Here is a 72,089-nt window from a genome sequence, read left to right on the forward strand (position 1 = left end):
GCTCATGCTTCCATCCTTGAGATCAGCTCATGGTCCAAGATGGCTGCATTCCATACAGAAAGAAAGAGAAGGGATCCTTCCTCCCATATGTCAGCTATCTTAAACAGCTTTCAATGAAGATGCATCAGGCACTGCCACTCAACACATCCACTTATTGATCTCTGGTCAGAATATATGGCCATTTGTACCAAAGAAGGCTGGGTCATGTTACCTTTTAGCTGAGTTCTTTGCAGCCCAAAATAAAATCATCATTCTTTTAAAAATGAAGAAAGAAAAAATGGATATCGAGTGACAAGAGGATGTCCTGTTAACGTGTTAGATTACATTACATGATCATAGATGTGTAGATATTTATTTACATGTCCAGGCATTAGCTGTGAATTGCACACCCTCTGATGGGGATAAAAGAGAAGACCATTACTGTAATCAGCAGTATTTGATGTTAGCAAACAAAATTTTATTTGGTGTGTTTTTCCAGTCAAAAACCACTTGTAGGTCTAGCCTTAAATGTAACTTGTTTGATTCAATTGAGTTCCTCCTTAAAACTATACAGTTTTATAGTGGAAAGTGATCTTTGCTATTGCCTAAACTCCCCTACCTGAGAGAGCAGGAGAAGTCCACAGGGTGAATTATTGTCACTATAGCACAGTGATTAAACACAAAACTCTGGAGTTAGACCACTTGGACTAGAATCCTGGTTCCCCCTCTTGCTGGCTGTGATTTAACCCTACTGGGCCTGCTTTCATAAGCTGCATGTAAACATAGGCCTGTTTTTAAGAATTGAATGAGTCATCACATGACAGGGACTTAAAAGATTTCTTGGCACAGATGAGCACACCACAAGTTTTGACCAGAGCTGTGACCCCAGTCTCTTATTTCTAGCCCAATGCTCTTTCTAGTCCTACCATACTGCCCCCCTGACCACTGGCTAGGAGTAGAAAGCTGGGAGAATGAGAACCAAGATGGTTAAAGTTCGATGGATACAAAGAAAGAAGGATAACTTTGGAGGCAAGAAAGGAAGGTCCAGATTTAGTGCCTATGACAAGAGTTCAGGACAGCCAGGGAGCAATACAGGAGGCCTTAGCTCCTAGAAGATGGCACTGAAAGAGAGGTGGCAGGATATGACTGACAAGTGCCTCCTATTTCAAAAATTGCCAAAGGATCGCCCTACCTGATCATAACGAAAGGTAATAGCTTTTGTTTTTAAAATTAAAAGTCAGGAGACAATGGGAGATTACATAATGTCCTTCATTCTAGATTCCAATGGATATAGAATTTTCCTCTCAGCCTTCTTAAAACAGTTTGCAGAACAACATTAAGAAGCCAAAACATCAAATGCCAAGAAAGGACAGAAAAGGCTAATGCTTTGAGAAGCAAAATATATACAGGATTTAGGCATGCAAATTGCTTGTGAGATCTAGATTCATAATTTTCATCCTGTCTCTAAACATCCCTTGAGAAGTATATAAACAGGACTTTTTATATCATTAACGGTTTGTTTAAAGATTTAGAGCTATGCCTAATCTGTTTCCACATAATAGCTTTGAGGTGTATTTCTCTAGTTTTTGTTAGGAATTTGAAACACTGAGTGAGATTTGTATGAGCCAGGATCAGACAAAGGATGACAATGCTGTGTTATTGTAGAATGTTAATGCTTAGGAGATTCTATTATGCTTCTGTCACTCAAAATAAGCTGAAGCACCAAGTGCTTTCACATGTGGATTTTCTCTCCATCATCACAGATAAAAGAATGTTGGTGCTGTTACTTTCGCTAAACCTTTCACATGGAGGATTTTCTATCATTTTCTGTGGATAAACAATGCACACATGAGAAAGAGCAGAATGCTGACATAGGAAAATAAATAGTACTTTTCTAAACTGAGTTTAAAATATGAATAGATGAACAAATAATGACTAAGAAGAAAATGCTGAAGAACATATTGGTTTCTTTTTTAACTCAGAGGAAATAACATTTCCTTTAGTTTATGAGATGCCATGAACTTGTTCAAAGAAAGCCCATGAAATCTTAAATAGAAAAGTGTTGATTATTTTTCCACCTCAAGGCCCAACTTTAAGTCTATGTACGAACTTGCCTGCATATCCAATAGATAGTAGTTTTGTTCAGGGAGTGTTCTCATAGTTACTTTTCTTTAAAAAAAGGAAGAATTTTCTGGAAAATAATTTTCATTGAAGATGGACTGCTGAAATTTCCTTGAAGTTTTATGACTCCATTTGTCATTCCATCATGGACAGGAAAAACATGGTTAAAAAGGCCAGATGGCAACATAAATGACAAACTTAGTAGTTTTCAAGGAATCCTTATTCATAAGAATAGTAACAACAATAATAATAATTACTGCCGTCAACTGTGATAGATTTCTTACAAGGATTATTACATTTAATTCAACAATCGTATGGGGAGCAATATTATCCTACTTAACAGATAAGGTAATTGAGTCTCAGAGAGGCCCAGTAACTAATACACAGTCACTCAAATTATAATCAGGTGGGTGCAGGATTTGAATGCAGATCTGTCCAAACTTTCCTGGGACAATCTTGCTGTGTTCCTCTCATTCTTCATGCTACCCTTCTTTCATTTTTTGCAAAGATACAGATGACCATGTCTCCATAGTCCAATATCAACCACTTCCTCTTTATGTTCTGGCCTAGAATATTTCCACATAGAACTCCCTCCTTCATAAGATGAGCCAGGCTCATGAATTGGGAACCAATGGGTGTATGTATGGGCAGACTGTGACAGACTCTGTGTTACCCTGTCATACTCAGGCTTTCCTCAACCCTGTTGTAAAGGCATTATTTTCCCTATTTGCAGATTCAAGAGCTGAAGCTCTCTGTTAAATAATTTGCTCAAAGCTAGACACATAGTAAGCATATTTTATCATTTAATACAGTGCCTTGCACATAATAAGTGTTCGGTAAATATTTGCTAATGGATGAAGGAATACAAGTAATATCATATCTGGAATGCTTAACCCAGTTCTTTTTCTTTTTATTTTTTTTTATTAAAGTATAGTTGATTTACAATGTTGTGTTATTTTCTGCTGTACAGCAAAGTTTTGTTTTGTTTTGGTTTGGTTTTTTGCGGTACATGGGCCTCTCACTGTCCTGGCCTCTCCTGTTGCGGAGCACAGGCTCCGGATGCACAGGCCCAGCGGCCATGGCTCACAGGCCCAGCCACTCCATGGCATGTGGGATCCTCCCGGACCGGGGCACGAACCTGTGTCCCCTGCACAGGCAGGCGGACTCAGCAAAGTGATTCAGTTATATGTATGTATGCATACATTCCTTTTTATATTCTTTTCCATTATGGTTTATCACAGGATATTGAATATAGTTCCCTGTGCTATACAGTAGGACCTTGTTGTTTATCCATTCTATATATAATAGTTTGCATCTGCTAACCCCAAACTCCCAATCCACCCCTCCCCTGTCCCACCTCCCCCTTGGCAACCACAAGTCTGTTCTCTATGTCTGTGACTTTGTTTTTGTTTTGTAAATAGTTTCATTTGTGTTATATTTTAGATTCCACATATAAGTGATATCATATTAACCCAGATCTTTTGACTTAAAAATCTCTGATTTTTTTTCTTATATCTCACTGATTCAGGCCTGGAGTAAACTAAATAAGGTATTGGATATTAGTAAAAATTTAACTGTTGAGTTCTCTGATTATCCTTTCTTAGATTCCTGATTATAAACATTTTTCTAGATACCACAGATCTCTCCAGAAAAGAATTTTATGTATATCACACACACATATATATATAAGAAAAGACTTGGACTTACTCTTATTCCCATAAAAATATTGGACAATTCTCAGGAATCTTTCTAGATTTATGAAACAGATGTGCTCTAGTCCATGGAAACATCATGAGCTAAATGATTTGATTACTAAAATTCTTGGACAAAAAAGTAAGAAACTACAAACATAAAATTTAAATGACGACTTGGCCTCTGTGTTCCCCACAAAGAATATGCTTAAAGTTAATAACTACATAATTTTGCAAAGATTTTTGTAAGAGATTAAAGATCTGCAATAAGGAGTATATGTGTAATTACTTAAAAAAGATGGAATGTATCAATTTATTTAAAACCTTAAAATGTCTGTCAGTTTATTAGGAACACCTAAATTTGTTATAAAAGTTTGGTTTCTTCTTTTTGTAATGAGGAGACTAGTAAAAGAGAAATGACAGAATCTTATCTGTGGTAGACAAAAACTTTCTGCTTTCCAGTCTTGTGGGTTTCATTGTATATTTATTTCTGAAAGTATCATACAAAAAGAATCCTTCCAGTAAAAACTGTCCAAATTGAATTGTTTTAGAGCAAAATGGTAGAAAAGCATAAACTAAAAGGCAGCTATGAGAGGAGGATGGAAGCCTCAGCACGCTTGCATTCCAGGCACCTAGCATTGGTCTATGAACAATTCTACCTGTTTGTGTACACCATTGTGGTCTGATTCAAGAAGTGGTCAATGATCCTTTGTCTCATGAACTAGCTTTTTAAAATTGATCCAAGGGGTGTGAACTATCACCTTTGAAATCCCTCCTTTGTGCAAAGCCATCCTCTTCCCTATGTTTCTTTGTGCATTGGCATCCATACACACGTTCACAAGAATTCATTTATAGTTTTAGCTAGCTCTTACCTGCTGAGAATGAGGCTAGGAGAAATGAGTCCACTGGGCTGCTGGAAAATGAAAAACCAGAGAAATATATATATATTTAATGTGGATAATGATTTTCAACCAAGAAGTGAATGACTCACATGCTTTTAGCTATGCAAGAATTAGTCCTATAGAGTTGGGATGTTTTCCAGTGAGAAAAAGGTACAAACAGATGCCTACAGCTTGCTATGCCAAATACTGCAGGTGGCTAGAGTATGGGAACAAGAGGACATTAGGAAGACAGTTCACTATAAAAAAAATTCCTTATTCATAGTATTGCCTGACTAGATCAGATCTTTAACTTTCACTTTTTAATGATAATTTTTAGACACATCCTTAGAACTTTTTCCTTTAAGGGCAGCAAAGTTTTGTCCCTTGTTCTTTACCCAGTTGCTAGAAAAAATCGAAGTCGCATATGAATAGGAAAATCTCTTATAAAAAGACTCTAATCATAATTGAAATATTTCTAAAAAAAATTCCAAAAAGTCTTAGAAAGCAGACTTTTTTTAAAATTAGAGAAATTTAAGGAAGTTTATACGTTTTTAAAATTAAAACTCTAAATATTCTGTAATGATAATATAGAAGTGACATCATTCGAAAGACTCATATGCATGATTATAACTGATTGACAGAAGCCAAGAGCTTCTGTCTTTCAATGGCTCTGTGTTTCTTTGGCATATGTCATATGACTGCTTAACAAAAGGATTTGAGGTTGAAGGGGGCAATGTTGACAGAGCAATCCAACACTCCCCAGTCAGATATAATAACTTTACTGTGATTTGGAAGACAGAGAAGGTGGGTTTGGAATAGATTGGGATTTGGGGATCAATAGAATTGATGGAGTGATAGGGTGCTGTAAATAGTTCCAAATGGATGTTTAATCAATGATTTTCTTTCCAGTGACATCTCAAGAAGCTATTATTTCTTCCCATTTTGGTTGATGCTCCCTGCTCATATAAAGGAGCTCAGTATTCCTACATATTCCTGTCATCTGTGCTTTAAGAAAGAAAGTGCACTCAATATAGTCCTATAATTCTGGGCCAGATTTCTTTAGGTCAAGTGGTTTTGGAGACAAAGGTGTGTCTATAGTAAAGGGGCTAGTCTCTTGGAAACAATTAAATTTTATATGAATTAATGACAGATGGACAAAGAAATATTATTGAATTATACCAAAGAGACTATTCTAAGGTAATTTTTATTTTGAAAGAAAAACATTTTTTGTACATATGATACGAATTAGGAATGGCAGTTAGATAGGGATCAAAAACGATCCCAAACTCAATATGAGACTTCATCCATTCTCAAACTTCAATTGCCATCTCTGTGTTGACAATTCCCAAGTCCATTTCTGTTCCAAACCTTTCTTCCAAGCAGCAGATCCTCATTTCCAACTCTGCAGAGCAAGCCTTACACTACTTGACCGAAACTGAACTCATGATTTATTGTTATTCACCTCTCACTCTCCTATATTTGTTGTCATTTTGTCTAGTCTTCTAAACTAGAAAAGATCAACATATACGCCTCAATTTCCTCATTAATAACCCTAAACAATTGTTCACCAAATTTGATTGATTACATGCCAGGAAATCTCTCTCAATTCTGACCCCTCCACTCTATTCCTACTGCCACTATTAATTCAGACCTTCCTCATCTCGTCCGTGGATCACTTCAATAGACTTCATATCATACTGGTCTCTGTACTAGTCTCTTTTCTTCCCATTACATCCTTGATACTTTTGCCAGTTATACTCCTACTTATTTTTTCCAAATTCTCTTGGAACCTCATTCTTCTGCTTGAAAGCTCACCTTCTCTCTACCTCTTGAAGGATAGATTCTAACATTGCACTTGTGACCTTCATCCCTGACCCTAGCTTACTTCTCCAGCCCCATCACTTGCAACAACCCTCCATTCCACCCTTCCATTCAGAATGCACCTGGCTTTTCATGTTCCTTAAACTGCTATATTGTATTTCAGTGCCTTTACACATGTTCTTTCTTCTGTCTGGAATGCCCTTCCTCACATTTTCCACCTAGCAAACATCTACTTGTCCTTAATTATGCCATTTAAGTATTACTTCCTATGTGTTCCCTGGAGTTTCCACAAGTAGGCTTATTAGCAGTTTGTTCCTCTGTCCTCCCATGAGATTTTGTTCATAATTTTATTGTAGAGCTTATTTTATTGTCCTGTAATGACCAGTTTCCAAATTTGTTTTACTTATTTATGTATTCTTTTATTTATGAATTCAGTCAGTAAAGTTGTCTGCTATATGAAAGGCTCTGGAATATAATAACAACAAGCTGCTATCATACTATTCATATGTATTTCTTATTTAAACTTTGCCACCCCTTGTGAGACAGAAATTGCCATTATGTTCATTTTAAAAGTAAGGAAACTAAGGTTTAAAGAAAGTAAGCATGTGCTGATGATTTGCAGCTAGTAAATGGTGGACCACAGTTTCCACACAGATCTGATTTATTCCAAAGGCCAGACTATTTATCCTGTCTCTCTGGGCTGTGCACTCTTCAAGGTATGGAGCAAAGTTGGGAAAGATATGGTATTCATTCTTCTATCCCCAGTGGTTATTAGAATATACTGGGCATTTTACAAATGTTCTTGAATAAATGAAAGAATGAATGAGTTAATGAATAGATGGATATTGTGTATTTCATCTCACATCATGTTCTCAGCAAAGTTGTAGAGACATAGGTTTTGAAAAACAAATCCTATTTGAAATAGAGTATTTTTCTAGAAGTTCTCCTCTGGTGAATCTTATTGCAAAGTTTATTTTAAAATTCTATCTGGGTTGTCACATAGTGGGATTGCATAAAGCGAGATGTAGCCACACGGGTAGAATGACATCAGGCTCATGTTATGTGCCTCCAGGGAAGCAACTTCCCGTTTAGTCAGCACCGCTTAGGAGTCTATACTGCAACATTCTGACCACGGGGGGCCCACCCAAGGAAGGAGAATTTGGAGCAGATCCAAAGAAGAGCAATGAAAATGATTAAATGGTTGGAAAATTGTCTCTCTGAAGAAAGGTCACAGGAACTAGGTCTATTTAGTGCAGAAATATGAAGGGGCAAACCTACCAACATATTTCAAGGATGTGAAAAGGAATGGCAGAGGTAAGCAGCTGCTTTTGATTTTTATTTATGATGGTAAAAACACAGGACAGTGATGTTTAATGCAGCATAAAGTTTAGGTTAGTTCTTATAAAGTCTTTAGAAAACAATAGACTTAATTAACCCCAAAAGTTATGGTATTTCTTTCTTTGGGAACTTTTGGGAAAAGAGTCAACTTCCACAGAAAAGAAATGTACTGTTCTTAGACTGGACTAGATAGAAGATAGAGATATTTAGGGGTGTGGTTAGAAAGAAAGGTCCCAGCTAAGATTCATGCATCTGTGTTATACACTTGGGAAAAAAAACTGTATCCAGCAAACTTGGCTGTTATGTAAAGTCTTAATTTTTTTCTCTTTATGTTTTTTTCCTATCATTTTGAAAATTTGAAATCCAAGTATCTTATGAGTAAACTTTTTTGGAAAATCTATCAGATATTCAGTGAAAGAGTTTTTGGCATGAAACATTGGAGTCATGAGCAATTTAAGCAACAATTTATGAACAATTATCCAGAGAATGACAAACTAATAATGCTAAAGAGGAGAGTGCTTAGGGTTGTAAAAAAGGCACAGCTCACAGAGTAACTAGTGAGTGTCTGCTTTCCTTATCTCCGGACAGCAGTGTTGGTGTTGATAACAAGACAGTTTATACAACTCAGAGGCACCAAGAACACTGTCTATTTTGCCTTTACACAGACATAAGGTCTGTGAGCTGGAGTTGACAGTAATGGTTTTGGTCCTGTGGAGCCATGTGAAAGTCTTAGGGGGTGAGCAATGTTTCTGTTGGATCATGTTACAGCTGCATTGCTCTAATGTAGTACTAATATAATACAGATGTATTAATTTATTATGGCTTTATAGATATTGAAATATATTGGCAAAAGAAATGTGTGAGAAGAGTTATCCAGGTCTGCTGAGACTTCTTCAATGATCCAAAAGAAATCAATTCCCAGAAAGAAGCCCAGTTACCAGAGAGCAACCACACTGTCTAGACTGCCAAAATTAGTGGTATGGGGAAAAAAATGTTGAAAGCAGATAATTGAATCAAAATGGCATATACCTGACATTTGGGTCACCAGGAAAAATTAAAATCCTATTAATTGTAAATGCAGGTGATCAAAAGTGTGGTTTGCCTGTGTTTTCTCCCCCAGAGACTATTGTCTTCAATTCAGATCTTTAATGGAAAAATAAATTCAAAAGGCATCTTCACCATACAAGGAATTCCTTTGTTCAGACTGGCTACTGACATTCCAAACAAACTTACACTCAAGATAAGGTTATCGTCTCTGAGAACTCAGACACTTTTTTCTTCCCCATCATCAGGTTGCCAATATTAAAGGCAGTCTCCACTTTTAGACACAGTGTTTGCTGTAAATGCAACTTACAGAGGATGGCGGCAAGGCCAAGGCTGGCTGGTCTTGTGTTACATCAAATTATTCATGAGCTGTCGGATGTGAGGGGAAGCCACCAAATGAGTAACTCAGGTTGGTGAAAAGTGAAATATGAGTCTTTATGATTCAATGTCCAATAAGAGGTATGGTGACAAGCAGGTCCCCCAAAATGAACTGATGAAAAGTGAAAACTATCTGTATCTTCCCACAAAATAAACAGAGACCTTTCTTCGGAACATTGTAAGTAGTCGCTTTTTATAATTGCTACTTAAACTGTGAAACAGAGGGCATCTTTAGATCATCTTTAATTTCAAAGCAGACTCGCTTCTCCACTCTCTCTCCAAGTTTCCCATTCTCATTAACAGAATATATGGCAGTTAGGTTCATGCCTTGAGGGACCATCTATGAAGCTATTGAATTATCAAAAACATGTAGTTGTTCATCGGGCCTCAATTTAAGACCTGAATTTGGAGCTGTTTTTCCTGAAATGGCAGGAGGAAAAAGGAAAGTAAGAGAAGTTTCATGGAAACTACTTCCCAGAAAGTTGTTACTTAACAACATTTTTGGTCACATCAAAAATATGGAACAGCAATTCTCCAGAAAGAAAGATTCTCTTGAGTTTTCTCCCAAATTTTGTGGAGTCAGCTGCTTATCTATTTCATAAAAGCCTAGATAACTTCGAAACTCTTTCTGCTCCACACAGGGCAAGGAGGTGAGTATGGATGACATGGAGGTTATTTAGATGAACATTTTGCCATCTCCCTTCATTGTATAATAAATGTTCCATGGTTTTTTGTTAGAAGGAAGAAAAAGATATTCCATCCTTATGTTATGCTATTCCCTTATGCCACCAAAAAACCTATAGGGAAATAAATGTTACCCTATATCTATGAATATGGCAGAGTGACTCTGACCATGTATTTATCTACCTATATCTATTATCTATCTACCTATCTATCTATCTATGTAATTTCTCCCAATTATGTATTAATCAACTACATACTTTGGACCCAGTGGTGATAATTCTCAGATAGACAGGTAGATATAGATACTCATAATACATCCTTTTCCTCCATAAATTTTTAATAATTTTACAAATATTTTCAGGAAAACCCAAAGCCACAACACAGAATGTGGCCATATCTTAGTTACAAATACTAGGAAAGCTAAACTCTGTAGTAGCAAGATGCTTTTGTAGTTCAGAGAAAAACTATTAGAAGAGAAATAGGATGGAAGGTCCAGATTTGAGAGATACTTTCTGGCATAAAATTAATCAAATTTGGTGAGCAACTGTTTTGAGTTATCAATGAGAAAAGTAAAGAAGTATTTGTTGACCTCTTTTCTAGTTTAGAAGATTGGATAAAATGATCATGAATTTAAGAGGAGGTATATGTTTGGGGAATGAGAAGTGGATAAAAATAAAGCATGAGTTCAGTTTTAGGCAAGTAATTTAAGGTAAGGTACAAGAGGAGATAATCCTAAGAGCCCAGATAGGAGCCAGTTCATGAAGGGTTTTTAAGTTGTACTAAGAAACTTAGGTTGATTCAGTAAACGATGAAGAACCATGGCAACATTAGAAGCAGGAAAGTGACCTGGGCAGATGTGGATTTCAGATACAGCACCCAGACTGTTCAAAGGGCAATGTAATGTGGAGAAGCCAGTCAGCAATCAGGGAGGGCAGGGGTTTGCTTAGGGGAATATTCCAGGTGCACAATTATGATGGACTGAACCGGGAGAGTATAAGAGATTGAGAAATAATCATAAGATAAAATTAGTAGGGTTGGCTGGTTGATTTTCTGTGGGGGATAAAGGAGATGAAGTGTCTTAGGTTGATTTTAAATTTCTGGCTGGAGTGATGAGTGAATAATGTTGCAATTAATTAATATAGGAAACATCGGAAGAAAGAGTGGGTGTGGAGAGAGGGAGTAAATTCAGATCCACTTTGAACATGTTGTATTTGAACATGATGAGTAAGACATCTAAATGGATTTCACTGGAAGGTAGTTAAATATATGAGTCTGAAGCTCAAGGGAGATAACAGAACTGTAAACCTAGAATACAAAAAAAAAAAAGGATATAGCGGTAGTTAAAATCAAGAAAGTGAATGAATTTATCCAAGGAAAGTAAAGACAGAATGTCAGAAGACCAAAGGCAGAATCCCAGGAAACAACCAAGCTTTGAGAGTACAAAAAGAGTAGTAGTGCATAAGGAAGACTAAGAAGAAATATTCAGGAAAATATAGAAGATTCAAAAAAGAGTCTCCTCATTGATGTTAGCACAGTAGAGACTGTGTGTGTATGGCTGATAGTACTGAAGTCAGTACTGAAGAGATGTTCAGTAAGAAAGGAATTGCAATAGCACAGGTAATTCATCAACAGTTTGACTCTTCCCATATACTTGCCAGAAGGTAACCCTGTATCCCATGTTGTCATTCAGCTAAAAGACACCTTTCCTCTGATCCCTTCTCTTTCTTCCCAGCACCATGGAGTCTGATTGTCATCATCTATATAACTAGATTTTTGCCTTGACCATCAGTCTATATGTAGTCTGTTCTGTGACCTTGTTTTTTATTCTAGGATCTTCCAGGAATTTTACCTAATAACTGCATCCAAAATGCCTTCCATGTCTCTTGCTTATCCATTTGCCTATATTTGTTTTATATTTTCCATGTATCCAACTATGAACTGAGGGCTTGCTAAGTATAAACAGCTCCCTACACTTCTACCCTTTTCCCAAAATCCCTGGCACCATGCTGCTAATAATGTTTTAGACCTACTGGTTTGCCTGAACTGTGCATAAAATGAATATATCCACTGGACTCGTGCCTTTGGGACATTTCCCACTGATGTTGCTCAGGCTGACTCTATAGAAATGTTAACTTTCTGTGTGCCCTCATCCCAGTTAGAGTTCCTGTCCTTCCATAATTCAACGTGTCCCAGATCTATATGATAGCTGTGATCATGTTGAATTTGAGGTGTGGCAGGGGATTCAAATAGAAGCACTGGATAGGCCATTTGAAATATGGGCGGCAGAGGAGGTACAAGGCCAGAGTTGAGATATGACTTTAGGAGCAGGACAAAAGGATGACAGTGAGAAATCTTTAAAATATAATTATTTCTTGATAGAGTGACTAAAGAGAAAATATTACAGGATTTATGACAACACTTTAAAGGACAACCAGAGAGGAGAGAAGAAGTCTGAGACATGAAAGGAGAACCAGAAAAGTGGAAAACAGAATATAAGACAAAGTGAAGTAAACAAAGAGAATGAGGACAGAGAAAAGATCTAATAAAACAAAAAAGCCATCATTTTATCTTAATCCTTGAGAGAATGGCATCAATGGAAGCAAAGCCAGATGTAAGTGACTTCTAAGGGAATGGTTAGAATAAAAGGAGAGGAAGTGAATTTAGCACCACACTTGAAAAGTTTTCGAAGAAAGTAAAGAGTTTAACTGGTATATAGGAAAGATAGCAAGCACACAAAAGTCTTTGTACATTGAATCTTATTTCCTTGCATCCCAGACACCTACAAAAGTGCCTAAATAGAGCAGCAGTTCAATAAATATTTGCTGAATGAATGATCTTTGGTTTTGCTTTTGTTTTTATTTAAAATGCACGTATCTACAGATTGGGATAGAGTGAAGATGTTAGAGAAAAAGTAGATACTTGTGATACTAATATCCTGAAAACACTGGTCATGTTTGGAGTCCAGAAGATTGAGAGAGAGGTGAAGTTTAAATTGGAGTAAAGTAGAGGAGAAAGGAACATAGGGGAATAAAGATTAGAGTTGGCAAAAGTAGGTAAACCTGATGTGTTTTTCGCCCTAAAATAGTGGGGTCTCATGATGGTGTTGGGAGATAAAAGGAAACAATATTTCTAAATTGATTGCTAAAGCTCAATTACGATGCAAATTTTCAATGTTAGGGAATATTGAAAACATTCTGTAGACTCAAAAATAGAATAAAATTAAATTTAAAAGACAGGGAAAGCAACTGGTGGAGGTCATCCAAGGTTGAGAGTTGATGAGTCAGGCAGAAAGAAGAATCAGAGAGGCCAACTGAAAAAATTGGCTGTGGATACAAGGCTGGCTCAGAAAGCAGAGACCAGAGTCACCATTTGAGCATGTACTGGTGCCAAAGAGAACAGAGAATAAATGTTGAATTAAATGCAGAAAGAGGCAGGTAAAAAACTGGTAGAAGCAGGTAAGTGCTGAATTAAAGATCTCAGAAAGAAAAATGTTGACTTAGGCTGATAAAGTTCACTCTGTGTCTCAGGAATGGAAAGGAATCAGATCAAGGACTCTTCAGGGTCAAAAGTGTAAGTTTTGAAGTTTTTGAAAAAGATTGCAGGGAGTACATGGAAAGGGAAGTTTTGTGCCAAACAGTTTATATAACCTGAAATAAAGTGCAGGGTGTGGAAGAAAATAGCAGTGATTTTTAAGGAAGGTCACATAGCGGGAAATAATGGCCTTAAAGTGATAAAAATAAGAGGTGCTTCAAAGGGCAGGTTCCTTCCTTCCAACTGTTATGTTATCATGTGAAAGTAGAAACATGTAAAAATAAAGTAAAATAAAATAAAATGTTCCTCTCTTTAATTTACACCATACTTGCTCACACAGCTTGTCCATTGATCAAGAAATGGTGTACAAAGGAAAGACAATTCTCATACAAGCTTACCTATCAAGGCCAGTGGGAGGTGAGACCTCCAGGGAAAATGATAATGGGAACTAAGATTCTTTGTGAGAGATCAATGTTTACATTAGATGAAAAATAAGCATGAAAAAAGATAATTTGTCTTAGAGAAGAGGTAGGTGCATCCCTAGGTACAATGGAGCAGAATAGTTAAAGGAAAAAACAGTTCAAGTTCACAATGCAAAGAAGTAGGCACAGATGCAGACATAAAAGCACAGTGCACAATGCCAAGCCCAAACCCTACCTTGTGAATGGAGTATCTTTGCGGTAGAGTTTCCATAGACTATCTCATTTAGCCAACTATTTGGAATGTACTGGTGTTGATGTTCTTCCAATAAGGTCTGCCTGGGAAGCATCGAGGAATAAGACCAAATGGAGAAAGGACTCTCTTAACAGTCCTTTTTTCAGCCTTGGAGACGTCTGTACTACCCAGCTTGCAAGAGAGTTATGGCTATACCAGTGCTTGGAAGAATTCTGCTATCAAGCATTCAGAAGAAGTTTAGTTTTAACCAAAGAGAAGCTATAATTAAAAAAGAATCTGGCTGGATATGTTTTAACATATCTTAGAAGATACCTTGTGGAGTTTATGTCCTTAACCCAGACCAAAATATATATATATATATATATATATATATATAATTAATTAATTAATTATATAACGTCATATAATTAATTTCCTCCTCCTTATCATATGATTAATTTCATGCTGATCTGACAAACTATGAGAGCAGTCAGAAAAAAATATATTTTAAAGTAAAGGAAAAAGGATCCTGCTGCATATTTAATCATATATAACTGTATTGTCTTCTTGTTTGCTTGAATTAATCACAAGTTAAAATGGCTGTTTTACTGCTCGGATATGACAGAGTAGGGTATTTATATGCATCTTCCACTCTAGGGCTTTGTGGTAGAAGTGGTTTTCTGTATGGCTTTTGAAGGAGGGGAAGGGGGGTAATTCAGCACATGGGGACTAAGATTTTTCGTTCATGTCTCATATACAATATGAAGTGAACTATGAGATTAACCAGCCACAATTCTTTGCAAAGGTCAGCTGGTCTCAACTGATTTCATGTTCTTGCCACAAAGTAATCTTGATCTAAAATAGATTATGTGGAAAAAAATCAGATGCAAACTAATTCATTTCAAATATTTGTTTCAGTTCCAGGATAATAAACACAACCTTGACTAAGTCATTCTTTCCCAGTTGTAATCCATACTCAATTATCTATGTTGACCTTATAAATGCATTATTTTTATTCATTTCATAAACATTTGAATTTTTTGGTGTGTTTTTCTTGTTATGTTTTTTGGGGTTTTTTTGTTGCTGTTGTTTGTGGTTTTTTCCTCCTTTGGGAACTTTTGTTTGTTCATTTGTTTTTGTTTGTTTTGGCCAGAACAGTGAATAAAGGATAGATTTCAACCGGGCAGGACACAAATATGAGTTTGCCAAGTAAATTGTGAGCATGAATAAACCCACTTCTTCCTTTCCAGTACTGTACATATATATATATATATATATATATATAAACAGTACAGTGACATATATATAAAAACAGTACATTGACATATATATTTTTCTGATCATGCAAAGGGAAAACAGTCAATCAAACAGTATTTATTAAATACCTAGAATTTATTTGAAAAACAGTTATCTGGGGATTCTATATGCTCAACATTGTTATAATTATCCTGGTAAATACAGAGAAATAAATAGGGATATGGTTTCAGCCTTCAAAGTATCTCTCCCCTTGCTCAGCTGAGAAGACTAAATAATACTTGAAATAACAAGGAACAATTTAAGATAGTGGGCAACTAAGTATTAATCCGAACACAGGAGGTCAATGTAGGTTAGGATTAGAGAAAGCTCAGTGAAGGAGGTAGAACTTAAAAACTAGAGAAATGACCTTAATGGTTGTGTAAGACCTATATAGCTGCAGTGGGAAGTAAAGGCAGGAGGAAGTCATGAGAATAAGTAACAAAAGCAGCAGTAAAAATAGTAAGAAGGAGCAGGAGGAAAGAGGACTTTCACTGAATGTTTATTATGCTCTAGGAACAAGGATGGGTGTATTATAGAATCTATAATATGTGTGCTATTGCATTCTAAACACTTTCATCTTACGATTCTTGACCTACAGCGAAGCATCTTTCAGTATTTCTCCATTGCGGTGATACTCCTTGAGCCACCCATATCCCTTCCTGGGTCCTCTTTCCAGCCAGCACCACTCATTGACAAGAATAACAGACAAAAGGAAAGGAGAGTAGAACTGGGCACTCCCCTTGGCACTCTTCTGTGCTCTGTCTTGTATTATTTTTATCTTTCTGTAATCAGGAAAACCAAGTCCTCACTGCTTCTCCCAGCCCCATAAGATAACCACTGTTTCTCTCTTTTGAGACTGTACTATATTTGTTCCTGCCTTCTTGCACTTCACCACAGCTTACTTCTCCAGAGTTGCATTCCCTCACATTTCTGTATGTTGGGAAAATTTGAGGGTTGGTGGTATCCTAATATATGATGGTTTCTAAATTATGTTTACACTTTAAGAGGAAATCTATTACTTAAGCTCAAAAGAAAGAGTAAGGTGAGGCTGTCAGCAACAAGAATAAACACAATGTTGCTTATACCTTTCTTAGAATGGAATAGAAAGAGAACATTTCTATGCCTCTCAAATCAACGAGATAGAGTTACACAATTACCTCATCATAAAGCCAGTTAGGCCATGGAAAAGGTTATCTCCACATTGTTAAAGATAACTGGACATCAGTGGGGATTGAACCTATGACCCAGACGCTTTAGCCCTCAATTTTAATGACAAAAAAATACTATAACCAGGGGTCAGCTAAATCCCGTATCTATATACTGACTGTACAACTCTCTCTAAAGAGCAGCAGACATGATTATCATTTGGATTACATCTCTTTCTCTTTTTGAGAAGGATGTGAAGGTAGGAGTTGGGGGTAAAACAATGAGTTAATATGTGGGATAGTATTATGGGCTCTGTTCTACTTACAGATCCAGTACTAATTGATTCATGACTTGGGTCATACAGCTATGTTGGTCTAGGTGAGAATTTTTACCCAAATATTGGGATATAGTAGACAAACCTAAGACAAACTGTACAGAAGGGAAAAGTGAATGTTCCACTTCAGATATGTTACTGAAACAGGAGGGAAGGAGGCAGAGCACCACTTTTGAAAGAATGACATAGCCTGAGGACATGACATAAACTGATTACAACCAAATGGGTCTAAGATGGAAGACAAGTCGACTTCCACTAGACCTTGAGCCTCAGTATACGCTCACTGTAACACATCAGCAAGCTAAATGACACACCCACAGGTGCCATGACAGTTCCAAGACCGAACAAAAGGATCAAAAAGTGGGTGGTAGTCCAATTCCTGGAAATCTCTGACCCCTCCTGAAATAGCTGGAATACTCCTCCCACTCATTAGCTTGTGAAATTACCCACCCCTATAAAAACTGACAACCCCATACCCTGGTGCCTTTCTCACCTTCTGAAGATGGCCCACACTCTGTCTGTGGAGTGTGTTTCTCTCTAAATGAATCCACTTCTTACCTATCCCTTTGTCTCTCACTGAATTCCTTCTGCGATGAGACATCAAGAACCTGAGCTTCATTAAGTCCTGAAACCAGGTGTGTGATCTCAGTTGTAAGACTGTGGGCTTTGGCTGTGTTCGAGTCCCAGCTGCGTGGGTTCAAGTACCAATCTGAGATACATGGTTTCAGCTGACAACCACGAAGGGCCAGTAATAAGATAAGACAATGTTGAAGGTTAAGTCTTGGTCTTAAAGAGGCCCATGGGATGCCGCAAGTCAGACATACTGGGGAAGACGCTCTGCCAATGTCTGCTCATTTTTGACTGGCGGGTCAACTCCTATACTTATGCACGTCGAACAGCAGGTCCAAGACAGAGGACATTTTAACTGACCCACCCTATAGGGCCATGGATCCCGGATGAAAGTGGATCCCTCCTCCCCCGAGGCACAGGCCCTTTGGCTATGCATTTCATAGTCTAGTCTGACCCAGACATCAGGTGCAAAATTCAGAAAGCGTCTGCCGGTCCTCAGACTCCAGTGGATGATTTGTTCCAATTAGCTTATCAGGTTTTCAGTAATAGGGATATGGCCAAAAAGCCGGAATGCACCCAGAGAAATATGCAAAAGGTGCAAATGATTGCAGTGGCTTTGTCCACTCAAAGACACCAAAGGGGAAGTCAGCTTTTCTGGGCCAATCTAGCCCTGGTAGACCACAAGGCCCACGGGTACCCGTAGAAGGCCATTGTACCCTGTGCAAACAAAAGGCACTGGAGGGAAGATTGTGATCAATGTGCCCTTTGCAAACAGCCAGGGCATTGGAAGAGAGAATGCCCCAGATGCCAGAGAGCGATGGGGGCCCCTTGGCCATTGATGGTTTTGCAATCAGAAGACTGAAGGGGCCCAAGTCCAAAAGTGGCTCTGCCTAGAGATACCATCTACATAACTAATGTCGAGCCTTGGGTGGTCACTGATGTGGTTGGCCACTTGATAGAATTTCTTATAGACACTGGTGCAGCCTTCTTGGTCTTAACCCAAAGGACTGGAAACCTTAACAATCATAAGGAATACATAATGGGGTTGTCAGGGAAGAGACAGGGGCACGCTTTCTCAGAACCCCTTTGTGCAGGATCAAGGGCCAGCTGTTTTTACATTCTTTTCTGTTTGTGCCTGACTGTCCCATCCCTTTAATGGGAAGAGATTTATTAACTAAGTTAGGGACCACTCTGTTTCTCAAGGGGCAAGGGAATTACCCTCATCACCAAATGGTTCTAACAAAAAGCAAAAAGGAACAGATAAAATCTGAAGCTAAAATAGAAGCCTTAGTAGACCCTAGAATGTGGAATATCAAGGTTCCAGGCTTGGCCAAAGATATCCAGCCAGTGATTATTAAGTAAAAAGGGTATATAGTATCTAAATATAAAGTACACATTGCTTAAACCTAGAGAAGATCCTCAGAAATGTTTGTAAGTAGATTACCAAAATAGGAGGCCCCTGGTCTGACTAAACTGACCATAGCTGATAATCAGAGCCTGATAGGAATTTTGGAAGAGGCCTTCTCCCCTCAGCTAAATGAGGAAAAGTAAAACTTTCCAACATAGGTGAATGGGTATGTCAATCCTTCAACATCATTGAGGTAACCACCCAATTCTTTGAAAAAGAAAACAAAACTGTCCTTGTTTTACAAATATAGTCTTTACAGGACTACAGGTGTGGCTCCAAAAATAATCCAAAACCCACCAATCCTTCTATGCTCCCCAAACCTTCCCTATTTATCTTAAGAGGCTTGTAACTATTAAACAAAGGGGAAACAAAGTCATCCTAGGAGGAACTTGCCTGTACCTTTGAGATGCAATTGTCCTATCTGGTCTTCTCAGGAATGCTTATCTCTGCCATCTTTTTAAATGCAAATTTTAAAAAGAGGGTAAAGTCATTTAGAACTTGACTTGTGAAGGATAAATAGAAATCTTAAGTGTCTTTTCTGTAAACACTAGTAAAAAGGGTTTAGCCATCTAGGTAGGTGACCTTGATTTGTTCCATCTGCTAGAAACCCAATTTGAGTCCAACCCCTTGTGGATTTTATGTGGTACCTGACTCAGGGCTGAAATTTTGGAATGGGAACTATGAGGCCTCTGTTTTTCTGTGTGTTCACATGTATCCATATGTGCGTTGTAGGTGTATGGTATTGCCAAAAATTAATTCGTAAAAGAGCTCTACTTAATTGGCTTTTTAAAAATTTAAGCACTAATATAAATACTCAGAAATAAAAAACAATCTGGCCAGAATGTATTTCAGTTCACGTCATCTGAAAAATATTCAGTACTAAACTGACATCTGGTACTGAAGGTGGCTTTAAGCTTGTTGGTTTGATTAATACAGACATATTAGAGTCATCAGTGATCAATGTCAAGTATAATACTTCTGTTGTACCTAGGTTTATTAGAGGTCAAATAAGACCTTACTCTATCAGTTACAAATTTGTCAACAAGAAAAGTAACTCAATGTGAAAAAAAACTTTTAAGAAAAGTAAAATATGTGTTTTTAGTAAAAGGTGTGAAGAGCGAAAAGTACTGAAAAGAGCTATGCATGATCAGGATTTTCTAAGATTGGATTGAATTTAGTTGGGTAAATGGATTTTGTTAGGAATGGGCTAGAACAAGATTGGATTTGGTTTCTCCCTCCTAAGTAGTCTTGAAATGTTGCTTTTGACAACAGATTGTGTGAGTTTCTTTGCCTTTAAGTGACTTGTATTTGCTTTTGAGATCTTTCGTAACTTTGGTTAAGGAATAAGTATTGTCTCACAGTGACGTATGATCTTATTTGACCAAGTGTTTTAAAACTTTTTGGAAAACTTACCACATATCAAATTTTAATTAAGTTTCTTTTGAGTTCCAGCTAACTTTGGGGTACTTTAGAGGTCCTCTGAGGTATCCTAAACAGAAATATTTAACTAAGATTATTTGGTATGTTAAGTTAAATGTAATCATTCATAATTCTGGTATTGTAGCCAAGTTTCTTTATCAGTTACACTCTAATCAGATGTTTATCCATGCCTTTTAAGTCTTTTGTCATTTATAGATATTTTTGTACTCTGATGCTGTTACAAAAAAGTGCTTCATCATCAAGGAGATTCATAGAAAGGCTATGGAAACAATTAAAACAGTTCCACACCAAGATGATGGCTATGCGAGGATTCCAGCCCATACTGACTTAAAACAAGGAGCTGCCCTGCCCCTTGGGCCCCTAGATCAGGCACCCAGAAATTTTTAGTCCCTGACAGGCAGGGTTGATGCCCTTATTCAGCCTTGAAGCAGCTACAGAAGACAGACCATCACCCTTCTGCTTCCCATAAGAATATGGGAGTAGAGCTTCCCTGGTGGCGCAGTGGTTGAAAGTCCGCCTGCCGATGCAGGGGATGCAGGTTCGTGCCCCAGTCCAGGAAGATCCCACATGCCGCAGAGCGGCTAGGCCCGTGAGTCATGGCCGCTGAGCCTGTGCATCCGGAGCGTGTGCTCTGCAACTGGAGAGGCCCACAACAGTGAGAGGCCCGCGTACCGGGAAAAAAAAAAAAAAAAAAGAATATGGGAGTAAAATCTCTGAGGGGGGAATGAAACAGGAGGGAAGGAGGCAGGGCACAACCTTTGAAAGAGTGACATAGCCTGAGGACATGACATAAACTGATTAGAACAAAATGGGTCCACGATGGCAGACAAGTCAACTTCCACTAGACCTTGAGCCTCAGTACATGCTCACTGTAACACATCAGCAAGCTAAATGACACACCTACAGGCACCATGACAGTTCCAAGACGGAACATAAGGATCAAAAAGTGGGCAGTGGTCCAATTCCTGGAAATCCCGCCCCTTCCTGAAATAGCTCCCACTCATTAGCCTGTGAAATTATCCACCCCTATAAAAACTGACAACCCCATACCCTGGTGCCTTTCTCACATTCTGAGATGACCTATACTCTGTCTGTGGAGTGTGTTTCTCTCTAAATAAATCCACTTCTATCACTTTGTCTCCCACTGAATTCCTTCTGCGATGAGACATCAAGAACCTGAGCTTCATTAAGTCCTGAAACCAGGTGTGTGATCTCAGTTGGAAGACTGTAGGTTTTGGCCGGGTTTGAGTCCCAGCTGCATAGGTTCAAGTCCCAGTCTGGGTTTTGGCCAAGTTCGAGTCCCGGCCGCGTGGGTTCAAGTTCCAATCTGAGGTGCACGTTTTCATTATCAAGCTACATATTTTCTTTTGAAAGATGTGTCTACCTCATGGATTCAATTTATCAATAGCTACTAAAATACCTTACAAACATTTTAGAGTCAAAGAAAATAATATTCTTCGTACAAACGAATGATGTATAATGAAAAACAATTTTTTGAGAGCCCCCCAAGAATGAACTGCAAAGACGGTTAAAGTCACTGTTTTTGTTTAGACTTTGGGAAACTAAAGGCAAATCTTTAGGGAATCGATAATACATACCAACGGTTACATACTAAAGACCCTGTCTGAGAGCCAGACTTAGAATCCCTGATTTCAACTATTGTGGATATTTAATGATTGGTTAGAGATATTTTAGTGGTGTTTTGTCATATTTCTGGTTCTTTTTTCCTCTCTTTTTGTGTTCTTGCCTTGCCAAATTCAGCTGCTCTAATTCCAGAACAGGTGTGGGATGGCTTGGTCTTTTATCGCAGCACCACCTGAGGATCCTCACTGCCTTTGCCTCAGCAGTAATATCATTAAAAAGAAAGACTGAGAGGAAATGAAAGGAAGGAGATTTTTCTTCTCTGTAGCTATTGTTGTTCTTGGCGAGGTGTTACCAAGGCGCCTAGATATATAACACCTAAAGCTTCAATACTACAGCTTGTAAGGCCAACTGGCCCGAGGCAGGGGAACACAATCAGATTCACAGGTTGCATCAGAACGAAATTCTCCGGACCACCCAGTTCCAGGAACTGACCTGGGGACTTTGAAACCAGGCCCAGCCTTCCCGCCTTTCGAGGGGCGGGACTAACGGTCCCCCAGGATACCCGAAAAGACCACCAAATAAGGAATACCCTGCGCCCTCCCAGATTCACCACACCCCTTTCCCTTCTTCCCCTATAAAATCTTGCCCAACCCTCGCCCGGGCGCGACTTCTCTGGCCCCCTTTCTCTCGGACCAGTGAACCTCGCCCGGGAGCACTCCCTAATAAAGCTCACTTGAAGCTTTCTTCTGTTTCGTGGTGCCGTTTGTTAAGATCCGACCTTACACAGCTCACTATACCAGAGAGCAGTTTAAACACAAAAGCTCAAGTAGATTATGCTCCTTCATGAGGTGACTCATCTCACGATACATAGGGTGTGCCTCCCCTCCTCAAAAACAGATGTGGCAATATGTCACCTATAGATGCAGTGCTTAGCAAAAGCTTCGAGGCTACAGAGATTTGGTTCCTAAAATAATGCTTCACATTTCCACAGCATTTTCTTCCCATGTGTTCACAGCATTTGGGATAGGAGTGAGGGGAGGACATATCATTCCAACCATTTTGGAAAACTGTTTAGCACTCTATGCTAAAGCCTAATATAGTCATACCCTAAAAGAGAGAAATTCCACTCCTAGGTATTTATCCAACCAAAATGTTGGTAGATAATACTATTTATTGCAGCACTATTTGGGAGAGCCAAAAATTGACAACAACAAAACCCAAATGTTCACCAATAGTAGAATGGATAGATTGTGACACATTCATATAACAAGGTAATAGGCAACACTGTGAAAATGAATGCACTACACCTACATGTAACAATAGAGATGACTCATAAACATACTGATGAGTATAAAAATGCCAGATACAAAATAAGACACAAAAAAGATTCTCTTTATGTAAATTTTTTTAAAAGGCAAAACTAGTATATGGCATTAGAAGTCAAGATAGAGATTTTTGTAGAGGGGTAGTCAACGGGCAGGAGGTACGAGGTGGGTCTTCTGTGGTGCTGCTGATGCCTATTTCTTGATCTGTGCTGATTACCTGAGTGTGTTAACTTTATGAAATTAATCTAACTGTATACCTATCATTGTTCACTTTTCTGTATGTATGTTATACTCAACAAATTTACAAAAAAAAATCCAAAGAATGAGAAGGGCTTAACTCATTTTCTTAAATTATTAGGTAAAAATAAATGACAATTTTGTTTCTTTTCACAGCCTACTCAAAGATGGGGTGAAGTTACTCTAAAGCATGCTCTGGAGCCAGACGCTCTTCCAGCCAACCAGCCAATAGTTCCTTTTTTTTTTTTAATTTTTTAAAATTTTTCTCTATATTATATTCCACATTTCTTTTTTTTTAATGTTTATTTTATACTGGAGCATAGTTGATTAACTATGTTGTGTTGGTTTCAGGTGTACAGCAAAGTGATTCAGTTATACATATACATGTATCTATTCTTTTTCAAATTCTTTTCCCATTTAGGTTATTACAGAATATTGAGCAGAGTTCCCTGTGCTGTACCATAGGTCCTTGTTGGTTACCTATTTTAAATATAGCAGTGTGTACAATAGTTCTAAAGTTTAAAAATTCTAATCCAGAGGGGGAGAATTGCTGAGTCAGGGAATATGGAAACTGTTGCCCCTTCCCTACTGACTGTTTTGTGTTGGTCAGTTTAGGAATATCAGGAAAAGGAAACAAACAACTTCTCATCTTCCTATCCCAAATTTTTTCTAGTCCCAGTATTGGCTAATCAGAAACTGTCATTTTAATTAAATCTCTGCTTTCTTCTATGTAAGTAAGACCAACACTCCTCTTTTCTCTCCAGGGCACAAAATAGGCGTTGCATATAAATCAAGGCTTCTCTCTGCAGTCCTCCCACAATTACTGAAATTCCTCACGTGTTTCAAATACAAAAATGACCTTTGCATTCCTCTCTGCTGATTTCATCACTAAACAAATTTTATCCTATAACATATGTTGATGCATTTGTCAATTAATCCATATTCAATATTTATTGAGAGTCTGTTTTGTTCCAGGCATTCTGCTAGGTCCTCATAATATAACCATGAATAAGAAATCACTGTCCCTGTTCTTAAAGAACACGTTGCAGTTTTTTGTGTTGTTTAATTTTCCATGTTTGTTTATAAAATGACAGTACCACCTATCAGACATCATTTACTAAAGGTAGTGAATGAAATTTTTTCATTTCTTCAACCAAAATTGGTATTGGTGGCATTTGTACTACTGTCAGACCATATAACTGGTTAAGTTTGTTGAATGTCAGGAAAAAAATGTCTTAGGGAGTTTAAAATAACAAAGAGTAAAGCCAAGAAAGAGGCCCCTCTTATCCATTACCAAATATCCTTTTAATGACTCAAGTGTAAATGAATGAAACAGAATAATTAAATTTCTCTTAAATACACATACATTTACATAATAACAGGAAAACCTGGGTGGAACACATATTCATTTTTTTTTTTTTTTTTTTTTTTTTGCGGTACGCGGGCCTCTCACCGTTGTGGCCTCTCCGGTTGCAGAGCACAGGCTCCGGACGCGCAGGCTCAGCGACCATGGCTCACAGGCCTAGCCGCTCTGCGGCATGTGGGATCTTCCCGGACTGGGGCACGAACCCGTGTCCCCTGCATTGGCAGGCAGACTCCCAACCACTGCGCCACCAGGGAAGCCCCATATTCATTTTTAATGAAACTAAAACATTTGTTCAGAAGATGAACTTCATACCCAGCAGGCTTTTCAACTACCATCCTACTTACTCACCCACTGTGAGTGCTAATCTTGGTCTTTGAGAGAGTATATTATTTACCAATAAGCATACTTGATCACCTCAATGACTCAACAAACCCGCTATATTTTTTTCTAAGAATAAATTCTAATTTAAACTATTTGTAAATACAAATGAATTTTAAAAGTCTAACCATTAGTTATTGTTTTATACAATCAACCAGAAATCAACTCCTGTTTTAAAAATAAGAGAATTACAATTGAAACCAAAAATCACACCTGTAGATTCCAAGATTGCAACATAGTACGATTTACAACGATTTGGTAGTGCTCAGGCTTTGATTACGGTTATCACTACTGTGGAATTGTGCAAAATGAGTTGAGAAGACTGTTAAACACTCCAGTTTTAGAGAAGGGACTACATGACATTGAAGGAGTAATAAGATGGGTGTTGCTTTTTACACTCAGTGATATGACTGCCAAATAAATCAGAGATGACAATAATTTACATTCGTTCATTAATCCCCTCCCTTTTTTCTTTCAGCATTTATTATTTGCCTAACATGTGCCAGACACTGACAGGCTGTGGGTATACCAAGTGAATTAAATAAAACGCTGTCTCAGTTTTTGAAGAGCTCAGAGCCTGGTGAGGGAGACAGACATGTAAACAAATAATTACAATGCAATTTGAGAAGTGTTATAAGAGAAGAGGAATGCCCTGTTAGCAGAGAAGTTAGCAGAGATGTAATCCTCCCGGAGAGGGAGGGTGGAGGGGAGAAGGAAGGAAAGTCAGAGGAAGTTTCAAAGAAGAGATAATGTTTGAGTCTGAATCTCAGGGCTTGAGGGAAATTGAATTTAACCATTAAAATATTTGAAACAGACTTTATAATATAATACATATAATAATTATAAGAAACAGTTTCTTTTCTTCTATTACAGGACCATGTTCTCTCATAAAGTTGTTCAAAGCAATGTGACACTTCCCTGTCTTTCACTGAATATCGTGCATCAGCTAAACCTCCTAAAATTGGGTACATAGTAAATATCATAGATGATTCTTTCATCCAATTTTCAGTTTAGAAAATCCTGTCTATTGCAATATTGTTATTAGATTGAACCAATTCCATTTCTAACACCTATAAATATCTCTAATCCCAAGAGTTACAGGCAAATAGAAATGTAATTACCTTATTGAGGACAAGAAAGCTATAAACATAAACCCAGATGAGTCAACCCACTTATTTCATGCTAACATCTAATTTATTCACGTAGGCCTTGTGCCTTTCCAGGCTGCCCAGGACCTAAAAATCTTTTAGCACAAAAATCGACAAGGGACTATTACTTTTTACCAATGTTTTTACATTGTATTATTACTATTGCCACCACTCAGAGATTCTCATCACTTTTTTCTCTTCCTGTTGAAAGGCAATTTTAAATCTCTCTCTAAACCTTCCCCCAAGTCATCATCTTAAAGACGTTAACAATCATTTGTTCACAATAAAAGGAAATAGCAGCCATTAATCATCATTTAGCAATTCATGCTAAAAGAAAAAACAAGAGTTTGTAATATAATATTTAAATATGTGATCAGTAATCTTTTTTGCAAATCCATATAGACTTCCAATAAATCAAGCTATCGAAGGTATCTTCGAAGTGTCAGTTGTGTGCTGAGAACTACATCAGCTACATTAGGAAGTATTTAGAAGTGCTTACAATCAAATGTGAGGCTTACATTATATAATATACTTAAGAGAATCATAAAGCAAAATAAAGGTAAACCCTTAGGACACATGATATGAACACATGGTCCTCTCATCAATTCCTTGAAAAAGAAGATCTATCACTTAAATCAAGTTTACAGATAACACCATCCTCTCCAAGTTCCCTCACCCCATTCCTGATCTGACCTACACAAAAGTAGCTAGATTTAATTTACCCTTTTATGCCGTGGTAAATAAATCAAGGGTATACTATAAAGCTTTCAGATCAAATGTGGTCTGGGTGGAAATATTGAAAGCAGGCTTCAAAACAACCAGAAATGTGTTAAAAAGGGAGTGGGGGGCAATGTAATGGGTTCTCTGATGCAGGTGAAGTCTTGTTATAATTAAGCTTGTTAAAGCCCCAATTCCACTTCAATAAAACAGTATGAGGCTCCAGGTGGTAGCCAGCTGCTCCCCAGACCTTTTCCACGCCAAAAAAAAAAAAAAAATTTTTTTTTAAAGGCCTCAAGGTATAAGACCCTATAGGTTTGTTTTAACCACATTTCACTTGTCTAGGTAAAGCAATGTTAGATATTGAGTTATCTGAGTATTCAATAGCCAATGTCTTTCATCAGTCAGTAAGTATACCTAGATCATTTTATAAATATCTTACTCTATTCAGATGTATCAATGTGAAGAGAAACATATGGCAAGACTTTATGTAGCTCACTCATGGAAAATTGGGACATAGTTCAAGAAAGAGAACCTTTGAGAAGCTTTTATTCCTTTGGACTAAAAAATCCCTACTAGCGTATGCTCAAGCTTTCAAAGTCGCTTGTTAGGACTGCGAAATCTAAGAAAGACATGCAAGAACACATTACTAATCGTATGGATGGAAAATCTTAAGGGAAAATGATTTCAGCAAGGTCTAAGATTCCAATATATTCAGACCAAGAATTCAAATTACCTTTTCTGCATAATGGGAAACTCCTATAAATTTGCTTTTTTATTGTTATTTTGACCTATGAGTTAGCTCTGTATAGGTAACAAATCATTCACAGAAAATATTCAAAAATCTTGATGGAAGGACTAAAAATAGAACTTATTGGAATTCAAGGCTGAAAAGTAGGTAGTGGGAAAAAGTGGAAGGAGAAAAGTAGCAAAGCAGGATTTTTTTTCATTTACTCTGTCTCCTCACTCAAAGTGGTGTCTGGTTTTCCCATTACTCTCAGAAAGTTACTGAGTGACTAAAGAAGCTTCATATTTATAAAGGTAGGACACACCTTTAAGTCAAATTAACCGTTATTCTTAGTATGCTAAAACATTTGAGAAAATAGTAAGGGTGACTTGGAAACTGGAAGAAAGAGTATATTCGAATAAAAAAATATTTGCCCATTCATTCATTGATCCTTTCAGTTCATCAGTCAAAAGAATAAATATTTAGCACCTATTATGAGCCAGACACTGAATAAAATAGACAGGATCTTCTGTCCTCCCATAGTTCACAGACCAGCGGGTGATAAAATTACAACACGGAACATTATGAAGATGCAGTGCAAGCTAGGCCCTATGGAGGGGACTACAGAGGTGGCTGGCCAGTAAAGGTTCCCTGAATGTGATGACACATGCAATGAAATGTGAAGATTGACTGAGTTAATTACACAAAGTTGTGGCCAAGGTGTTAAAGGCAGAAGCAAAGAACACTCAAGTAAATACTCAGAAGTGAGAGGAGCTGGGACAAATTGAGGACCTGGAAGATGTTCAGCATGACTGAACTATAGACCCCAAAATGAGAAGGTAATAAGATACAAGACTTGAGAAGGAAAGAAGATCCTGATTGCGAGGAGATGGAGAGGCTAGCGAAGAGCATATGATGAATCAACTATGAGGTTTAGAAACAAATGACCCAAAATTGAGACTTCCTAGTTGTAAGACATTCAAAATATAGCCATAAGCCATCTGAGCCTTACTTTCCTGATCTATAAACTGATGCTACCAGCTACTTCGTATGTCTATTGTAAGGATAGAATGAGATAATGCATGAGAAATTATACATATAAAAGTATATTATGAATACAGAAGCATGCACTGGAGTAGGTCAAGGAGAATCCAGTTTGCAGAGAGACAAAGCAAGAGTAGAGAAGGAGTCTGATTTAATGATGTCCTTCAGGTCTAGGAAAGGAAATATATTTTAAACGAACTAAGTCTTTGCCCTTGCTTGCAATAGATTCTCCAAATCTCTCCTTACAAACGGGCACTCCTACATTTATTTCTACACCCTGCTTCCCAGAATTACTGGCCCAATGCCTACTTCCCTTCATTCCGCATTTAAGAATCCCTTTATTTATGCACAGCCAGCACATGGTGGCAGGTAACTCGGAAGACTGTAAGGGGAGAATGGTGGTTTCCTGACAACTTCTCCTCCCCCTACCCCCCGTCTTCCTGCGATGGGTCTCCAGAGGGAGATCTCTGTTAGAAAACTTCCCCTGATCTATATTCACTTACTCCTTAACACTTATCCAGATCCCAATTTTCATTCACCTAATTAGGGATTTATTCCTGAGGGTTAAAATTTTCTAAAACATTTGAAAGGAAGTCAGTTTGCTACTTTAAGTCTTATTCTAACATAACCAACACATGTTCTCACAAGAGACTATAACAGTAACATCCGTATGAGGAAAATGTGTTAAAGGATTTGAAATGAATCTTGTGTATACGGATGCCCTGAAAAGTAACTACAGAACCTAAAATATATTCTAAGTAGCCCACAGTGCTCAATGCAAGGGACAGTAGATAAGTTCTTCCAGGCCATCCACATGGCCTTGACAGGAACTGCTGACCTCAAGACCTTTGCACAAAGTGGGTGGTTTTGACCTTGGGAAGTACAAGTACATTTTAACAATATACTCATTAATAGTAAAAAAAAAATTATTAGGCTTTATTCAATGATTCAATTTAAGTATTTTTTATCAGTATCTTGGAGACAGATCTAATACTTTCCTTAAGCTTGTCAAGTTATGTCTTATATTTTTTTAAACTTTTAACTAATAAAATATAAAGCTACAAAAATATGTAATCCCTGTCCTCAATTAGCTTAAAATCAAATCTTCCAAATCTTCTTCAGTCCCTCTAATGAAGGCAATACAATTTTGCACACAGTTCAAAGGTAATGAATGGTTATAACAGTGATAGTAGCATGGAACCCAAATTCATCAAGTGGCAGAGAAAGACTGGGGAGTCTCATGGTTACTTCCAGCTGCCTTATCCAGCTTTCACTGAATTCTTTTCTACTCTCTGATTTTCAGCCATTCCCTAAACTTAGTTCTTTACTTGATATTCATCAACAATAGATGCATACACACACGAACAAGCAAGTCAACAGAAAACACTCCCTTGAGGCCTCCCTGTGAGCATAGTGTAAGTTACTGATGATGATCTGGGTGGCAGAGGGTTTTTGCATTGCAGAGGTGCGATCAAGTGAAGTAAATAAAGATCAAAGACATGAGGAAGTACCATCTCCCTTCCCAAGATCTAGGGGGTATGGGTGGGGCTTAGTGGGGCAGATGACATCATATTTGAGAAAGGAGGAGAAAGTGTTTGTTTTTCTAGTTTTACTTAAGAGCAGTAATATTTTAAGCTGAATATCTGTCATTTACAACTCAATATATTTGAGGGATTTCAAATACCTCAAATGGAAAAAGTTTCAAAGTCTCTTCTCTCAAACGGACTTGTAACAATCTCTCTCCTGCCCATTACACTCTAGTCTGCTCACCACTTTACCCACTCCTTCATGTGCCACATTTCTTCTCATACTTTGAGTCTTAAATCAAATATTACTCTTCAGAAATGCCTTTCCTGACCATACAACTTGAAGTATATCCCTCCCTATCTATGAATCACATTATAGTGTTTAATTTTCTTCACAGCCTTTATCAATCTCTAAAACTACCTTCATTATTTATGTTTTTTACTCATTTTTATATCTCACTTCTATAGAAGGAGCTCCTTGAGGGCAAGAATCATATCTGTCAGTAATACTAGCACTTAAATTGGTTTCTTGTTCCATAAAAGTAGCTAATAAGTATTTGAACATAAACATAGTCCCTATCCTCTAGAAACTTCAGTTAGTGAGGACAGACAGGCACATCAACAGATAGTCATTAACCTATAAATTAAGTGCAGTGTTAGAAGCAGGTTTTGACTGTTCGGTCAAGAAAGAAAGATACCTAACACATGAGGGAGAGAATGGAGAGGATAGTATACTGAGAAAACATGGTACCTAAGCTAAGCATACTAATAAGTTGTTAAGCTGGTCATCTGAAGGAAGGAGAGGACAGCAAAGAAGGTGTAAGGTGAAACTCAGAACAACAAGCAGTGGAACTGTTGATTCAGTGTCAAGTTTGAGGTAGGGAGTAACTGGAGGAAAAGCTGAATAGTTTTAAAGGGAGTAGATTAGAGGGGGCACTGTGTGCATACCAAGGAGTTTGGGTTTAATCCTGGAGTAATGGATGAAATTAAAGAATTTTAGGCAGTAGTGTGCTGCGGTCAGACCCATGATTTAGATGGAACACTAAAGCAGCTCTGTGAAGGAAGTATTCACAACAAACAAACTAGAATAGGGACCAAGATACTAGGTAGAAGACTGTGAAGATAGTCAGAGGGAGATGATCCATCCCATTAGGTCATGGTAGCTGAGATAAATAAGATGGACAAGGAGGTAAAATTACCAGCCTTTAGTCATTAATCAGCTACATGGAATGAGGAGGAATCAGTGATAAGAATCAGTGATAAGGGAAAACACCCAAATTCTAGCTTAAGCAACTGAGTGTAGGCATGGGAGGATTCTCCAGCAGAGAGCCTTCAGACTCCATCTGCACCAGAGGCTCTCCTGAATCTCCAGCCTGCCAGCTCACCCTGCAGATTTCATCTTGACAGCCTCCATAATTATAGGAGCCAATTCCTCATCAAAATCTCCTTCTATATATACACATCCTATTGGTTCTATTTCTCTGGAAAACACTGACTAATACAAGTATGAAAGTGGAGCATGAAGTTTTGATGGAGATCCAAAGCCCACATTTCCAGCCACCAAATTCGTGGGCATATCCTATACACCATTTACCTCTTAAAGGAAGACACCATATGGTCCAATACAGTCAATTCATCCAGCTCAAGAATCACCGAGTGACGAGGAACCTTCTCCATCAAATTCATATTTTGTTCCTTATCACCCAGCAAATGAACTTGAAGACAAGGTGCCTCCTCTTTCCCTTGCCCTACCCCAACAGATAATATCTGCACCGGGACCAGAAGATACTATAAAAGCCTTCATTCAGAAAAAAGAATCAGACACATAGCATTCCATAGCAATATTTTCCTGCTGGGCAGGCAGTATGGGCACACCCGCCCTGGCAGTGGGAGAGTTCCTTCATTAGATTCTTTTTTTTTTTTTTTCAGTTATATATATACATATATTCCCATATCTCTTCCTGCTTGCGTCTCCCTCCCTCCCACCCTCCCTATCCCACCCCTCCAGGCGGTCACAAAGCACCGAGCTGATTTCCCTGTGCTATGCGGCTGCTTCCCACTAGCTAACTACCTTACTTTTGGTAGTGTATATATGTCCATGCCTCTTTATCGCTTTGTCACCGTTTACCCTTCCCCCTCCCCATAGCCTCAAGTCCATTCTCTAGTAAGTCTGTGTCTTTATTCCTGTTTCACCCCTAGGTTTTTCATGACATTTTTTTTTAAATTCCATATATATGTGTTAGCATACGGTATTTGTCTCTCTCTTTCTGACTTACTTCACTCTGTATGACAGACTCTAGGTCTATCCACCTCATTACAAATAGCTCAATTTTGTCTCTTTTTATGGCTGAGTAATATTCCATTGTATATATGTGCCACATCTTCTTTATCCATTCATCCGATGATGGACACTTAGGTTGTTTCCATCTCTGGGCTATTGTAAATAGAGCTGCAATGAACATTTTGGTACATGACTCTTTTTGAATTATGGTTTTCTCAGGGTATATGCCCAGTAGTGGGATTGCTGGGTCATATGGTAGTTCTATTTGTAGCTTTTTAAGGAACCTCCATACTGTTCTCCACAGTGGCTGTATCAATTTACATTCCCACCAACAGTGTAAGAGGGTTCCCTTTTCTCCACACCCTCTCCAGCATTTATTGTTTCTAGATTTTTTGATGATGGCCATTCTGACTGGTGTGAGATGATATCTCATTGTAGTTTTGATTTGCATTTCTCTAATGATTAGTGATGTTGAGCATTCTTTCATGTGTTTGTTGGCACTCTGTATATCTTCTTTGGAGAAATGTCTATTTAGGTCTTCTGCCCATTTTTGGATTGGGTTGTTTGTTTTTTTGTTATTAAGCTGCATGAGCTGCTTATAAATTTTGGAGATTAATCCTTTGTCAGTTGCTTCATTTGCAAATATTTTCTCCCATTCTGAGGGTTGTCTTTTGGTCTTCTTTATGGTTTCCTTTGCTGTGCAAAAGCTTTTAAGTTTCATTAGGTCCCATTTGTTTACTTTTGTTTTTATTTCCATTTCTCTAGGAGGTGGGTCAAAAAGGACCTTGCTGTGATTTATGTCATAGAGTGTTCTGCCTATGTTTTCCTCTAAGAGTTTGATAGTTTCTGGCCTTACATTTAGGTCTTTAATCCATTTTGAGCTTATTTTTGTGTATGGTGTTAGGGAGTGATCTAATCTCATACTTTTACATGTACCTGTCCAGTTTTCCCAGCACCACTTATTGAATAGGCTGTCCTTTCTCCACTGTACATTTCTGCCTCCTTTGTCAAAGATAAGGTGACCATATGTGCGTGGGTTTATCTCTGGGCTTTCTATCCTGTTCCATTGATCTATCTTTCTGTTTTTGTGCCAGTACCATACCGTCTTGATAACTGTAGCTTTGTAGTATAGTCTGAAGTCTGGGAGCCTGATTCCTCCAGTTCCTTCTTTCGTTCTCAAGATTGCTTTGGCTATTCGGGGTCTTTTGTGTTTCCATACAAATTGTGAAATTTTTTGTTCTAGTTCTGTGAAAAATGCCAGTGGTAGTTTGATAGGGATTGCATTGAATCTATAGATTGCTTTGGGTAGTAGAGTCATTTTCACAATGTTGATTCTTCCAATCCAAGAACATGGTATATCTCTCCATCTATTTGTATCATCTTTAATTTCTTTCATCAGTGTCTTATAATTTTCTGCATACAGATCTTTTGTCTCCTTAGGTAGGTTTATTCCTAGATATTTTATTCTTTTTGTTGCAATGGTAAATGGGAGTGTTTTCTTGATTTCACTTTCAGATTTTTCATCATTAGTATATAGGAATGCCAGAGATTTCTGTGCATTAATTTTGTATCCTGCCACTTTACCAAATTCATTGATTAGCTCTAGTAGTTTTCTGGTAGCATCTTTAGGGTTCTCTATGTATAGGATCATATCATCTGCAAACAGTGACAGCTTTACTTCTTTTCCGATTTGGATTCCTTTTATTTCCTTTTCTTCTCTGATTGCTGTGGCTAAAACTTCCAAAACTATGTTGAATAAGAGTGGTGAGAGTGGGCAACCTTGTCTTGTTCCTGATCTTAGTGGAAATGCTTTCAGTTTTTCACCATTGAGGATGATGTTTGCTGTGGGCTTGTCATATATGGCCTTTATTATGTTGAGGAAAGTTCCCTCTATGCCTACTTTCTGCAGGGTTTTTATCATAAATGGGTGTTGAATTTTGTCAAAAGCTTTCTCTGCATCTATTGAGACCTTCATTAGATTCTGATTCTACTCTCTAGGAAGAATATCCTTGACCATTGTTCTTAGGGTTCCTGGCTCCACCTCTGCAAGATTTTTTCTTGTTCTTTATCCTTCATGGTCACATGTGAAATGCATTTGGGGACATATCTCCTTCTTAGTGCCTTCACAGCTTTTCCGGCCCTTTCCTGCTGGTGCCTGTTTGGGAGTTGAGTGATAGTTTCAGAATAACACGATTTGGTTATTTTGACACTGTATTTCTTCAAAAAACTAAATATACATCTTATTTAGCTTTTTTGTTTTAAGTAAAAGTCAGTGTAATTGTGGCAGCAAATATGCCCCAAGATTTTTCCTAGGTATATGCTACTTAGCTCCATTTCTATGTCTTCTCGCCCTTATACTAATCTCTCTCAACTTAAAGATGGGTATTGTGAGGCCATCTAAAGCAATAAGCATGAGTGAGGCAAGGACCACCAGGCTGTGTTCCTTTGTTTTGTAAGAAATATTAATGAGACTGTTGCTCTCAAAGCTTCTTTTTAACAAATCAGGACCAGAAAATTTTATTTATTACCATTTTAATAGACTATTATTTTACAGCAGTTTTAGGTTCACAGCAAAATTGAGCAGGAAGTACAGAGTTCCCATATAGCTCTGTCCACACTCACACAGCAGCATCCACTAACAACATCCCACACTAGAGTGGTACCTTTGTAACAATGGATGAACTTACACTGACACATTATTATCAGCCTAAGTCCATAGTTCATTCTTGGTGTTGTACACCCTTTGAGTTCTGACAAAGTATAATGACATATATCTACTGTTATAAAGTCATACAGAATAGTTTTATTTCTCTAAACATCGTCTGTGCTCTGCCTATTCATCTCTTCCCTAATACCTAATCCCTAGCAACCACTGACCTTTTTGACATTTCCATAGTTTTGGAATTAAACAGTATGTAGGCTTTTCTGATTGGCTTTGTTCAGTTAGCAATATGCATATAAGTTTCCACATTTCTTTTTTTTTTCTTCCCAGCTTTACTAAGGTATAAAAAAATTGTACATATTGTACTGATAAAAAAATTGTACATATTTAGGTTGTACAATATGATTAAATATACATATACATTGTGAAATGATTACCACAATCAAGTTAACTCATCTATCACCTCACATAGGTATCATTTCCTGTGTGTGTGGTGAGAACTCAACAAATTTCAAGCTTTCAGTACAGTATTATTAACTATAGTTACCATGCTGTACATTAGATCTCCATAACTTATTCATCTTATAACTGAAAATTTGTACCCTTTGACCAACATCTCCCCATCTTCCAATCTCCATCGGCTTGCCACTGACTATTCTACTCTCTGGTTCTACAAGTTTGACTTTTTTAGATTCTACATGTAAAGTAAGATCATACAGTATTTGTTTTTCTGTAGTTTGACTTATTTCATGTAGCATAATGTCCTCCATCTTGTCAAAAATGGTAGTATTTCCTTCCTTTTATGATGGAATAATATTGCATCATATACCTCTCTCTCACTATATAAATATATATATATATAAAAACATTTTCTTTATCCATTTATCTATCAATAAAAACCTAAAATGTAGGTTTTAGGTTGTTTCTAATCTTTGCTATTATGAATGCTGTTGCAATGAATATAAGAGTGCAGATACCTCTTAAGGAATTGATTTCATTTCCCTTGCATATATATCCAGAAGTGGGATTACTGGATCATATGTTCATTCTATTCTTAATTTTCTGAAGAACCTCCATCCTGTTTTACATAATATGCACCTATTTGCATTCCCACCAAGAGTGTACAAGGGTTCCCTTTTCTACATACTTATCTCTTGTCTTTTAACTAAGACCATTCTAACACGTATAAGGTAATATCTCATTGTGGTTTTAATTTGCATTTCCCTCATAATTTATGATATTCAGCACCTTTCATGTACCTGTGGGCCATTTGTCTGTCTTCTTTGCAAAATGTCTATTCAGGTCATTTGCCCACTTTTTAATTGGGTTATTTGGTTTGTGTGTGTGCTTTTTGCTTTGTTTTGTTTTGTTTTTGCTATTGGGTAGTGTGAGGTCCTTATTTATTTTGGATATTAATTCCTTATCAGATATACAGTTTGCAAATATTTTCTCCTATTCTATTTTTTTTCTTTTCTCGCTGCACCTCGTGGCTTACGGGATCTTAGTTCCCTGGCCAGGGATCGAACCTGTGCCCTCGGGGCAGTGAAAGCAAAGTCCTAACCACTGGACTTGCAGGGAATTCCTTCTCCCATCCAATAGGTTTTTTCATTTTGTTGACTATTTCTTTAGCTGTACAGAAGCTTTTAATTTGATAAGTTCCATTTGTTTATTTTGCTTTTGTAGCCTGTGTTTTGGTGTCATATTCAAAAAAGTCACTTCCAAGAAAAGTGTCAAGAAGTTTTCCCCTGTTTTCTATTAGAGTTTTATAGTTTCAGGTATGGTATTTAAGTCATTAATCCATTTTGAGTTAATTTTTTATGTATGGTATAAGATAAGGGTCCAGTTTCCTTCTTTTGCATGTGAATATCTAGTTTTCCCAACACTACTTATTGAAGAGACTATCCTTTCTCCCATTGTATATTCTTGGTAAATTCATCAAAGATTAGTTGACCATATATGTATGAGTTTATTTCTAGGCTCTTAATTGTGTTCCATTGGTCTATGTGTCTGTTTTTATGCCAATAGTATACCGTTTTTCTTACTATGGATTTATAGTGGCGTTTAAATCAGGATGTGTGATGGAGATAAGGAATCTTGCTTGCTTCCAAGTTTTAGCAACTATAAAGGAAGCTGCTATAAACATCTGTGTGCAGGAAATTTTGTGGACATAAGTTTTCAACTTGTTTGTGTAAATACCAATGAACAATATTACTGGGTTGTATGGTAAGAGTATATATATTTTTGTAAGAGACTGCCAACTTATCTTCCAAAGTGGCTGTGCCATTTTTCAATCCCACCAGCAATTAATGAGGGTTCCTATTGCTCCACACTCTCTCCAGTATTTGGTGTTGTCAATATTTTGGATTTTCACCATTTTAATAAGTGTGTAGTGATATCTCATCATTTTATTTATTTATTTTTAATTTATTGGAGTATATTTGATTTACAATGTTGTATTAGTTTCAGGGGTACAGCAAAGTGATTCAGTTATACATATACATATATTCATTCTTTTTTTAGGTTCTTTTCTCATATAGGTTATCACAGAATATTGAGTAGATTTCCCTGTGCTATATAGTCAGTCCTTGTTGGTTATCTATCTTATATATAATAGTGTGTGTATGTTCATCCCAAGCTCCTGATTTATCCTTCCCCCATCACATTTCCCCTTTGGTATCCATAGTTTTTGATATATGTAGGTCTGCTTCTGTTTTGTAAATCAGTTCATTTGTATCATTTTTGAAATTAGACATATGTGGACATATGAGTGATATATGAGCAAGTAGGATTTATCCCAGAGATGCAAGGATCCTTTAATATCTGCAAGTCAATCAGCGTGATATACCAAATTAACAAATTGAAGAAAAAAAACCATATGATCATCTCAATAAATGCAGAAAAAGCCTTTGACAAAATTCAATGCCCATTTATGATAAAAAAAAAACTCTCTAGAAAATGGGAATAGAGGGAACTTACCTCAACATAATAAAGACCATATATGACAAACCCACAGCTAACATCATTCTCAATGGTGAAAAGCTGAAAGCATTCCCTCTAAGATCAGGAACAAGGCAAGGATGTCCACTGTTGCCACTTTTATTCAACATAGTTTTAGAAGTTCTAACCACAGTAATCAGAGAAGAAAAAGAAATAGAAGGAATCCAAACTGGAAAAGAAGTAAAACTGTCCTTATTTTCAGATGATATGATACTATACATAGAAAACCCTAAAGACGCTACTGGAAAATTACTAGAGCTCATCAATGAATTTGGTTAAGTTGCAGGATACAAAATTAATACACAGAAATCTCTTGTATTCCTATACACTAACAATGAAAGATTAGAAAGAGAAATTAAGGAAACAATCGCATTTACCATCACATCAGAAAGAATAAAATACATAGGAATAAACCTACCTAAGGAGACAAAAGACCTGTACTATGAAAACTGTAAGACGCCGATGAAAGAAATTAGAGATGACACAAACAGATGGAAAGATATACAATGTTCTTGGATTGAAAGAATCAATATTGTGAAAATGACTCTACTACCCAAGGCAATCTACAAATTCTGTGCAATCCCTATCCAGTTACCAATGGCATTTTTCACAGAACTAGAATAAAAAAATTTAAATTTATATGAAAACACAAAAAACCTCCAAGTAGCCAAAGCAATTGGCTAGAGAACAGAGCTGGAGGAATCAGACTCCCTGACTGCAGACTATACTACAAAGTTATAGTAATCAGAAAAGTATGGTATTGACACAAAAAAAACAGAAATATAGATCAATGGAATAGGAAGCACAGAAATAAACCCCATGCACCTATGGTCAATTAATCTATAACAAAGGAGTCAAGAATATACAATGGATTAAAGAGTCTCTTCAAAAAGGATTGTTGGGAAAACAGGACAGCTACATGTAAAAGAATGAAATTAGAACATTCTCTAACACCATACACAAAAATAAACTCAAAATGGACCAAAGACCTAAATGTAAGGCCAGATACTATAAAATTCTCAGAGAAAAATGTAAGTAGGACACACTTTGACATAAATCTCAGCAAGATCTTTTTTGACCCACCTCCTAGAGCAATGAAAATAAAAACAAAAATAAACAAATGGAACCTAATTAACCTTACTTCTACACAACAAAGGAAACCATAAACAAAATGAAAAGACAACCTACAGAATGGGAGAAAATATTTGCAAACAAAGCAATGGAAAGGGATTAATCTCCAAAATATACAAACAGCTCATGCAGCTCTATGTCAAAAAAAAAAAAGACCCAATCAAAAAATGGACAGAAGATCTAAATAGACATTTCTCCAAAGAAGACATACAGTTGGCTAAAAAGCCCATGAAAAAGTGTTCAACATCACTAATTATCAGAGAAATACAAATCAAAACTACAATTAGGTATCACCTCACACTGGTCAGAATGGCCATCATCAAGAAAGCTACAAACAATAAATGCTGGAGAGGGTGTGGAGAAAAGGGAACCCTCCTACACTGTTGGTGGGAATGTAAATTGATACAACCACTATGGAGAACAGTATGGAGGTTCCTTAAAAAATTAAAAAAAGAGCTACCAGATGATCCAGCAATCCCACTCCTGGGCATATATCCAGAGAAAACCATAATTCAAATAGAGTCATGCACCACAATATTAATTGAAGCACTATTCACAATAGCCAAGACATGGAATCAACCTAGATGTCCATCGACAAAGGAATAGATAAAGAAGATGTGGTACATATATACAATGGAGTATTAGCCATAAAAATATGAAATAATGCCACTTGCAGCAACATGGATGGACCTAGAGATTATCATACTAAGTGAAGTAAGTCAGACAGAGAAACATAACTAATCACTTTAACTTACAATTCCCTAATGATGTACAATGTTGAGCATCTTTTCTTACACTTATTTTCCATCTGTGTATCTTCTTTGATAAGTTATCTTTTAAGATTTTTTGCTCACTTTTTCATCAGATTGTTCATTTTCTTATTGTTGAGTTTTTAAGAGTTCTTTGATATTTTGGATAACTCCTTTATCAGATAATCCTTTGCAAATATTTTCACTCAGTCTGTGGCTTATCTTCTCATTCTTTTGACAGTGTCTTTCAAAGAGCATCAGTTTTTAATTTAATGAAGTGTAGCTTATCAATTATTTCTATTGTTAATTGTGCCTTTGGTGTTGTATCTCCTCAAAGCCTGTTTAAGTCTTATTTCTTTTTGACTTGGGTCTAAAAGCAGTAATGTTTTCTCACCTTCAGAAGTTCCATATTTCAGTACTTTCTCTACTTCTTTCACTTATTGCTCATATAATGTTTCTTTTTTGTCTGACCTCATCTTTTTCTACTCATAACTTGTTAAACTTAACCAGTAAAAATCAACAAATGTTACTAACATTCTGTTTTCCAATCTTTGCTCCTACAACTACAGACAGGAGTCTTGGATGCCTTCCAAGTTATTATAAATGATAGTTTTACCAAATATTCTAGTACTGTGTGACTTTGTCATCATCTTCCCACACTCTGATATTGGTTTCCTATTGTCTGCTACCCAAATACTAAACCAGTTCCACATATTCCAGGTTTTTAAGTTATAGCACTAAATTTCAAGTTTCTAACATATATTATAGTAACATTAGCTACTGAAATAAATAAAACCCCAAATTTCAGTGGTTTAATACTATATAAATTTATTTTTGATTCACATAAGTGTCCATTATAAATGTTCCTGGCTGGTGGTTATTTACATACTGATTATGAATTCCAGGTTACTGTCAGTTTGTAGTTCCACTTTATGCCAGGAAAGCAGATAGGAAACATCAGAAGAGGTTTTTTTTAAAGTTCCTTGGCCCAGAAATGACATGTCATTTCTCCTCATATTCTATTGTCATGAATTTGTCTTGTGCCCTCTCCTGGATCCAAGGGTGTTTGGTAAGAAATACATTCTTAATAATTCTTAATCTCTCTACATAATGGAAGAGAGAATATAAGTATTTTGTAGGAGACATAAGTTATTTGTATAAAAAGTCACCAAATGAAAGATTGCAGCCAGGAGAAATGTGATGAGAGAAATAATTGGAAGAGCCAAGGATGAATTCCTAGAGCACAGCAACATTTAAGAGACAGGCTAGGGAAGAGAACCTTGGGAAGAAGACCTAGAAGAAATCACCAACCAGAGTGCAAAATCTAGCATACTAAGCAGGAGCAACAGTTTCAAGGAAAAAGAAATTAAGATCTAAATGCATAAGATGTGAAAAGTGATAGAAGGACTCAAAATAATTTGTTGTATTTGGTATTAATGGAACATGCAGTGAAGTGGTGGATGTAGAAGTCAGTTTGTAGATGATTGTAAAATGGATGGGTTTTGGACAAGGATTGGGAAAAAGGAGGTAAAGACTCTTCCTTTTAAGAACTTTGTATTAGCAGAGGAGAAGAAATCTGGAAAAATTCCTAGAGGGAGACAGAGGGATAAAGGAAGGGGTTTATTCTTGGATTTGTAGTAAAAAGTTTTGTAACAAAGATTAAGTTTTGTTGCAAAATATCATTGTATTTTGAGATGGAAGAGACTTAACCATGGTCATATGTTTTTAAGGGCATTTATTTCCTGCTAATATAAATAACTTCCCTCCTCTGAACTCCATAGTATTTAACTGGGTTACAATAATATGCACAGGTATTCTTGACAGATTTCCCCTACCAGACTGTAAGATTCCTGAGGTAGAATCCAGGACTAATTTATGTTTGCATTTGCAGAGTGTTTTAGGAATACTCAAGGGCCTACCTTCTGTATATACAATAGGCGTTGAGAAATGTTCTTTGTATAAATGTTGTCAGAAGTCTTCCAATCCCAAGACTGTTTGTTTATTGAAGTGATTATTGTTCCCTGGAAAGATAGATGATGGTTCTAAGACTACCAACCTTCTTTGTGTTCCATAATTTTCTTCTCTTTTCATATTCTCACTCAGTTTTCTCCCATGTACTACTAGACAACAGACACTGCCATCATAATTATAATAAAATCCAACACGAGCTACTTCATAAAGAAACATTTGTGATTAATGTAATAAGATTAAAGAATCATAACAGCCCTAGGAGCCATCCAGCCTCATTTTCTGTGATAGCTGCATAATATATCAAACATATCTGTAATACTCTATTCACTTTGGTTGGTGAAATCCTTACTCCTTTTTGTTAAATTGTTAATGGCTTCCCCAGTTGTTTGCTATTTGCTTTTGCCTTGATGGTTTTTACAATCTTGTTTAGAGCTTTTTATTTAGTTTCCTAAATTGATAACTTCATAGGAATACTACTTATGAACAGGAATCCCTTTGAAAAACCATTTACATCAAAGTTCTCAAATTCAGTGTACCCGCTAAATCTAATCTTGCCTACTCACTCAACAGGTATAGATTAAAATATAATACAGCTTTCTCATCTAGACTGAATCCAAGACCTGAGATTTCACTTGCCATTATGACTCCCTAGTTGTAAACAGAAACTAGATGTACAGCTTCCTTGATTAAAAGAGTCCAACCATCAGTGCCTAATTCAATCCCTACTTTCTCCAAGAAATTTACAAAGATCCATTTTTCCTATGAATTTATAGATCTTGCTTGAGATATACCTTTTATTCTGATTTTTTTTTTTTTTTTTTTTTTTTTTTTTTTTTTTTTTTTTTTTTTGTGGTACACGGGCCTCTCACTGTTGTGGCCTCTCCCGTTGCAGAGCACAGGCTCTGGACGTGCAGGCTCAGCAGCCATGGCTCACAGGCCCAGCCGTTCCGCGGCATGTGGGATCTTCCCGGACCGGGGCACGAACCCGTGTCCCCTGCATTGGCAGGCGCACTCTCAACCACTGCGCCACCAGGGAAGCCCTATTCTGACGATTTAAATTAAAAATTATTCTATTTGGGAAGCCCTATTCTGACGATTTAAATTAAAAATTATTCTATTTGGGAAGCCCTATTCTGACGATTTAAATTAAAAATTATTCTATTTGGGCTTCCCTGGTGGCGCAGTGGTTGAGAGTGCGCCTGCCAATGCAGGGGACACGGGTTCGTGCCCCGGTCCGGGAAGATCCCACATGCCGCGGAACGGCTGGGCCTGTGAGCCATGGCTGCGGGAGAGGCCACAACAGTGAGAGGCCCATGTACTGCAAAAAAAAAAAAAAAAAAAAAAATTATTCTATTTATTTAAACTAAAAAAATAATCACCCATTTCTACCACTCTACACCCCCAGCCACTTGCAACAACCAATCTGTTCTCCATCTATGAGCTTGGTTTTGGTTTTGGTTTTGGTTTTTTTTAGATTCCACATATAAGAGAGATCATACAGTATGTCTTTCTCTGACTTATTTCACTTAATGTCCTTGAGGTCTATCCATGTTGTCACAAATGGCAAGATTTCATATTTTATGACTGAATAACATTCCATTATATATGTATACCACATCTTTATTCATTCATCCACCAGTGGAAACTTAGGTTGTTTCCATATCTTGGCTATGGTAAATAATGTTGCAAAGAACATGGTGGTGTGGGGGGGATGCATGTATCTTTTCAAATTAGTGTTTTCATTTTCTTATATAAATACCCAGAAGTAGAATTGCTGGATCATGTGGTAGTTCTATTTTTAAATTTTTGAGGGACTTTCGTACTGTTTCCATAGTGTCCACACCAATTTACATTCCCATCAACAGTGAATGAGGGTTCCCTTTTTTTTTTTTTTTAATTAATTAATTTATTTTTGGCTGTGTTGGGTCTTCATTTCTGTGCAAGGGCTTTCTCTAGTTGCGGCAAGTGGGGGCCACTCTTCATCGTGGTGCGTGGGCTCTCACTATCGTGGCCTCTCTTGTTGCGGAGCACAGGCTCCAGATGCACAGGCTCAGTAGCTGTGGCTCACGGGCCTAGTTGCTCCGCGACATGTGGGCTCTTCCCAGACCAGGGCTCGAACCCGTGTCCCCTGCATTGGCAGGCAGATTCTTAACCACTGTGCCACCAGGGAAGCCCCGAAGGTTCCCTTTTTTCCACATCCTCACCAACACTTATTTGTTGTCTTTTCGATAATAGCCATTATTACAGATATGAGGTGATATCCCACTGTGTTTTGTTTTGTTTTTTTAATTTTAGAATTTTATTTATTTTTTTATACAGTAGGTTCTTATTAGTTATCCATTTTATACATATAGGTGTATATATGTCAATCCCAATCTCCCAATTCATCATACCACCAACGCCCCTGGCCCCACTATGGTTTTGATTTGCATTTCCCTGATGATTAATGATGTAGAGCATCTTTTCATGTATCTGTTGACCATTGGTATGTCTTCTTTGGGAAAATGTCTATCCAGACCTTCTGCCCACTTTTTAATCAGATTTTTCACTTTTCTTAAATTTTGAGTTGTATGAGTTCTTTGTATATTTTGAATATGAACCCCTTGACAAATATATTGTTTGCTCTTATATTTTCCCATTCAGTAGGTTGCCTTTTTGTTTTGTTAGTTAATGGTTTCCTTTACTGTGCAGAAGCCTTTTAGTTTAATGTAGTTCCAGTTGTTTATTTTTGCTTTTGCTATTGGTGTCAGATTCAAAAAATTATTGCCATGACTTATGCCATGGAGCTTACCACCTATGTTTTCTTCTCTGATTTTATGGCTTTGGGTCTAACATTCAAGTTTTTAATTCATTTTGAGCTAATTTTTGTGTATGGTGTAAAACAGTGTTCAGTTTCATCCTTTTGCACATGGCTGTCCTGTTTTTCCCACACCATTTATTGAAGAGACTATCTTTTCTCCTGTTGTATATTCTTTGCTCTTTTGTCATAAATTAGTTGACCACATGCATGTGGACTTATTTCTGAACTCTCTATCTGTTCCATTGATCTCTAAGTTTATTTTTAAGCCAGTACCATACTGTTTTAATTACTATAGCTTTGTAATATAGTTTGAAATCAGGACATGTGATGCCTCTGACTTTGTTCTTTTTCTCAAGATTGCTTTGACTATTCAGAGTTTTTTGTACTTCCATGCAAATTTTAAGATTATTTGTCCTGTTTCTGTGAAAAGCACCATTAACATTTTGATAGGGATTGCACTGAATCTGTAGATTGCTTTGGGTAGTATGAACATTTTAATAATATAAATTCTTCCAATCCATGAGCAAGGTATGCCTTTTTACTTATTTATGTCCTTTTTTGTTTCTTTAATTAATGTCTTGTAGTTTTCATTATACAGGTCTTTCACCACCTTGGTTAGATTTACTCCTAGGTATTTTATTCTTTTTGATGCCATTGCATATGGGATTGTTTTCTTAATTTCTCTTTCTGATTGTTCATTACTAGTGTAAAGAAACGGATTTTTGTGTATTGATTTTGCATACTGGAAATTTGCTGAATTCATTTATTAGTTTTAATAGTTTTTTGTTGGAGTTTTTAGGGCTTTCTATATATAATATCATGTCATCTGCAAAGAGTGACAGTTTTTCTTCTTCCTTTCCAACTTGGATGCCTTTTATTTATTTTTCTTGCCTAATTGCTCTGCCTAGGACTTTTGATACTACTATGTTGAATAAAGTGGTGAGAGTGGACATTCTTATCTTCTTCCTGATCTTAGAGGAAAGGTTTTGAGCTTTTCACTGTTGAAAAGGCCAAATATGACTGCTTGTCATATTTGGCCTTTATTATGTTGATATTTGTTCCCTCTATATCTGCTTTGTTGAGAGTTCTTATCATAAATGAATGTTTAATTTTGTCACATTGACTCATTTGCAGATGTTTAACCATCCTTGCATCCCTGGAATAAATCCCACTTGAACATAGTGGATAGCCCTTTTAATGTATTGTTGAACTCAGTTTACTAATATTTTGTTGAGGATTTTCTCACCAATGTCATCAGGAATACTAGCCTGTAATTTTCTTCTTCTGTGGCATACTTGTCTGGTTTTGGTATCAGTGTCATACTGACCTCATAAAATGTGTTTGGAAGAGTTCCCCCTGATTATTTAACTTTTCACGTGGGTCCCTCTCCCTGAAAAACAGTGACTGTATATTTTGCGTCTTTGAATGTTTGAGCATAATAAATTTTCAATGAAATAGTGAAATGTATTGGTGATGAATCACCTCAACTAGAGGGTGAAATGTCTTAGTAATAAGTAATTAAGGTAAGAAAGTAAAGTGTTTATTGTGCCATATTGTGGTGGGAGGATTATATGGGATGCTTGTTAACAACAGCAGATTTTCAGAAGAGGGAAAACTAGGCAAGGAGACTAAGCTGTTGATGTGAGGTAAAGTGAAGGCTTTTTCACAAATTCTTGGGTAGAAAGTGCATCAAGGGGATAGACTGGCAACTGTGGCAAGTGCTGGTGAGCAGTCATATGATAATTATGTTTGACAAGACAGGAATCATTGCAGAATTTGATGAGAGCTATTTCAATGGAGTGCTGGGTCTAGGAATCTGCATCTTTAACAAGAACCTCAGATAATTTGTATGCAAGATAACTTCAGACAACACTGAGCAACTATTTTTACAAACTTAAGTTGGAGAAAACTTGATACTGGACACAAATTAAATGACTTGATTTTCTGCCCAAATAGATTATTTATTTAGATTATTATAGATTATTCTGCCTAAGTAAGAGGTCTCATTGTAACTGGAAATAACCTGATATCTAGGTGTTTTCTTTTTAAGTGAAAGGGACTTCAATTAAAACATTAGTAATAAATATTCTAAGTTCCAAAATGTGGCTTTCTATACTTATGTCATGAACACAAGATGTAAGGGAGTTTTTATTGTTGTTGTTTATGAAAAAAGAATTATAATAAGATAAAAACTTCTCATAATGTTTTCCGAATAAGACAAAAAATGAAATATTTTAAGTACAAGAATAGAAAGAAGTGTCAGGTATATGCATGAGAATGAATTTCCAAAGGATAAACATTATAGGAAGAAAATTTTATGCAGATCTCACTGTGTTGAAATTATATACATATATATATATATTATATATATATATGTATTTCCCACTACAAATTATGCTGAAAAGGCTGTTTTACAAAGATTTAATGCAAAAATAAGGGTATTAAAATAATCTGAAGAAATATTTGTAATATTTATTTGATGGTTTCCACAGGAAATAAAGATTTGGTAATAATTAAATACAAATAGCATCAACTGAAAGAGGCTTATAAATGGTTTTACATAATACCAGATTTAGAATTGGAAGTTTCCTGCACCTACCTCTATTTTTGAGAATAATAGTAGAAAAGAAAACATAACAAGAGACCATTACTTAGAAAAGATAATTGTGTTTGTGTGTGCATTCACACAGATTACAGAGAGACATACTATGTAGGAATATAATTTTTATTATGTAAGGTAATGGGCTCAAGAAAGTCAGTTGGTAATTAATAACCCTCAGGGGGTTTTAATTGTTATTGTCCATTTTTATGAACTTGTTTCTGAAGCCCAATAAATAGCTGATGAATCATGCAATAGCTAATGGAAAAAAAAAACAAACTTACCGATCAGTGCTTTTTGTACACTGATTGAAACACTGATGTTTCTTGGTGTCCAAAAAACAGTACCCAAAGCAATTTTAACATAGTTTACTAATGGAAATGTATATATTCAATAGACTAAAATGTGATTTTGAAATTCTCAAAGGGAAAGTGGATGATTATTTTAGAACAGATCATCAAGAAAGGCATCCTAGGGCTTCCCTGGTGGCGCGGTGGTTGAGAGTCCGCCTGCCGATGCAGGTGACCTGGGTTCGTGCCCCGGTCCGGGAAGATCCCACATGCCGCGGAGTGGCTGGGCCCTGAGCCGTGGCCGCTGAGCCTGCACGTCCAGAGCCTGTGCTCCGCAACAGGAGAGGCCACAACAGTGAGAGGTCCGCCTACTGCAAAAAAAAAAAAGAAAAAAGGAAAGGCATCCTAATATATTTGAAAATTATTCATCAATAAATGCTTAAATGCTTTTCTTAAAAATACAAGGAATGAAATTATTTAACAAAATGTACAGTAACTGAATTTCCGAATTCACTTGAGTTGTACATCACAATTCCCAAAGCAAAAGTTATATAGTTTCCACCAAATAGCACATATTCATTCATCTTCTTCCCTTCTGTTCTTAATATTCCAACTCATTTCAAATCTCATGTTTTGGTTGCCATGTGTTCTAGCCATTTGCTGTACCCTTCCCCAGAAAACCTGGTCAATTTAAAAGGGTGAAAAATTGTACTTTCTGGTTTGCAACTTTAACATCTCATGAACCTCATTCTAATGACAATGGACATGGATGTGAGGGTTGCTACATGGTAATAATCAGTTTGGAATGAAGAGTTTATAGAGAAAAGGGAGCACTATTTGTAAATATGTAAGACATATAGTGGGAGATAAGTATTAAAATTAGTTAAAAAGGAGACAATGAATTTCCTCACCTTAATAAACTCACTCTTATTCAGAGAAACCTTAGGCAAAGCAAGAATTTCACAAGTTAATATAACAAACATAACCTTAATCTTTAAGTTCCATGGAAGCAAGGCAGTCAGGCCTGGAAAATCTCCCTGGGTTATGGAGGCAGAATCACCATAATTGGTGAGTATCCCACCACTTACAGGAACCTAGAATCTGAGCTTCCCCAGGTTTACAGCAGGCTTCCCCATCCATGGAGGCCCAGCTTCTTAGCTTTGGCTTCACAATGATTTTTAGACCTTTGAATTTTAAGAGAGAATTTTTTTTTTAACCTAGGAGGAATTCTTCCAGAACTGTCAAGCATAATCCTGTCAGACTTCTCTCAAAAGTATATTTTCATATATAAGAGCCAAATGAAATTTTGTATGGGAGGATAGCTCAGAGCAAAAGTGATGAAGTCACTGCCTTGTGAGGGAGGAATTCATAAGGAGGAAGCAGATATAACCTGAAAGTTCAGGTGTCCCCATTCTATGCGTGGTCATTAATTCAGATGTAGTAATCAACATGACTACTTAAGTCCTACACACTGCAGTATCCCAACTGCATGCATAGATTTTTTTAAACTTATCTATTTATATTTTTAAATACACTTTATTTTTTAGAGCAGTTTTAGGTTCATAGCAAAAATGAGCAGAAATTATTCCCATATATACCCTGTTCCCACATGCATACAGCCTCCCCATCCTCTACATCCCCCACCACAGTGGTACATTTGTTACAAGGGATGAATGTACATTGACACATCATTATCACCCAAAGTCCAATTTCTTTCTTCTTTTTCTGTCTCTCTTCCTGCTTTTTAAAAAATCCTTTCTATTCCCTTGAGGACTACTTTTATTTCAATGTTTCAGAAGTTTTCAGTTATTTAAAGAATAGGTTTTGACAGCAGGATGAAATATTATATGTCCCTTAGCCTTGATCTCATTATCCACATTTCTTCAAACTAACAAGTGCAGAGAATTATGGGTAAGTTAGTTCAGGGTATAGAAAATGCCTGTTAATGTGCTACTTCCCAGCAAACATGACCAGCCAAGAAACAGAGTACAATCGATATATGTCTATGATCTTTATATAGTTTGAAGAAAAAGAATGTATTAATGCATTTCAAGTGTCAGAATTGCATCCTGAGGCCCAAATGGTTCTTATGGTTCCTTAAACGATGGGATAGAGTCACTCTATCTGGCATTTCAAACCCCACATATGCACAGTTACTTCTCACCATGTTACTGAGTCCAAACTCATTCTGCTTGCCACACAACAGGCCAGTAAATCGGGAGAAAAGTTGTTGGGACAAGGAATTGAGCAACTTTATTCTGAAAGCCAGCAGACTAAGAAGATGGCAGACTAATGTCCTAGAGAACCATCTTACCCCAGTCAGAATTCAGGCCTCTTTTATACTAAAAAGTGGAGGGGGGTGGTTGGTTGTTGCAGACTTCTTGGTGCAAGAATCTTTTGTTCTTGCAGCTGTCCACGTAGGTCAGGTCACAGTGTTCCTGCAAACCTCCAACAGAACAAATGTTATTCTTTGTTCTGCAACTTTTTCTGTCTATATGAATGTACTCTTAAAGGTCAGAGCCCTGAGAATAGGCTGTCCTGTATATTTCAGGCTATAGGCAACACTCTTTTACACAAGGTACAGAGACAGCATGACTAAGTACAAGCAGCAGAGCACAAATGTTAAAAAAAAGAAACAGATCCAGTATGGAACCAGATTTGTTCTTCCCTATTACAACCACAAGCAATTTCTCTCTGAATTTTCTCCTCTCTTCATACATTGGGGTGTGTGAGGGGGAGAAGGGAAGGAGGTGGTAAAGCTCTTTCTAATGTGACTCTTTGCAATGGCTTTTGACTGTAAGTTGTGTACATTTTACCCTCTTGGATGGCCTCTCTGAACACAGATTCTCTCCCATTGATGATGCTATGCACTGCGCAGGGCTGCCCGCTGATTGATACAAGTTGCAGTTTGTGTGACCTACCTGGTAGACATGATGGATGTCATTGACTCACTTCTTCCCTCTGCCAGTTAAACTGTGAGCCCAGTACCACTAACATGAACCATGGCACTGGGTTAGCTCTGTGGAAAGACATTTACCATAGGACACTGTGTATGTGCCTTTTGACCCTCTAAGGGATCAAATTCAAAATAGTAAAAAGATAAAGAAAACTATTTCTCCACAAGCAAAGAAACACTGATAAGAAAGGTCTAAATCTGCCAAATGCTGAGGGTGCTTTATGCCTGAATTACCTGCATAATAGTTCAAATCTCTACTCCTCTCCTTTTTCCTCTCTGCCTTCTCTCCTGCTCTGACAGCACCTTCTTAGTGAGGCCTACCCTGACCTTTCAAGTGTTGTAGAGAGGACTAAAAAAAATAAGGAAAAATGAAACGTAGCACAAGGTCTGGCCTATAATACTAGTTTAATAAATGAAAGTGTCTGTAGTAGCAAATCTGCCTGTTGGATTTTTGTTGTTGCTATTTGTTTTTCATCACTCAGCCTGCAGCCACTAATGGGTATAAAATTCTACATCCAATATGCTGGGATCCCATCAGAAGTGACCCAGGTGAATTCCCCTGCTGGAATCTCATTCTACACTTCTTCCTCAGTCATTAATTCACGTACACATCCACTCACTCATACATTAATTCCATCTCCAGATACTTTTTAAGCATCCACTATCTGCCAAGCATTGAACCACGATCGCTGAGCAAACATTGGTAAATAAGACAGACGTGATCCCTGCACTTGCAGAGATTTCATTCTTGTGGGGCAAAACATAACCAAAACAAATAAGCAAAATGATTGCCAGAACAAGGAGAAGAGAGGCTAACTTTTATAAGATGGTCAAGAAAAGACTCCTTCAAGAGGAGAGTCTTAATCCTACATACCTTCAGAAGACCTGAAACTAGAAAGGACTTTCAAAGTAAGTACATCCACAGGAGGGGGAACTATGCACTTTCACGAAGAAGAAAAACTTTAGGAGCATGGGGATCGTTGTTTCTTGTAAACAACTTGTTTCTGAATTTATTTGAATATGCACTAATAGCAGAAATTGTTATGAAAATGATATGGTTAACAAACTTGTTTCCCCAAAAGTATACATTATAAATGGTAAAAAGGGAGAAAGTTTTAGATACTCGTTGGTTAAAAAATTGAAAAACTCCCTTCACTTTTCTGGCCCTCAAATCCTTCTAAAAATAATAAAGATGATAAAAATATCTACCACATTAAGTCCTGGAGTTATAGTCACAAATGAAACCATGGCACACTAGTCCAAAATATCTAGTAATACATTTAAAAAACATTTTGTGAGAAATATCTAGCCTGGTGATATTAGCCTAATGATAATAGAATTTACAATATAAAAGTGTCAAAGACTAAAAGTTTCAGAGAAGTTTCAGTTTATTGTCACATATGATTCAATAAAAATTAAAATGCAGGTTAGGTTCCAATTGTATATCAATGCAATCTTATGCTCTCTGCCTGTGAAGAGGAGACATAAGAAAGAAAATGTGCTGCTATTCATTTATTGGCCACAAAAGCTACTCTTTAAGAATGTATTTTGAAGAGCTTTGGAGTTATAGCAAAATCAAGACATACTTGTAAGAAAAGATGTGGTTGTCAACAGTACATGTGGTTGCAATGCTGCTAATATTATTTGTAATCATTGACACTACGAAAGGGCAAAACAAAGAGAAAGCAAACACTTTTCCTAGATGAGTCACTGTGTGTTCACTGGTCATTGTCAGCCTCGCTAAGCAATTTTCTGGCTTGTCTTTTTTTTTTTTTTTATCATGGTCATGTGTCACACTGGTCAAGAGGTTAGCCTCTAGCACAAGGTTTAATCAAGATTTAGTAACTAAGATTTTCTTTCCTGTGATAAGGAATATTTTAAATGTAATTACCTAATGAGAACAGGCAAAATGCTGCTGAATCCTAATTGATAAATACCCAGGAGTACACGACAGCACTGCAGACCATCTGCCCTGAATTTTGAATGACAACCAATTTCAGGCCTACAGGACAACCAAATCAATTCAGAGCATTCTGGGTTCTTTCTTAAAGAACCCCTCATCTCCGTTATCAGCAAATCCTATTTATTTCAGCTTTGTAAGCTGCTGCTATGACAACAATTCAAATGCTCTGATGACCTGTTTTTGAAAGTCAGTGAAATAGTAAATGTCTCCTAGAACTGACAGGTATAATTTGTCTTTTTTTTTTTTTTTTATGGAACAAGTCACTATCAAGTTGGATGAGTAAGCTCAAAATGTACAAGATGAGGTTCAGTAGTGAAAAAAATAACAAAAGTACAACAAAAACAAAGCAGGGTTTGGAAACAGAGCCAGATTCCAATTCTACTTCTGAACTTCTTTAGTCTTAGATAGGTAACTCTTAAACTAGTTGCCTTATTTGTGAAATAGGAGTACTAAGCTTACCTTGTAGATTTGTCGGGAGGCCTGCTGCAAGCATGTGTGTCCTATGGTCTGGCATGAGATAAAATGTGCAATTAATGTTATTACCTCCGCAGGTTGTCCGGGGTTAACGAGCCACACCCTGTGTGCAATCTGCCCTGGCCTCTGAGTCCAGCATTGGCTGATTAGCTCACTGTGCCTCAGCAACGGTTCTGAGTAGTCACAGGAAGACTAAGGATCCGGGTGTTTTATACTCTGGAGGTCCAGATTTAAAACTGTGAGAGGAAAGAAAGGCCATGTCTTTCCAACCGCAGCAAAGTAGACAAGTGAAGATTAAATGGGCCAAATACTAACAGCACATTTTACACCTGATTTACTGAAGTAACACCCCATATCTACCCTTACCTTTGGCCATGACTCAAATTCATCTCTAACATCTAAGAACCACACACTTCAGTTTGTTCAGGAGACCCAAGCCCTAGGCACAGGAGACTTCACGAATCAGCACTGAAGTTCTGAGTGAAAGTCCTCTATGGAATCATTTCCCAATTCATAAATGTCCACCCCTAGGATTCTCTGCAGTTTTATACACATGAAACTTCTCTGTATTCAGAACATAATAATATTAAACATTTGTAGGAGAGTAAATTGATACCAACATCAAAATGTAAACACATAAAGTAACAGGATTTTATAAGATCTGCTTTTTACATTTTTTTCATATTCTATAAAAAGAATATAGTATAAGCAAAATGGTTGTCTACATCTAACTGCAGACACAGTTTTAGCTCTTTTAACTAAAGATCCTCTCTTTAATCCTTCAAGATCCTCTCTCATAGTTTATAATATCATTCAAATTTTACATTTACCCTTTCCATATGTTCCGAGCAGGAAACGTGACTGAAAACAGAAATTCAGAGAGACATGTGATATTCAATAATATAAAACATTTTTGAGGAGAAGAAAAGGAACACCCTAATGAAAATACTTGTTGGATTTGGTTTTACTCCGATGTCATCCAAGTATCATTCCTTTGGTAATCATTGTTTTACTTCTAAGGGTTTATTTTTTCTGAGATTTTTTGAATGTTCTTCTATGAAGATGTTTTTATAACAAAGGTTGTTATTTTAAGTCTTATTTCAAGTCTCATCTAACTAAAAAGTATAGCTGAAGCCACTTCTCAAATGAGACTTTCCCCCACAGTTTTCTGAAACTGTAGGCCTTATGATACAATAGTACAATTGTTTGGGCTGTGGCACGTAGCATTAGATAAGATGAGACACTGATGAAGTCACCAGAAGTTTAAGATGTGTCACATCACTTAAAAGATTAAAACTAACATAATAGATGAAGGAAATCCATCAAATGATGATTACATTTTTGTTGACAGTTACACTTTAATCTTGAGACTATAAGTGGTGGTTAGTTTCTGAAAAATCCAGACAGTAATTTCTCTAAGTAAAGGTATAAAAGTATTACCAGTGGGGAACTCTCTACAGCATAGACGGGTGAGTGACGGATGCATAGCGAATGTGGTCTGAAATTTTGAATTATATAATGGGATGGAACAAGATAGGGAGGATTTTAAACACCTTCTTAGAAAATCACGCAGCAATAAAGTAAAAGGTACATTTATTGAAATCTCTCTTCATGAGATATAAAGTCTATGTCTTCCCACCTTTCAAATTAAAAAATCTTTAGGACTTAAGTTATTTCATTTTATGCAATAATATTCTTGAAGTTTTGTCAATAAAAGGAATTTTCTTACACTAAAGGAAGATTTAAATAAAACCAGGATAAGGATGGCAAACACATGGCAGGAATAATGCTTCTCAGCCCTCCTCAACATGCTGCAAGCCTTTGTTGTGAAATCGAGTGGGGCCTGTGCATGAAGGTGTCTTTTTTTTCCCCATTTCTTGTAAGCAAGACTCCAGCCTCCATGACCTTCCCTGAGTTCCAAAGGGCATATTATTGAACTGTTGCTAGTCAAGGGAGAAGCAGCCAAGAAACCACCTGAGGCCAGATTACAGGGACCAGGGAAGCTCATTAAGATTAAGAGACCACTTGAGACCCTGCACACACTCTAATCTTGTCAGCAACCTCACCCTTGAAGTATTGGTAAAAACTCATCAAATCCTCCCAGGTGTGGACACATAGATTTTCGAAGCAGGAGCCTGCTGTGTTCCCCTCTGCCTGACAAAATAATAAAGCTATCCTTTTCTACTTCACCCAAAGCTCTGTCTCTGAGATTCGATTCAGCACTGGCGTACAGAGAAGCTGAGCTTTCAGTAACAGTTGCCCTCTTCCTCAATGTGATATTTAATTTTATGTGTCAACTTGGCTAGGCTAGAGTGCCTAGTTGTTTGGTCATACAGTCTAGATGTCGCTGTGAAGATATTGCCTTGGTGTGATTAACATTTACAATCAATAGATTTGAGTAAAGCAGATTACCCTCCATAATACGGGTGGGGCTCACCTAATGAGTTGAAGACCTTAAGAGCAAAGATTGAGGTTTCTGAAAGAAGACACAAGTCTGTCTCAAGACTGTACCATCAATTCTTACCTGAATTTCCAACCTGCTGGACTGCCCTACAGATTCCACACTTTGCCAGCTCCCACAATCACAAGAGCTAATTCCTTAAAATGAATCGCTTTCTGTATATAAATATACACGTTGATTCTGGAGAGCTCTAACTAATATGCCCAGTAAGTCCAGGCATGGCCTTTTCTCAGTGCTTGCTCCAGGCAGCCACTACCAATTAGAAGTGACACACATAATTAAACCTATTTGCCATTTCAGTACTAGGAGATCTTATGTTTAAGGAAATAGCATGTAGGATACTTGCATAAAGTAAAAAAAATCCTTTTGTAACGTGTTTAATCATTTTTGTCATTTAGGTATAGTTTGTTTGTTATATAATCAGCTTGCTTAAATCAAAACACATCTCACAACTTTTTATTTTTTATATTGTAGAAAAGTTTCCTGCAGCCTACCAGTAATTACAAACAGCACACAGATGTTTTAAAAATCAAAGCTTATATTATAAAACGGTCTACTTGAGCTTTTCCAAACTTCATGCAAGCTAAACCTGATGTCTGAAATGCATATTTCTCATAGAGCATAAAGCCATCTCTGGAGACATGTCATCAAAATGTGTCTTTATAGGAACTACGTGAAGAGTCTTGAGAGAGAATTTCGAAGACCTGGCTGAGACTATGAACAACCCCTTCAGCATCTCTGAGTTTCAGTTTCTCCATCAGAAAATGATGTGATGGATTAGAAGTCTTTACAACCCCTTCCTCCCATGGGACCAGTGGCTCACAGCAAATGGAGAACATGAGTTGAAGGCAGTTTCATTTCAGAGACTTGACTTTTAAGGTCACTTTAAAATTTCTCTAGTAGGTGACCATACATATTACGCTTTATTATCTTCATCATTTAGCATTACAAGAACCTCAGTGTTGTCAATTCCAACATTTATAGTGATAGTTTGTTAGTCATTAACTAATAAAGAAATGTGAGCTTGTGAAATTTGTGTCATTTATCATGTTATGAATGACTATTGCAAAGCATTCCATAATTTAAAATCTTTTAGGTTAAGCAGTATTTTAAACATATTAAAAAACTATAGAACATACGAGAATGGAAATCTATGCATCTGTCATCCAGATTTATCAATACATTTTGTAATTTTTGCTCAAGACACCTTAAGGATAAAATATTACAGATAAAGCTGGTTTCAACTGTCGAATCTCCTTTGTGAGTTTCTCCATCTCCACTCAACCTTTAAATGTTGGTGTTCTCGACCTTGATCTCGAATTGACCTTTCCTCTTTCTCTGTAAATGATTTCATCCATTTCCTCAGAGTTAAAGGCATAGTTAAGATGAAGGCACACATATTGTTGGAGGGCCTTAGCCATAGGGCCTTTCCCCAGCACCAAAAGAGTCTACCAGCCTCCCCTGCCAGACCATCTTCTCAGAGCCCAGATCCATTGTATTCAACTGGCTACTTAACGGCACCACTGCTATCCATCCCACCAACTCATATGTCTCCCACCTCTCAATACATATTACCACCAGCAGCTTGGTTGCTTAGTCAGACATTTAAGTCATTCTTGATTTCTCTTTTATTTACTCCCTACATCCAAGCATCACCTTATACATTTGTTCCCACCTAAAAGACACATCTCATTTTGCCTACTATTCTCCATTTCCTCTGCTATCATCCTACTCCCTGATGCCAATATGTCTGACCTGGACAATTTCAACTGCCTTTATGTGGTCTCCATTTCCTCCCTCAATTCATTCTTCACGTTGGGTGAAGAGTAAACTTAACTTGGAAGTTGGACCATGTTACCATGTTGATTAATCATTCACAGGTTTCACATTACTCTAAGAACAAAGCCCACATTGATAATCCCAGCCGACAAGTCTGCCTTATCGAGTCTCTCAATCTGATCCTGTCACTTCAGTCTCTTCATGCCATTTACCCTCTGCTCACTGTCTGAGGCTCACTCCTCCCCACCCCCACTACTAGTTTTTCAAATAAGCTCTTCTCCACCTCAGAGCTTTATCTCATGTGTTCCCACTGCCTGAAAGCTTTCCCCACACAATCTGACCCCTTGCAATCAGAGGACCAATATGGAATTCACCAACCTCTCTCTAAACAGACATTCCCAATCTGTGATGCTTTTTTTAAAAAAATTCCTTCCTGGATGTATTATAATTCATAAATATTTTATTTGTCTAATTATCTGTTTTTAGTTTCTTCCCTCCACTGGAATATAAATTGTAATAGTTGATGTGTATGTGCATTTTTGTGATTTCAGCAAAATCCCAATTTCTAAAACATAGTAAACATTCAGAAATGTACTTTAAAGGAAATAAAGTATTCCATCCATCTGGAAAAAAAAAAAGAGTCCTTAGCCACAAGCTCTTTTCCTGCTATTCCCCATGTCATTAAATCAATAGCCCATTATTTTCTGACAAAACATTTTTCATTTTGCCACAGACCTCTAAACAAAATTGTCAGAAGAAAATAGAGAGAATTTTATATTTCATTTAGGTAGCCTGAACGATTTATTTTGGACTTCGGACAGATGTTTACCTAATTAGCTAGATGATAGATAGATAGATAGAGAGATAGAGAGATAGATAGATGATAGGCAAATTTATATATTTATTTTAATGTATATTATATAAATAATAAATTTAATTTTCATTTATATTATATATAGTATATATGGCATATATGTGTATCTGTGTATAATATGCATACATTATAACACAATGCCATAATAGAAAAATATACTTTTCTAAAAATTGTAATAATGAAGACCATGCTGAAACATGATGAAATATTATGATATGGTGTTCAGTAATTTCAATACAATTACAGGTATACAAAATGTGTATACACATATATATAAGAAAAGTCACTGGCCAAAATGAAAATCATTGTATTAGGGTTTCTATTATTACTTAATATGTTTTCAAAATATTTGCTTTTATATCATCATCTTTTACATCAAAGGTAAAAATAAGGACAAATGGAGCAATAACAACCTTTCATGAAACATTTGTAAAGCTGATCTTAAAAGCTGAATTATATCATGCTACAGGCGACATATATTTTACTGTTGATTGTTACAATTGCTTTGAGCAGTAGTGTATCTGGAGCCATAAACAAAAGATGATTCTTAAGCAAAATTGGAGACAATAGAGCAATTTTAGCAAATTAAATAGGCATTATTTTTCATAAATATTGTTGATATTTAGCCATTTGGTCTTTAACCTATTCAAAAACAAGTACAGAGAGAGAAACAAAATAAAAGCCTTTCAGCCTGGATCCCATCACTTGAACCATGAAGATAATAAATGTTTCTTTCTTTGAAGTAAAATTTTTATTTCCTTGAGTTAGTAGGAAAATAATGGTATTTTCATTTGAAACATATCTAAAGACTGTCAACTTATTTTATGTTTCACTATTTAAGTCAAACACTCTTGTGTGACAGGTACTGAATCACCCACTGGGCCCCAAAGAAGGTGAAGTGGCAGGCCACCTTCATTAAAAACCACAGCAGGACTTCCCTAGTGGTGCAGTGTTTAAGAATCTTCCTGCCAGTGCAGGGGACATGGGTTTGATCCCTGGTCCGGGAAGAACCCACATGCTGTGGAGCAACTAAGCCCATGCACCAGAACTGCTAAGCCTGCACTCTAGAGCCCACCAGCCACAACTACTGAGCCTGCGTGCCACAGCTGCTGAAGCTGGCACTCCTAGATCCTGTGCTCTGCAACAAGAGAAGCCACTGCAATGAGAAGCCCGTGCACCACAATGAAGAGTAGCCCCTGCTCGCCACAGGTAGAGGAAGCCCACGCACAGCAACGAAGACCCAATGCAGCCAAAAATAAATAAATAAATAAATAAAAACCACAGCAGACAGCATATCTTTGTCATAGGTGCTGCCCAACCCAGTGGCCCAGGTCAAAGGGAGCACATAAGAAGGCAAGTTGATTCCTTCCGTGAAGAGTCCTTTGGGGAAGATGATATTTGTACAGGCTTTTGAAGGATGGGTAAGGTTTCACCAAATTTAGAGTAGAAGGATAGGGCAATCAACATTGAAATCAGGATGAGTAAGGTCATGAGAAGCAGTTTTTAAAATCGCATCATCATTCTTGACTAGAGGAGAAGGCAAAAGATGAAAGAACTAATATTTTCTTTTATATACAGCATTGACTTGTCCTTCAATAAGAATCTAGTTCATTTTTTTAGTTATATACACTTTATAATAGGCAATGAATCAAATGTACTATCTTTGTTATAAAATTATATTTTTGATTAAATACTCCAAGGCAAATATATTAGTGGAAGAGATAATCACATACTTATACTGAAAGAAAAAATATTTATTAGTATATAATGAAATTTAAAAAATATATATGTTAGGTTCATGGCAATTCATATCCCACTCACAGAGTGATAGAAAATTGTTTTTAAAATCTAATTTTAGCAAATTATTTTTCATACGGGTAATTGATTTGTTTTCCTTTTTAAATGCTAATACTATCATTATAGGAGACAATAAATGTTAGTTAACAATATAAGTAACTTCAATACAGAATAGCATCTGTCACAACGCAGTCAGAGCCCCCTGTAACAAATCTCCCACCTCTGAATTGTAGATACATGCTTTTGTTATTCTTTCCCTTATACAATATGGAAGAATCACAGAAATTAATGGCCTTTTAATTTGGTGTCTTGAAATAAACAAGATGAAAGACACATGTGAACTTCACAGCCATTAACAAGTTTACAGAACAGACACATATATGTGATCAAAAAATGTTTATATTTTTGGGACACTATATAAGAAATTTCACTGCCCAATCCTTACCTCTTTTTTATTGTGCCTATTGCACATGGACAACATAATGTCAGGCATTCCTCTGAGTCATCAGGCCAAACTGTGCTAGGGCAAATACCACCACGTTCCTAGACAGTGTTCCATGCTTCATTTAAACAGAGAGCTTATGACATGTGTTTTTCATTTTAAGTTCTGCCTCCTTGAATGCTGTTTCCTCTCTTTTGGCTTTCACCAATGTCAAAGGAATCTCCCGCAAACAAAAAGTGTAAATGTCCAGTCTTGTACTGGAAACCTGTCCATCCAGTGTCTTAAACAACCCTAACCTCAAAGTTCACGAGTTCATTTAGTACACTACCAAGTCAACATCAAGATTCTAATGGTCAAGGGCAATAACATAATCTATTAAAGATATTAACTGTGATGACTTTAGCTAATGTTTCTCCTTTTTGTTCAGTCTCCGAGCATATATGCAAGGCTAATCATCACAAGGATGATCAATTCTAAACACCAATCTCTAAACAGTACCCAGGTTAAAGAGTTTCTAATTCACCTCCCAACACACCCCATCATCCCCCAACTATAGAGCATCTCAACATTACGGCGTTCATCCCAATTGGCAGAATAGAACTTCCAAGAGTCTCATGACAACCGGGGGAAATGTAGACAGACCTGTGGTTGTGAACACAACCTCAAGAAGCAATTCTACTCTTCCACAAATGACCCTTCATAACTAATCTTTTCTTCTTCTCATTTCTTAAAGTCCTGTAGTATTCGTTGGCCAGAGGCTGAATATGAGATGTGAATGCTGCATTGCAGAAGCTTTCAGCAAGATCTTTAAAAGTAGTGCCCTGGGAAAGTGAAGCATCCATTTATTAATTACAGATAGAGGAATTGCCAGGATTCAATTTTCAAAAGAGCTACCCAATTACTCACACTCTTTGTTGCCTCATTATCAACACATGTATGTTGAACAATTATAATTTTATCACTAAACTGAAGCTGAACTTACTTTTACAAATTAGAATACATTAAAGAGACTCTCTTTCCATGAATATTATAAGTAGGTTTCAAAGATGTTTGGAAATGTTCTTGCATCCCCAAAAGCAAATAATATATGAAATTTCATTACAGCAAACTTCAGTTTATATACTGCTTCATTTTGATGTTTGCTGACTTTAAATGTTTATATGTTAAATCTCAGCCAAAAGCTCTTATGACTAAATTACTCACTGTGTAGCATTTTCTCACATAAAATGTGGAGAAATAGCCTCCTGGAAGTCATTAAAAATACATTTTTAAGTATACATTTTTGACTTAGATGTTCCTAAAAACAATTCAGTGTAAAAAATATTGGTCTCATTTGGTTTGCTAAAGCAAGTTGTGTGCTAATAACATGAAGGATATTTTTTTTTACATCTTTATTGGAGTATGATTGCTTTACAATGGTGTGTTAGTTTCTGCTTCATAACAAAGTGAAGGATATTTTTTAACTCTATAACTTCTGTTATCTCTTAGTGTTTCTCAATTTTCTGAAATTAATTTAATTATTTATTCAAGAAATATTTTGAGCACTTCCTATGTCCCTGGCACTGTGCAAAGCACAGGGGACATTCAGGTGAGTGAGGGAATATAGTCCCTTTGGGGGCATCAGGCTGCAGTTGTGATTTGGAAGATGTTCAGGCAGCATTTCACCAGGACTGGGTGATTGTTTGGATGGAGACAGGCACAGAGAGGAGTCAAAAGAAGACCCCTCGGTTTTTGGAGTTGACAAGAAGCCATCTGGTGGTACCATTCTCAAAAGTAGAAAAACAAAAGAAGGAACAGGTCCAAGGGAGAAAGACCAAGAAGGAAAGCTGCTGAGGTGACATGCTTGCAAGATAGCTAGACATCCATATCTGATAGGCAACTGAGATGAGGAGAGTTATCAGGCTAGATATATAATTTTAGTAATGAATGAGACTGCACAGAATGTGTGTACAGGATGAAAAGAGGGAGTGGAACCAAACCCTGAGAAATGCTAACTTTTAAGGGACAGATGGAGTTAGAAGAATTTGAAGAAGAAGCTGAGAAGGAGAGGCCAGAAAGAGAGTAAGAAAAAATTCCAGTAGCATGTGGTGTCAGGGACTCCATGGGAACAGCACATTCTGAGAAAGAAGCAGTGAGAACTAAATCAGTAGGGCTGAGAAGTATGGCATGGATTGACCACTGAGGAAATCAGGCTGACTTTCAAGGAGACAGCTTCATGGCTAGGGAAATGAAAGGGAAGTAGTGGAGACAGTGATTGCCGACTTTTTTCAACATGGAGAGAAAGAGATGGCAGAGGCTGGAGGGGATCTGGAGCTTTCATTTTAAAACCCCAAAGGAAGGATTTTAGTTTTGTAAGGTGAGACTTGAAACCCTTTAGTCACTCTTGGAAGGGGACCTGTGACAAAGAGCATAGAGATAAAAGCATGAAAGAGATAGTATCACCAACCTTACATGAAAAAGAAATACTTCCATCAATAAATAGTCCTGGATAGGACTTAGTTATAAATAAATAAAAATAAATAAATAAAAAGTCTTCCCCGAACCTGTGTTACTTTCTCTCTGTTGATTATTTACTTAAATATATACACTTAAGTACCACCTCCTTCCCTAAAGGACTTGAGGTCGATAACAGCAAAACAATAAATAAAAACTAAAATTATATTACAAAATTGCAAGGTAGATGTGGAGGTTTGGGGAAAAAGGAAGAATAAGATAGAAAATATAATAAATGTATAAATAAATACAGAAGTATATACAATTATAAATTGTAAATATATAAATTATAAAATAATAAATATAAAATCTTTAAAGTGTTCCTACCATTTAACTTAACAATGTCTCATCTGAGGAATTTATCTAAGCAAATAATCTGTTATATGCTGAAAAATTATGTACAGAAATACTCATCAAAGAGTTATTCGTAGTAACAAAAAATGCAAACAATCTAATTTTGCAGTTATATGACATTGGTTAAATTAATTATGATACACCCAGATGATTGAATAATATTGGGGAATTAAAAATAATATTTTTAAATAATACAGAATGTAATACACAAAATTGTATATATCCTTTGAATTAAATTTATATATATAAATAATTTATACTCATAAATAATATTTTCAAAATAAAAGCAGTGATTACCTATGGATTGTAAGATTATGAGACTTTTATTTTTCTTCATATTTTATGTTCCCATTTTCCAAAATTTATATAATAATGACCATATATTACTTTTATAATCAGAAATATATTATTGTTGTTATTATTAAGGCCAGATAACTTGTCTTTTTCAAAATATTTTCCTCAAGTTTAATAGGCGTTAATACTGCTTAGGATGTTGTAAAGGCTGATTCTCTTGGTCATTATTCAGCACAGAACTGGTTTAACACCCTCATCCAACTTGTCTTGATGTTTACTAGAGGTTTACATTCAATGAGGTTTTCTGACACTATACGTATTGGTGCGCCATTAAGGCTAGATTAACAAGTTAGTGAAATTCTCTGGTGATATAGCATTTGGCAGGCCGCTATTACCAGCAGTCTGTGGTCATGATTTCTCTGGAACACTCAAATAATGAAAATTTAAATTTATGGGTGGAATTGGTTTATATGACATTCTACTACCTACACACTGTATGAACTAAAACCCTTGCATTTTTAGAGTATAACTGGTAACCACAATAAAACTGCAGCAAAATCTTTAATACTCTGTTGCCAGCAACAAAATTAAATAGTGCCTGATTATGTTAAATATAACTTATTAAACTGATTCTCTAAAAATATTTATTTATTTAATTCAGTAGATGGATGTTAAAATTCACTCCAATCCTGAGATTCTATGATTGCAAGAATTTATCATATTTGACATAGGATAAGTCTCCTTTAACAAGAATATTCAGAATAATTGCAATAGAGATTTTTCTGTATAAATCTATTCTTATTGAATATATATGTGAGCACAGTTCCAGAAATTGTGGAGACTTGTTTTTTAAAAGTTCAAAGATACCTTAAACATCTATTCATTATCAAATTATTCTTCCAACATAGTTTAAAATGTTTGCCATTGAGACTTTAAAAAAATGACCCATACAATTTTTTAAAAGTCAAAAAATTAGCATAATTTGGTTCTTGGAAATTTTGGAGTCCATGTTTTGTGAAATACTAAATTGTCTTCATTGTTTAAGCCAGGTTCAATTAGACATGCAGTCACTTGAATCTAAAATTATCCTAACTGGCGCAGTAGACATATTTAGCAAAGCCAATGTTTTCATGGTTGATTTGGGAGAGGTTTGTGTTTGAGAACATATTTGTTTATGTTTTATTACCATCTCATACCTAAATATGCTTTAGCTTACAAAACTGCAGTGGGAAATCATTCATGTTTAATTACATTTTAACTAGTCATTCTCTTGCCATTGATATTCACGAAACTGGCACTAAACCAGGTGATTTGATGTGAGTCCAGAAACATCAAATGCATTTGATGAAATTGCCTGAATTATAGAACTAGTGCTTAATTCAGTGTCTCAGCATTTAGACAATTTAATTAGATTCCTTTTACATTAATGTGGAAATCAAAACAAATGGCACTTTAGAGTTTTCCTATTCTGCTCTAAGAGCACTATGGCAAACATCTGCATAAAAGGTTAAAAGCTTCATGAATCATTTTTGTATTTTATCTACAAAATGTCAAAACTCTAAAATATTGAAAGTATCAAAATGTTTAACACTATGAACTCAAATATCAGATGATGATTGATTTCCTCAGTATTCATCTAGATGTTTTGGTGACATCATCAGCAAGACTATCTCCTACTGAACATCATCTTACCTGGAAACAAACTATGAGTATAAAATATTGGTACGTGTCCCCTTATCATTTTTATAACTCATTCAGAGTCATAGAGTTAAATGTCAACATCATTTTAACCAGTCCGTTTCAAAATATTTCCAGATTCATGGTCTAGCAACCAAAAACTGTGTTTGTCTACTTACTTACAAATATGGCATCAATAAGTTTTAAGCATAATGATTATAATAAAATATTAGGTCCCCAAGATTTATGGCAATTAATGTTGAAGGAATGAAAATAAGGAAATAATAATGATCACTTGATCACATACTATTTTTGTCTGAGTTCAGTTAGGGAAACTGAAACATCACATGTGTTGAAAATAAAGTGATAAATAACATAGGAATTAGAGGTTTTATGAATGTGGGAAGAACTAGGCTGCAAATACCTGGAAGTCTGTAGCTAGAACATCAGAGAAGCAATTACTCATGACTTCAGTCCACAGCACTGGAGAAGATGGCCAAGTCAGAGTCACTGAGAAGATCAAGAATCTACCACAGCTGGCTGCCATGACTGTGGAGGAGGGGCTCATGGAAAGATCTGTGATGCTACCATGTCTGGCTATGAAGTGAAGCTCCTGGAGAGCTACCACATATGTCCAACATGCTCCCACCACGTCCTCCCAAGACTAGTGGCTTCTTCTTTATTTCCAAATTCCAAATCTCCAGTAGTTCTTCTCATTGGCAAACTCTATGCCAGAACCATACAGGGAAGCAAATCCTTAGAAATATAGTTATCGCTTTTAAAAGTGTTGGTGGTTGGATCAACTCAACATTCATAAACATCCCTTTACCTATATTTAATTTCCAAATAAAGACAAAAATATTATATTTCCACCTAATATGTTGCAACTATTATTCATTCAACTGAAGACAAGCTCACCTCCACAAAAGATGAAACATAAAGCCCCATATCATTTTATGCATCTCTGGGTGATCTTTGTTTCTTTTCTAGATGATTCACACTCCTTCTTTGATACCATGTAGTTAAATATTGAGGTTACAGGGTTAATCATTGATTACACACCTTAGATTTTAAGAGAATTGAGCAGAGGAAAAGATTAGTTAATGTAAAGGAATATATTAATAGCAAAGCAAGGAAAAAATACATATGACTTCTGCGGCCCTTGTTTGTGAAACCACCCACAGGGCTGTAGTTAGTATTTATAATATCCTTCTTCCATTAGTGTTCTATATTGGCACCTAACTAGTCTTGGCTCTTTGCCTGACGTGGTAGCCCGCCATTGCAGTGTCCCTTGCAATGGGACACTGCAATGACGAATATTGCAGTCCCACAAGGAAGGGAACGTTCCTTCCTTGTGAACTAAAATCTCTAAACATGTGGAGATTAAAGTACAGGAAAAGTGCTTTGAGAGTAGATCAGTAAGCTACATATTGAGAAGTCACTCTTATTTTCCTTACATTTTGTCTTTTTGGTTATTAACACATTCACTTTGGCAATGCCCTCAACCCCTATGGTGAGAGTAAATTTGCCTGGGTGGGACCCTCCCAGCCTGAGGGACCTCATGCAGCACTTTAATTGCTTCAGTTTATTTCTACCACTCCCTGCACACTGCATTGACTCCACGTCAAGTGCTGGTGAACAAAGGGCACCTTTTCCATTGACCCTCGTGCTCTACTTTCCTTTATCTTACTTTTAGCTTCAAATGTTAAAATGGGAAACTAATCAAGTCAACAGCAGCAAACAACAAACCATTGATTATTATCCCTGAATTCCTTAAATCATTTTCCTGGAGTTGAGTGTAAGCAAGAAAACAAATACTGAGTTTAGAGGAAAACTTTCTAAAGTAATGGCAGCATCCCTCTATCTATAATCAGAACTGCTGCATACCTAATAAATAAGAACCTATTAAATGAAAATTCATGTGAATGAATTTCAGGAGATAGCAGTGAATAAGAAGGAAAGAGTTAAAGAAAATTTAAAGGCCATAGCATAATAGTCTAGAGAAGACAAAGTTATGGGGTGACAATAATCTTCCAGTATTTTTCTCATTTTCATCCAAAGTCATTAATGAGGAAAATTTAGTTTAGTAAAGGGGGAAAAAAGACTTCTTGAGTAAAAAGATCAAAGGGCTGGACTGGATTATTGAAAGGAAACTTTATGAGTCTTGTCTGTGGTTCCAGAAAAACGGTCCTGTGTTAAGAGAGGGGTAAAGTAGGTGACCATAAGGTCCTTATAACTTCTAGCTTTTTCATATTATATCTTATTTACAGAGAGGAAAAGTAGCCCCAAAAGTCTGTCAATATAATATAAATGTAGCAGAACAAGGTGTAACAATCGTTATGTCATGTACGTTCCAGGGATAGGAATAGGGTTTGGGGAGGCTTCCTGGTAAGTTTATGTTGCACAAAGCTCTACCTCCCACAGAGCCTTCTCTTAGCCCCTTAACAGCCCTATGAGCTTTGTATCATTAAATACATGTTACGTAAGTGACTATTTAAGGTTACACAACCAGAAGAGAGAGTAGAGGGTATGTGGAATACTTATTGACCACTAATGAATAAAAGCTCTTATGAATAAAGTTTGTTCTACATACTTTAATCAATATTAAAATAATTTGACAAATAAGCACTTGCGCAAGCATAAATCTTAAAGAAGGACATTTGTGATTAATAAAAGAAGTATCTCCAAAATCAGTTGTTACTGTTTGGTTTCCTCAAACATTGTCAGTACAGGAAAAGCATTATAATGAGGAGATAGAGTTTGTGCTTTGGAGTTTGTTAGACCTCTTGAATCCTGACAAGCATGAACTGGATTACTTTGGAAAAGTTACTTAACCTCTCTGAGCTGCTGTTTCTTCCCCTATGAAAACAGAGAAAATAACATACATCCCACAGAGGTGTTTTGAGTAGAAACTTCCCAATAGAGTGTATTTTTCTTTCCTTCCTTTTTTTCCATCTGTCTTTATTTATTTTCTACCTAATTTGGTCCCTTCAGCTTTTATTAAAACCAAATAGAAGTCACCTAGCACTAGCATCAGATTCTCAGGACAATTACAAATTACAAGACAAATATAAATAGAGATAATCAGCTCCCATGAACAGTGAGTTTATATGTACAACCAAAGGGTTTCAGCAAAATAATCAAGAATTACCAAATGCTTTGAACCTAGGAGAATCTGGGAGACCAATGGCATTCTTCTGGAGCAGCACATTCCCACAGAAGTACAAGGGGAGCCACATATGTAATCTACATTCTCTAGTAGCCACATTAGAATAAGTAAAAAAGAAACCAGTGAAATTAATTTTATATTATCACTTCAAAATGGAATCGATATAAAAAATTGAGATATTTTCATTCTTTTTTTATATACTAAGCCTCTGAAATCCGGCGTATTTTACACTCACAGTGCATGTCAATTCTAGCCACGTTTTAAGGGCTCAGCAGCCACATGTGGTTCATGGCTCCCACATTGAACAGAGTAGCACTAGACCTCAGTCTTCTGGGAAATATTGAACATACAAAACAGAAGCCACCGGAAGGAAGCCCACTCACTATCTCTTGTAGGTAATGACAGGTTGCTAAGAGTTACTCCAGCCCAGATCTCAGGTCTGTACTGAGTTTCTGGGCCAGAAACCAAATGCCCCTTGGCAAGCCTCTGACCTCCTCATGAGCTTCTTTGTGACTTTTTAGAGGTTTTGGTCATTGACTTGTGAAACAGACAAACAAAAACATGTTAGTCTTCGGACCAATAGGATAGACTTCTAAATACCCAAAGCTCTGGTGGGAACAAAGGGACTTGGTGAATATCCTCAGAACTGCAAAAGCATTTTATGGTCCAGCTGTGAGGCCTTATGCCTTGAATTGGCTGGGAACACCCAAATCAGTCCTATAACCTGGCTTTGAAAAAAGGGCAATTTGGGGCAATTTATTGTCTTTTATTTGTTTGCAAAAATCAATGGAGCCTCATTAAAGAAAGGAAGGGGTTGGTCTTTCTGCTAGTTAATTTGATCTTTGTTGCTGTTTAGACAGGTGTGAAGGCTAGAATTATCACGTGTATTTACAGAATTTTTTGACTGGAACAAACCATTGTAAATTTGGTCATCAAACTTTTTAAACCTAGACACTCAACAGGGAAAAGCTTTAATTTTTGGACAATTAAAAACCACACATTTCACTTTTAATTTCTCACCTATTGAAGGTTTTAAAATGTTTGACCCCTGATGTTACCGGAATTGGCACCCCAAGTCAAGCCCTCACTGTACCTCATTAGGACCTCTTGCCAAATAGGCTCCAACTTGCTTCGTGAACTTCAACTTGACTCCCTTCTCCAGGTATTCTACCTCCCTTTGCCGCCCCCCACCCCCACTGCCTGTTGTCAGTTCACCCCATCATAACCTTCCTGAGGGTCTCCTTTAATCACATCCTAGCTATGACTAATAATTATTTTCCAGTGCTATGTTTCAGGTATATGTACTTTGCCCATTTAAAGCCTCACAACAATCCTTAAATGTAATGACTCTATGTGCATTTTACTGTTGAGAAAACTGAGGTTTAAAGTCCAAGATCAAACAATTTATAAGTGCTCTGAACGGAGATTTAAACCTCAGTAGACCGAGCCTCATTTCATGAACAAGAAACTATCTCAAAAATACTTGGTGGCTCCTCATCTTCTTATGTAAGACCCTCCATCATCCAACATCCGAATTTGCATAAATCCATGCTTTTATTTAACATCATTTCAACTGTCAGATATGCCAAATCTTTGTACTTTAAACCATTTTCAAGGCCCATTTTATTTTACCCAGCTGAAATTGGTATCTTCATTTCCCCAGCTGGAACCGGTCTTTCTTTTGTCAGGGTCCCAATAAAAACCCTTTACAGCCAATTTTTTTTTTTTCTTTGCGGTACGCGGGCCTGTCACTGTTGTGGCCTCTCCCATTGTGGAGCACAGGCTCCAGATGCGCAGGCTCAGCGGCCATGGCTCACGGGCCTAGCCGCTCCCTGGCATGTGGGATCTTCCCGGACCGGGGCACGAACCCGTGTCCCCTGCATCGGCAGGCAGACTCTCAACCACTGCGCCACAAGGGAAGCCCTACAGCCATTATTAATTTAAGACACTGCCTTGCCAAACTAGCTGTTTGACCTTGTGCAAGGCAACTACTGTCTCTGGTCTTGTTCCTCCTCTGTGTCCAAAAAGATTGATAATGATAGCTGTCAGGTGTACTTCCCTGGGTGGTTGAAAGATCAAAATGAATAATAAATATTAAAGTACGCAGTAAGCTGCAAGTGCAACACAATGTAGGAATTTTGTGGTGTCTACCTTCATATTTTCTGTGGTGCTTGGCACCATGTCTCACACTGAAATGGACCTCTTTCTCTTCTTTTTTTGAATTTTTGAATTTTATTTTTTGTATTATTTTATACAGCAGGTTTTTATTAGTCATCAATTCTATACTCATCAGTGTATACATGTCAATCCCAATCGCCCAATTCAGCACACAACCAAACCCCCCCCCACGGCTTTACCCCCTTTGTGTCCATACATTTGTCCTCTACATCTGTGTCTCAATTGCTGCCCTGCAAACTGGTTCATCTATACCATTTTTCTAGGTTCCATATATATGTGTTAATATACGATATTTGTTTTTCTCTTTCTGACTTACTTCACTCTGTATAACAGTCTCTAGAGCCATCCACGTCTCCACAAATGACCCAATTTCGTTCCTTTTCATGGCTGAGTAATATTCAATAGTATATATGTATCACAACTTCTTTATCCATTTGTCTGTCTATGGGCATTTAGCTTGCTTCCATGACCTAGCTATTGTAAATAGTGCTGCAATGAACATTGGGGTGCATGTGTCTTTTTGAATTATGGTTTTCTCTGGGTAAATGCCCAGTAGTGGGATTGCTGGATCATATGGTAATAATATTTTTAGTATTTAAAGGAACTTCCGTACTGTTCTCCATAGTGGCTATATCAGTTTACATTCCCACCAACAGTGCAAGAGGGTTCCCTTTTCTCCACACCCTCTCAAGCATTTGTTGTTTGTTCAAGCATTTTCTGATGATGCTCATTCTAACTGGTGTGAGGTGATACCTCATTGTAGTTTTGATTTGCATTTCTCTAATAATTAGTGATGTTGAGCAGCTTTTCATGTGCTTCTTGGCCATCTGTGTGTCTTCTTTGGAGAAAGGTCTATTTAGGTCTTCTGCCCATTTTCTGATAGGGTTGTTTGTTTTTTTTAATATTGAGCTGCATGAGCTGTTTATATATTTTGGAGATGAATCCTTTGTCTGTTGATTCATTTGCAAATATTTTCTCCCATTCTGAGGTTGTCTTTTTGTCTTGTTTATGGTTTCCTTTGCTGTGCAAAAGCTTTGAAGTTTCATTAGGTCCCATTTGTTTATTTTTGTTTTTATTTCAATTACTATAGGAGGTGGATCATAAAAGATCTTGCTGTGATTTATGTCAAAGAGTTTTCTTCCTATGTTTTCCTCTAAGAGTTTTATAGTGTCCGGTCTTACATTTAGGTCTCTAATCCATTTTGAGTTTAATTTTGTGTATAGTGTTAGGGAGTGTTCTAATTTCATTCTTTTATATGTAGCTGTCCAGTTTTCCCAGTACCACTTATTGAAGAGACTGTCTTTTCTCCATTGTGTATCCCTGCCTCCTT

This window comes from Lagenorhynchus albirostris, chromosome 11 (genome assembly GCF_949774975.1).
Source record: "Lagenorhynchus albirostris chromosome 11, mLagAlb1.1, whole genome shotgun sequence".
Classification (NCBI taxonomy): domain Eukaryota; kingdom Metazoa; phylum Chordata; class Mammalia; order Artiodactyla; family Delphinidae; genus Lagenorhynchus; species Lagenorhynchus albirostris.